We start from the raw sequence: 72,089 nt of genomic DNA, 5'->3' as shown, positions 1-72,089 counted from the left end.
TGAGGTAATTGTAAAGGAAGCTCATTAGCAGACCCTTTTTCACAAAATACATGCAAAAACTTTCATTTGAATACTCGAAAAAGAGGTAGTACTGTGATACTTAGTTTCATACACTGCTCTTTCAGGGATGTCCCTGTGAGAATTCTTTTGTCTGAATTTTTCTAATCAGTACGGAAATATAGTCTACTATGTCCCATCTTAAAAATGAAAGAAATATCCTTGCTTCACTGTATGTCCCTCCGCAGCTAATACTTGACTTTTCTACTGTAGTTACCTGCAAAGATCCTTGGTCTCATGCTCTATTTTATGCTTCCTATCCCTTTGACTTATTGGATTTCCATTATTATGATTTGGTTGTTAATGTTGAACCTTGCATTTCTGAGTTCAATATTCACTTCTATTTTTAGCATCATAAATATGTAAATGAATCAATCAATACATTTCTTAAGCCAGCAAACAGCCACAGCAAACTCTCAGCTCTAGATTGGGCTGGACTGGCCCTCAGGTGACTCAGGTAAATGCTCTTGACTTTCATTCTCTTGACCTTCTCCTGCAGTCCCTACTGGGCAGTAAAACTCATCTAGATGGGGTCTCTGGGAAGAAGGTCCCTACATGGAAATCAAAATACCTGTCTGGTTGGTAGATGATGGAGGATGAAGCTCTGTCCCCAGACAAGACAGCAGGAATAAGTCAGACTTCAGTGCCCCATCCAGACTTAGGACTGCACAAGAAACCACTAGGTCTTGTCCAGCCCGAGGTTGCCTGTGCTGCGGGACTGCAACAGAGGAGTATTTACAGCTGGTTCGGTCTGCTCATTAGCATCATTTCCCTCTTGTTCCACCTTCAGGCACATGATTTCCCTCCGGGACACTAGTTTGGACACAAAGGACATTTTTCCTGTTGAATTTCTTTTCTGAGAAGACTGGGTGATAAGCCAAGTGAAGTCAGTTTTTCTTACTCTTTTTCTATAACTTCTTCTGCTTTTCAGAGATCTAAACTCCCAGCCCCTTATCCCACTCCTGAGTGACCATTTTCTCCTGTTTAAGACTGAGGAATCAGTCTTGATTAGGTCCCTTGGGTCTTTCAAAGCATCGACTTACTTGTGGTGGAGACATAACCCCTAATATCTCTAGTATGTTACTTTTCCCTTTTCCAATGAAGACGAAAAGTTTGTTCCTTTAATATAAAACCCTGGACTCTACACTCCTTGGCTTCAAGACAGTTTTGCCAAAACAATTAGAAATTCCACACTTCCATCACAAGTTCAGGCTGTGACTTAAAATGTAATTATAAAATGTTTGTTAATTGTAAGAGATACATTTAGAACTCTTTCTGTACTATAATCTGAGTTTATCACCATATAGGAATTGCCTGAATTAATATTGATACAGGTCCATTCTGTGAGGCAACACTAGTGTGAACTCCATTCCCCATGGAGACATGGGGCTTGAAGAATTTAGTGAGCTTCTCAAAGTTATTGTTGCAGAAAGGGGTGGGTTCTGATTGCATTCTGTCAGGTTGCTCCCAGTTTTCAATCTCTGTGCCAGTGGTCCCAAGCAGAGGTGGTCCTTTCCCCCTGGGCACATCTGGCAATGTCCGAGAGACGCTGCTAAACACCTCCACTGAGCAGGAGAGCTCCCAACACAGATAGTGACCCTGCCTCAAAGGTCAGATTGAGAACATGAGAAAACATACTCTAGACCAGCATTTCTCCAACTTTAAACTGCACGTGAATCACCTAGGATTCTGGTTCAAATGGAGATTCTGCTTTAGCAGGTGCTGGTGGGCCCAGCAGTTCAGCGTTTCTAACAAGCTCCTGAGTGGTGTTGATGCTGCAGGTCATGGTCTGTGGACCACTCTGAGTAGCAAGCCTGTGGTCCTGTGATAGAGTAAGGGGCAGGTGGCTGTACGTCTTCCTCAGAAAAAAAGTCATGTTTGCATTAAATTTTGAATGACTAGTGTATCCAGTCATTCTCAGGGCTGTGATAAATTCTGTGTTTCTTATTAGAACCCTTGAGTGGTACCAAATAAAACACTTCTGGAAAAGTCTTTCGAGTAGGCAGAATAAGAGCCTCTTCATTATTACTATTTTTGCCTTTGACACTGTTTCTTTTTTAATTATTATTATGTTAAATTAGCCAACGTATAGAACATTATTAGTTTTTGATGTACTGTTCAGTGATTCATTAGTTGTGTATAACAACCAGTGCTAAGTCATCCACATTCTAGTACCCAGAAATTTTGAATATGTTATTTTTTTTTTTTAGGAAGAGGAAGGTTAAGGTAGCAAATGGAATAAGGGTGCTAAGCAGCTCACCTTAAACTAAGATTGGCCCATTTATGCAGCTGGAACTAATATAATCATCATAGTTCTCTGAATTTGGGAGAGGAAGGCAGAATAGTCAGATCAGAGAGAGATTGAAGATGCCATGTCACTGGTTTTGAAGATGGAGAGAGGGCAGTGAGCCAAAGAATGCTTGTTGTCACTAGAAACTGCAATAGGAAAGAAAAGATTCTCTCCTGGAGCATCTATAAGGAACCAGGCACTGCAGACATCTTGATTTTAGCCCACTGAGTCTTACTTCAGGCTTCTGACCTCGAAAACAGTAACAGCATAAATTTGTTTTTTGAAGCATCTAGTGTGGTAATTTGTTACAGCAGAGATAGGAATGAAATATAGACATTTATCCAAGAAAATTGTTTTGAAGCAAACAAATTTTGGTTTCTCAATTAATTCATTTCTCTACTCTTGGGTAAGGGTATTTTGTGTTGATAGCCGATCTTAACTGGAAGAAAAAATATAAAGTCTGTTTGGAGCTTCTGCTCCATTGCTTGAATGGAATGGACAAAGTGAATTCCCCATTGCTAAAATATAAATATCACTGACTGACTTTATTTATTTGTTTATTTATTAAAGATTAATTTATTATTTTGGAGAGAGAGAGAGAGAGAACGGGCCCATACATGAACAGATGCGGGGCAAAGAAAGAAGGAGTGAGAAGCCTTAAGCAGACTCCTCACTGAGCATGGAGCCTGACATGGTGCTTGAATCCATGCCCTGAGATCATGCTGGGAGCCAAAATCAAGAGTTGGACCCTTAAGTGACTGAGCCATCCAAGTGCCCCTTTTATTTATGTTTGCAGTAATCTTTATGCCCAATGTAGGGCTTCAACTCATGACCCTGAGATCAAGAGTAGCATGCTCCAGCTGCCTGGCTGGCTCTGTGGGTGGAGTGGGTGACTCTTGATCTCAGGATTGTAGGTTTGAGCCCCACATTGTTTAAGCGATTAGTTAAAAACAAAATCTGAGAAACAAACTTAGGGCTTCAGAGGGGAGGGGGGTGGGGGAATGGGATAGGCTGGTGATGGGTAGTAAGGAGGGCACGCATTGCATGGTGCACTGGGTGTTATATGCAACTAATGAATCATTGAACTTTACATCAGAAACCAGGGATGTACTGTATGGTGACTAACATAATATAATAAAAAAACATCAAAAAAATTTACTGATAACCAAAAAAAAAAAAAAACCCAAAAAACAAAACAAAACAAAACAAAAAAACAAAATCTTTAAAGAAAAAAAAAAAAAAGAGTTGCTGCTCTGCTGACTGAGCCAGTCAAGTGTCCTGTGACTTTAGATTTAAATATGTTTTTTTAAAAATATAAATTCTGGGGTGCCTGGGTGGCACAGCGGTTAAGCGTCTGCCTTTGGCTCAGGGCGTGATCCCGGCGTTATGGGATCGAGCCCCACATCAGGCTCCTCCGCTAGGAGCCTGCTTCTTCCTCTCCCACTCCCCCTGCTTGTGTTCCCTCTCTCGCTGGCTGTCTCTATCTCTGTCAAATAAATAAATAAAATATTTAATATATATATATATATAAAAATTATGACTGTGAGCCATTTGTGCATTGAGATTAAAGAAGGAATTCATTACTAAAATTAATGTTTGCCTATTCAAATTTTAGTATTTGTGTCTAAATATCTATATTCTTTTAATTTCATACCTTTTCAAAATTACTCTTTTGATTTCTATCCTCTTCAAATTTCTTTCAGATTTCCTTTCAACACAAAAGATGGGATTATTTAGTATGTGTTATACATACATGTGTAAGAGTGTATTTGTATGAAGTAATGTACAAATGCACAGATACATATATGTACATACACTTCAACCCATGAAAGACTTTTTGGACTCACCAAATATTTCCAAATGCTGTATTTATTCCTAACAACATCCACCTGAATTAGAGATAAGGAAACAGATTTTTCAGGTTTATTACATTTTTTACAATTATATAACAAAACTCTATTTTATTATTTTATTTCTTAACTTTTATTTTATTTTTTATTTTTTATTATGTTAGTGACCATACGGTACATCATTAGTTTTTCATGTAGTGTTCCCTGATTCACTGTTTGCATATAACACCCAGTGCTCCATGCAATATGTGCCCTCCTAATACCCATCACCGGGCTAGCCCATCCACCCACCCCATTCCCTCCAAAACCCTCAGTTTGTTTCCCAGAGTCCATAGTCTCTCATGGTTCATCTCCCCCTTTGTTTTCTCCCTCTTAATTTTCCCCTTCCTTTTCCTAATGTTCTCCCTGTTAGTCCTTATGTTCCACAAATAAGTAAAGCCATATGATAATTGTCTTTCTCTGCTTGACTTATTTCACTTAGCATAATCCCCTCCAGTTCCATCCATGTTGATGCAAATGTTGGGTAGTCATCCTTTCTGATGGCTGAGTAATATTTCATTGTGCATATGGACCACATCTTTATCCATTTGTCTGTTGAAGGGCATCTCGGCTCCTTCCATAGTTATTTGGCTATTGTGGACTATTGTGGACATTGCTGCTATGAACATTGGGTGTGTGCATGGCTCTTCTTTCACTACATCTGTATTTTGGGGGTAAATAGTGCAATTGTTGGGTCACAGGGTAGCTCTATTTTTAATGTCTTGAGGAACTGCCATACTGTTTTCCAGAGTGGCTGTACCAGCTTGCATTCCTACTAACAGTGTAAGAGGGTTCCTCTTTCTCCACTACCTCACCAACATTTGTTGTTTCCTGTCCTGTTAAATTTTGCCATTCTAATTGGTGTAAGGTGGTATCTCATTGTGGTTTGGATTTGTATTTCCCAGATGGCTAGTGATATTGAGCATTTTTTCAATTTACAATTTCAATGCCATCCCTATTAAAATACCATTGGCATTTTTCAAAGAGCTGGAAAAACAATCCTAAAATTTGTATGGAACCAGAAAAGACCCTGAATCACCAAGGCAATGTTGAAAAAGAAAAGCAAAGCTAGGGGCATCACAATGCCTGATTTCAAGCTATAGGACAAAGCTGTGATTATCAAGGCTACATGGTATTGGCACAAAAACTGATACATAGATTGATTGAACAGAATAGAGGGCCCAGAAATGCATCCTAAACTCTATGGTCAACTAATCTTTGATAAATCAGGAAAACATATCCAATGGACAAAAGACAGTCTCTTCAATAAGTGGTGCTGGGAAACTTGGACAGCTACATATAGAAGAATGAAATTGGACCATTCCCTTACACTATACACAAAGATACATTCAAAATGGATGAAATATCTCAATGTGAGACAGGAATCCATCAAAATCCTAGAGGATAATATAGGCAGTAACCTCTTGGATGTTGGCCACAGCATCTTCTTTAGGACACATATCTAAAGAAAAGGGAAAGAAAAGCAAAAATGAACTTTTGGGACTTCATCAAGATGAAAACTTCTTCACAGCAAAGGAAACAGTCAACAAAACCAAGGGGCAACCCATGGAATGGGAGAAGATATTTGCAAATGACACTGTAGATAAAGGGCTGATATCCAAGCTCTATAAAGAACTTCTCAAACTCAACACTCAAAAAACAAATAACCCAGTCAAAAAATGGGCAGAAGACATGAACAGACACTTCTCCAAAGAATATATGAATGAAAAGAAATCATTTTTAAGAATTCAAAGTGTTCTTGTAAAATATATGGAAGTTTCCAAATATTCCTGATGCAAGGTTAGGAAGAACTGTGGGGACATATAAAAATAAACCAAGGAAAAACTGTATGTACATCAGATAGAGCAGAAAGCTTTGTAAATGGAGTATTCTGAAATTGTATAGAGAAGTTGGATTTTAAAAAAATGAAATTTCTGGAAATTTATAGGAGCTAATTCTATTTCACAATGATCAAAAATGATGACTTTGAGCCCTACAATCAAGGCACTTCTTCACCACCAGGACAATTGCCCTTCTATTTATTATTATTTTTTATTATGTTAAGTTAGCCAGCATACAGACATCATCAGTTCTTGAAGTAGTGTTCAAAGATTCATTAGTTGCCTATAACACCCAGTGCTCATCACAACACGTACCCTCCTTAATACCCATCACCTGGCTATAGTTGCCCTCCTGAAGAATCTTATCAGAGCCTCCTTTATGTCTTTGTTCCTCAGGCTGTAGATGAAGGGGTTCAGCATGGGCGTGACCACCGTGTACATTACTGAGGCTACTGTTCTTCCATGGGAGCTCTGGGTAACAGCAGAGCTAAGGTACACTCCCAGGACCGTACAATAAAATAAGGAAACAACTGAGAGGTGAGATGCACAGGTGGAAAATGCTTTATACTTGCCCTGAGCTGATGAGATTCTATATATGGAGGAAATAATCTTAGAATATGAATAAAGGATCCCAGAGAGGGGACCACAAGCCAGGACCACAACTGAAACATACATCACTGTGTCATTAAGAAAGTTATCAGAACAGGCAAGTTGGATCATCTGATGGATTTCACAGAAAAAGTGGGGGATTTCCACCTCTGAACAGAAGGAGAGCGTCAAAACCATTAAACTCTGTATTAAAGAATTCAGGGCACTCATGATCCAGGACAGCAGAGCCAGGAGTCCACAGAGCCAGGGGTTCATGATGACCGTGTAGTGGAGGGGGTGGCAGATGGCCACGAAGCGGTCATAGGCCATCACGGCCAGGAGAAAGTCTTCCCAGCCTGCAAAGAGTAGGGAAAAGCAGATCTGGCTAATACATCCTGTATAGGTTATAACTTTGCTGTGTGTCTGTATATTCACCAGCATCTTTGGGATGATGGTAGAGGTGACACAGATGTCTACAAAGGACAGGTTGGCCAGGAAGAAGTACATGGGGGTGTGGAGGTGGGAGTCAGAGCTGACGGCCAGGATGATGAGCAGGTTTCCAAACACAGTGATCACATACATGGAGAGGAAAAGCCCGAATAGGAGGTGCTGCAGTTCTGGTTTGTTTGATAATCCCAGAAGAAGAAATCCTGAAATGTGGGTATCATTGCCTGGTCCCATGTGGTGGTTTGATGACTAGAAATTAGGAAAAAAAGTGATTAATTTTAATACAAATGAACATTAGTAACATGGTAGAAATGCTATAACTTCAATGACATGTGGGAATAAAAGCAGGCATAAAATAAAGTGGATAGGGTGTTATCTTTACTGGGAGTTCAGGAACATGTAAAACAACATGACACTTGACAAGAAACCTTAGGGAAATCTGCATGGGAGATAGAATTAACTAGGGATGTGTGTGCCCTGTAAGAGAAAGGGCCAGTGCAATGTCCCTGAGGAAGTCACCTGTTTTGATCCCTGGAGGGATATCCAGGACTCAAAATGGAGCCAGTGTAGTCAGGAGAGGAGCAAGAGGGAGAGTGATGAGAGGTGGTGTCAGGGAAGGTTGAGGAATGAGGTGACCTCCTTGCTACAGATGAGACTTGAAGACACAGGAGTTCTTCATTCACATGGTGTTCCTGGCACTTCATTAATTTGTTTCCAAGAAATCCTGTCAACAAAAATGGATCCATTCCTTATTTCCAGGTGTTGGTTAACATCCTGGAGTCTGCATTTTAAGGGTCCCATTTTGGCACACTATGGAGTCCTGGGACCATGTGACTACTAGGCTCTTCTCACCTCCATCTACACTATTTAGGAAAGAAATGTACTAGTTAAGCTCCCAACATCAAATTATCATTACTCTAGTGAATATAGAAAAGTCCCCAAATTCCAGGTGGTAAGACACCCATGAACATGTAACTTGGTGCTCTATTTTAATATGACCATTTTGTTCTGTATTTTGAGAAGTATAAAAAATTCAAAGTAAGAGAAAAAGAAGAAGGGAGAGAAGGGTCTAATAAGCCCAGGTGGTTCATGAGAGATCATGTTGATGAGAAAGCTTCCCTGGTTCTGGTTGCATTCCAACCCTAGGTGTATCCCCTTGATGCCCAGAATAACTAACAAAGCAGCAAAAACCCACTTGTCCGAAAGAGACAAGAGTGATATATTTATGGTGTCAAGACATCTCAATGTATGAACACCCACTAGAAATATGAGCGAAAGGAAAAATTCCATAATTGACAAAAGGAAATATATAATCTACAAAAATAGTGGTGATATATCAAGAAGAAATGATAAAACACTTTCCTAAATGATATTAAATGCAAAATTTTGGAATCAGTGTAGGAGTTTTGAATCTTGTTATCTACCACACAGTAGCTGTTTGAATTTGGGAGACAATAAATCCATCCTAAAATGGTAATATTCTCACTGGAAGAATGGGGAAAAGTGGTATCCCTTCTCCTAAGGTGGTCGACAGATTTAGTTCTTACATGTAAGATGCTGAGCATAGTTCCTTCCTGTTACTATTTGAATTGTTATTCTCTTTGTTCAGTGCTGTTTCTATGTGTGTGTGTGTGTGTGTGTGTGTGTGTATACATGAGGATTTGTGTGTTTCCATGTGCACACATGCTTGATCTTAATGTAAAAGGCATGATTACTATGCACAGTAAACAAAAAAAAATTGGAATCCACAGCAGTAAAGGAAAAAAAAATGGTTTTAATAGAAGGTCAGTGGCTTCTAATGTGGGAAAGACAGTATGAAGAGTCCACCAGAATCAGGTTGCAGAGGGAAAAGGCAGTGAGTCAGGTGCTGATGTTTCATCAGACTCCAAGGAGCCCATGCTGACCTCTCTGCAGGCCTCATCATGAGGGCCACCTCACACCCCTGATCTAAGTGTCATTCTTGTCCCTATGCCCTGTTTATTTGACCACACTTGTTTTTATGTGTCCTGAGAATGGGTGAGGCTGGCTCTTCTCTGACTTTTCTTGGTGGCATTTATTCCTTTTGTTATCTTGGGCTTTTGAGTTTGATCTTTGTTTGACACAAAATCCAATGGGTACATGCATGTCCTGGTTCTCTGTTCCTTGTCTGCCATGCAGAAACCTTCCCAGACCATACCCTGCAATATCTGGCATGTTCCGTGACAATCTACTCACTTTCTGTTTATGATTTATCCTTGAAGACCCAATGTCAAATAAGCACTTAGCTCCCTGTTCTCCATTCTAATATATGATCCAAAGGAGCAGGGCCTCACCTGGTTTGTTCATGTCTTTTGTTGACAAACGTTGCATTTGTATAGAAACAAGTTTTAAGAAAATGAGAATTTATTAAATAAAAAGAATGGTAGGGAAAATAAAATCATGTTAAAGATGGTGGACTCAAATAACTGTTTTCAACAAAACTGAACAATATTCTAACAATAACATCTTACAGAAATGATATTACTCAGCCATCAGAAAGAACGATTACCCAACATTTGCAGCAACATGGATGGGACTGGAGATTATGCTAAGTAAATAAGGCAAGCAGAGAAAGACAGTTATCGTATGGTTTCACTCATTTATGGAACATAAGAAGTAGGAAGATCGGTAGGAGAAGGAAGGGAAGAATGAAGGGGGGGTGAACAGAAGGGGGAATGAACCATGAGAGACTATGGACTCTGGGAAACAAGCTGAGGGCTTCAGAGGGGAAGGGGTGGGGGATTGGGATACGCCAGTGATGGGCATTAAGGAGGGCATGTATTGCATGGAGCACTGGGTGTTATATGCAAATAATGAATCATCGAACTTTACATTAAAAACTAAGGATGTACTGTATGGTGACTAACGTAACATAATAAAAAATTATTATAAAAAAAAACAATACCAACCTTCACATCAATTTCAGTCGGTATTTCAGGATGAAATGGTTAAAAGCTTGGAAATAAATAATAGGAAGATATTCTTTATAATACATAGTACAAGAAACAGTAGCTAAAGTTATAATTTTATTGTATGTAAACTAAATGGACTGAATCATGCTTATGAAAAAGATGCAGGGGATCTTTAGTTGAATACAAAAGAGCATGTTTCACATAAGGACAGCATGTGATTGTTATTTTAAAACACCAATCTAACTCCAGAGTATAAAATGGTAGAAATAAGGACAGTTAGATGTGCAATAAGATGAGAATATGTGTAAAAAGCAATTCTTACTAGTAAAGATGAAGAAGAATTTCAGTGTTTTTTAAAGCAATGAGGGGGACACAATGTGACCAACTGACAGACTTGATCACACAAAATATGTAGGCTCTCATTCCATCCCATAAATACATCTCTACAGAATACAAGGATTAAGTGGCAAACAGCAACTTGGTGAAAAAATTGTCATTCTTTTCTTGAAAGGATGGGATTCAAACACAATAAAAACACACAGATCCCAGTACATGAAAGCAATGTACTTGCAAAAACAATTTGCCTATCTGAAGTAAATGGCTAACAAAGTCAAAAATATATTGAGCCTCCTTGGTAATAAAATAGTTGCAAAGTGATGCTCCTTGGCATATCCCTTCTTGCATATTAGGTACATTTTTTTTTCTCAGTGAATAGCAGTGGGAGAGATAAGACTGTGAAATGCATGCCTTAAAAACTGCCATTACTAGGTAGCATTTACTTCCATAGGTCTGGATCCTTCTAATAAATACAGAACAAGCTAAATGCATCCCACCTGAAAATTTTTTTAAAAATGCTGTCCCTCCACTGCTCACACATCCAAGCCTAATATTTTGTTTTCCTACTCCCCTTGGCTGCAAAACTCATTGAACATGTTTTAATTTCACTGGAACCACTTTATGCCCCTCATTCCTTCCTCTGTCTCATCCAACTGGACTTTTATTCAGACCATGTATCATTAGCAATGATCCCTGTATGGTGAGTCCAACCAACACTTATTTTTAAATATATTAAGTAAATTATTTTTAAACTTAATAATCAACCTAGCAAATAAACATGTAATCTCTTGGCTCTGGGATAAGCTGGTTGGGCTCTCAGGTGACCTCGGGTAAATGTTCTCAGGTTCCATTCTCTCTGACCCTTTTCTGAAATACCTGCTGAGCTCTGAGACTCACCTGGTTGGGGGTCTATAAGATGAAAGTCTCTGCGTGGAGGTCCCAGTTCATCCCTGGGTGGTTGATACTGAAAACTGAAACTCTGTTCCCAGACATTACAGGAGGAAAGAGTGAAGCATGAGTCCCCCAGCCAGACTTAGGAGCTCAAAAGCAACAACCATATTCTTTCCTGCACAAGGATGCACCATGGCCAGGGACTGAAGCAGAGGAGATATTTATAGCTCCCTGTGTCTGCTCATTAGGCACTGTTTCCATTGTTACTCCAACTTTTGAACAGATTATTTCCCCCTGGGTCTCTGGTCTGGACAGAAACAAAGGTTTTTCCTGCCAATTCTCTGTTCCCAGGAGACCAGATTAGAAGTCAGGTGTATCCAGTTATTATTACTTCTTCTCCATGATCTTGCCTGCCTTCCAGAGTTTTAACCTCCATGCATTATATCCAAAATTTGAGTTAATGTTTTCTCCAAATCTAAGACTGAGGAACCTGCTTAACCAGGTCTCATGGGTAGAGATCTCCTCATATCTCTAGGAAATTGCTATTCCCCTCTTCGACAAGAGAGGGAGTACCTTAATTAGCTATAAACATGTGGGTACTCTGCCCTTGTTTGCCTGATGGTTTTGACTAATCAATTGCTGATTCATGGTAATAACACAAATTCAGAGCTTCCATTTAGTGCTCCGTTTTCAAACGTTTGTTAATTATGAGATAGTTAGATCTTTTAATGTACCATACCCTGAAATGAGAATCCTAGGTGGGTTGTTTGATTTCATTTTTGCAAGAGTCCATGCTGTAAGGTCTTATAATGAACCTTAATCTACATTTGTAAAAGCGGAGCTCAGAATTGTGAAATTAGCTATCCAGAGTTATGAGCTGAGGGAGGGATGAGTTTTGACTGGAACTCCACCAAGATACTTCCAGTTTGCATGCCCTAGATCAATTGTTCTCAAGCAGGGGATTTTTGCCTCCAGACAACACTTGACAATTATGGAGAAATCTTGGGTTGTCATAACTATGGATGTCTACTGGCACCTAGTGGGTTGAGGCCACGGTTGATGCCCCACATCCTACAATGCACAGTATGGCCCCCAATACAAGGAATTATCTAGCACAGATGTCAACAGTGGAGAGGTTAAGAAACTCTTTTCTAGACAAGAACTTCTCCAACATTAACATGTGTTTGAATCACTTGAGGATCCTGTTCAAATTCCGAACAAAGTTTGTGGATGAGGTTCAGAAGTCCTGTAATTGTAACTGCTTCCCAGTTGATACTGATGCCATCAGTCCTGGTCTGTGGACCACTCTTTGAGTATTAAGACCATGTTTCAGTGTTTGATTCAGGGATAATTGATTTTAGACCTCCTCTACCCAGAATCCTCATGCTCACCTCAGGTCTGACCTTAGGTGGTCACATGATGGACTCAGTAGTTGAACTTGTGCATGCCTCTTGAGTATTTTCCCCATTAGCTGTGCTGTCTCTGGTTGAGATGATGCCAGATGGAAGAGATGCATAGGGCAGGATGCATGGGGGAGATGCATGGGGAAAGGGTGTGGGGCTTCCATGCCTTCTCCAGATACACCACTCTATCAGTCTCCATGTGTCCACCAACCTGAAAGCTCTCTGAACCATCCTTTTGGGTTTCATGGAAACTTCATGATATAGACATGATTAAATCATTGGCCATTGGTGATTAGACTGCATTTCCAGCCTCTCACACATCCTAGGAGGTCAGGGGGTGGGAACTAAAATTCTGAATCTGTAATTACATGGTTGGTCCTCCTGGCAAGCAGCTTTTCTCCATAGGTACTTTTCCAAAGTCACCTCGTTAACCTAGAAAAGGCATCTTTATGGCTCTCGTCACTTAGGAAATTTGAAGTTTTAGAAACTCTGTGCCAGAAATGGGGATGAAGACCAAATGTGTGCATGTGTGTGTGTGTGTGTGTGTGTGTGTGTGTATTTAATTTATTATGATACGTTAGTGACCATACAGTACATCATTTGTTTTTGTTGTAGTGTTCCATGATTCATTGTTTGTGTATAACACCCAGTGCGCCATGCAATATGTGCCCTCCTTAATACCCGTCACTGGGCCAGGCCATCCCCCCACTCCCCTCCCCTCTAAAACCCTAGTTTGTTTCCTGGAGTCCATAGTCTCTCGTGGTTAATTTCCCCCTCTGTTTACCCCCCCTTCATTTTTCCCTTCCTTCTCCTACCGATCTCCCTGCTATTCCTTATGTTCCACAAATGAGTGAAACCATATGATAATTGTCTTTCTCAGCTTGACTTATTCACTTAGCATAATGTCCTCCAGTCCCATCCATGTTGATGCAAATGTTGGGTAATCATTCTTTCTGATGGTGGTGTTATATTCCATATTATGTATCAACCACATCTTCTTTATCCATTCATCTGTTGATGGGAATCTCAGCTCCTTCCACAGTTTAGCTATTGTGGACAATGCTGCTATGAACATTGGGATGTCTATGGTCCTTCTCTTCACTACATCTCTATCTTTGGGGTAAATACCCAGTAGTCCAATTGCTGGGTCATAGGAGAGCTCCACTTTTAACATCTTGAGGAACTTCCATACTGTTTTCCAGTGGCTGTACCAGCTTGCATTCTCACCAACAGTGTCAGATGGTTCCCCTTTCTCCACATCCTCTCCAACATTAGTTTCCTGCATGTCAATTTTTGCCATTCTAACTGGTGTAAGGTGGTATCTCATTGTGGTTTTGATTTGAATTTCCCTGATGACTAGCGATCTTGAACATTTTTTCATGTGTCTGTTTGCCATTTGTGTGTCTTCTTTGGACAAGTGTCTGTTCATGTCTTCTGCCCATTTTTGACTTGATTATTTGTTTTTTGGTGTTGAGTTTGAGAAATTTTTTTATAGATCTTGGATACTAGCCCTTTATCTGTAGTGTCATTTGCAAATATCTTCTCCCATTCTGTGGGTTGCTTCTTTGTTTTGTTGACTGTTTCCTTTGCTGTGCAGAAGCTTTTTATCTTGATGAAGTCCCAAAGGTTCATTTTTGCTTTTCTTTCCCCTGCTTTCAGAGACGTGCCATGAAAGAAGTTGCTGTGGGTAATGTCAAAGAGGTTACTGTCTATGTTCTCTAGGATTTTGATGGATTCCTGTCTCACATCTGAGGTCTTTCATCCATTTTGGGTTTCTCTTTAAACCAAAGACTATAATAAGAGATGTAGTGGGACACTATATTGTTCATAAAGGGTCTATACAATAAGAAGATCTAACATTTGTAAATATCCATGCTTCCAACATCAGAGCAGCCAATTATATAAACCAATGAATAACCAAAATAAAGAAACACATTGACAGTAATACATTAATAGTAGGAGACCTCAACTGACAGCAATGGACAAATCATCCAAGCAGAAGATCAAGAAAGAAACAAGAGCTTTGAGTTACACATTGGACCAGATGGATTTTGTAGATATATACAGATCATTCCACCCTAAAACAACAGAATACTCATTCTTCTTGAGTGCACATGGAACTTTCTCCAGAATAGACCATATGCTGGGTCACAAATCAGTCTCAACTGATACCAAAAGATTGAGATTATTCCCTGCATGTTATCAGACCACAATGCTTTGGAACTCAAACTCAGTCACAGGAAAAAATTGGAAGGAACTCAAACACTTGGAAGTTAAAGAGCATCCTGATAAAGAATGAATGGGTCAACAAGGAAATTAAAGAAGAACTTAAATAATTCATGGAAACTAATGAGAATGCAAACACATCAGTCCAAAACCTATGGGATATGGCAAAGGCAGCCCTAAGAAGGAAATACATAGCTATCCAAGCCTCTCACTAAAAAATTAGAAAAATCCCAAATGCACAAGCTAACCATACCCCTAAAGGAGCTGGAGAAGGAACAGCAAATAAAACCTAAACCAAGCAGGAGAAGAGAAATAATAAAGATTAGAGCAGAGATCAAGGAAATAGAAACCAGAAAAAGAGTAGAGCAGATCAACGAAACTAGAAGCTGGTTCTTTGAAAGAATTAATAAGATTGATAAACCACTGGCCAGACTTATACAAAAGAAAAAAAAAACGACCCAAATTAATAAAATTATACATAAAAGGGGAGAGATCATGACTAACACCAAGGAAATAGAAACAAGTATTAGAAATTTTTATCAGCATCTATATGCCAAAAAAATCAAGCAACCTGGAAGAAGTGGATGCCTTCCTGGAAACCTATAAACTACCAAGACTAAAACAGGAAGAAATTGATTATTTAAACAGACTGATGAATTATGAAGAGATTGAAGCAGTCATCAAAAACCTCCCCCAAAAACAAGAGTCCAGGGCCTGACGGATTCCCCCGGGAATTCTACCAAACATTCAAAGAAGAAATAATACCTATTATCCTGAAGCTGTTTCAAAAAATAGAAACTCATTCTATGAGGCCAGTATTACCTTGATCCCCAAACCAGGCAAAGACCCCATCAAAAAGGAGAATTACAGACCGATATCCCTGATGAATATGGACACCGACATTCTCAACAAAATCCTAGCTAATAGAATCCAACAGTACATTAAAAGGATTATCCATCAAGACCAAGTGTTATTCAACCCGGGGATGCAATGTGGTTCAACATGCACAAATCGATTAGTGTGATATATCACATTAATAAGAGAACAGACAAGAACCACATGATCCTCTCAATTGATGCAGAAAAGGCATTTGACAAAATACAGCATCCTTTCCTGATTAAAACCCTTCAGAGTGTAGGGATAGAGGGTACATTCCTCAATCTCATAAAAACCATCTATGAAAAGCCTACAGCAAATACCATTCTCAATGGGGAAAAGCTGAGAGCCTTTCCCTTAAGATCAGGAACACGACAAGGATGCCCATTCTCACCATTATTGTTCAACATAGTACTAGAAGTCCTAGCAACAGCAATCAGACAACAAAAAAGAATAAAAGGTATTCAAATCGGCAAAGAAGAAGTCAAATGTCTCTCTTCGCAGATGACATGATACTCTATATGGAAAACCCAAAAGACTCCACCCCCAAACTATTAGAAGTTATAGAGAAATTCAGTAATGTGGCGGGATACAAAATCAATGCTCAGAAATCAGTTGCATTTCTATACACGAACAATGAGACTGAAGAAAGAGAAATTAGGGAATCATTTCCTTTTACAATACCATCAAAAACCACAAGATATCTTGGAATAAACCTAACCAGAGAGGTAAAGGATCTATACTCTAGAAACTACAGATCACTTATGAAAGAAATTGAAGAAGACATACAAAGATGGAAAAACATTCCATGCTCATGGATTGGAAGAATAAACGTAGTTAAAATGTCTATGCTACCCAGAGAAATCTACACTTTCAATGAAATCCTGATCAAAATACCAATGCCATGTTTCAAAGTGCTGGAATAAACAGCCTAAAATTTGTGTGGAACCAGAAAAGACCCCGAATCACCAAGGAAATGTTGAAAAAGAAAAACAAACCTGGGGGCATCACGTTGCCTGATTTCAAGCTATATTACAAAGCTGTGATCAACAAGACAGGATAGTGCTGGTGCAAAAACAGACACATAGACCAGTGGAACAGAATAGAGACTCCAGAAATGGACCCTCGACTCTGTGGTCAACTAATCTTGCACGCTGGTACAGCCACTTTGAAAAATAGTATGGAGTTTCCTCATGATGTTAAAAATAGAGCTCCCATATGACCCAACAATAGCACTAGTAGGTATTTACCCCAAAGATATAGATGTAGTGAAAAGAAGGGGCAACTGCACCCCAATGTTCATAGCAGCAATGTATACAATAGCTAAACAGTGGAAGGAGCTGAGTTGCCCTTCAACAGATGAATGGATAAAGAAGATGTGGTGCATATATACAATGGAATATTACTCAGCCATCAGAAAAGATGAATACCCACCATTTGCCTCGACATGGATAGACTGGAGGAGATCATGCTATCTGAAATAGCTCAAGCAGAGAATGACAATTATCTTAAAGTTTCACTCATATGTGGAACACAAGGAATAGCATGGAAGACCATAGAGGAAAGGAGGGAAAACTGAAGGGGGGAAATTAGAGAAAGAGAGAGAGAGAGAGAGAGAGAGAGAGAGAGAGAGAGAGAGAAACCATGAGAGACTAGGGACTGTGGGAAACAAACTGAGGCTTTCAGAGGGGAGGGGGTTCTGAGGATGGGAGAGCAAGGCGATGGGTATTAGGAGGGCTTATGTTGTGATGAGCACTAGGTGTTATATGCAACTAATGAATCATTGAACACTACATCAGAAACTAATGATGTACTATATGGTGCCTAACTGAACATAATGAAAAAAAAAGACTAGGAGAAAACTCAAAATTGGGATAATATGCAAGGAGGTTAGAGTTCTGGAAGGCGTGCAAGATCATGAGAAGAAGTAAGGAAAACTGGATTCACCTGACTTCTAATCTGGCCACTTGGTAACAGAATTAGCAGGAAAGAATTTCCTTTCTGTTCAGGCCAGTGGCCCATGGGGAAATTATATGCTCAGAAGTGGGAGTACGATGGAATCATTGCCTAATGAGCAGACACAGGGAGCTGTAAATATCTCGTCTGCTGCAGTCCCTGGCCATGGTCCACACTTGTGCAGGGACAAAACATGATTGCTACTTTGGGGTTCTTAAGTCGAGCTGGGGGATCCATGCTTCATTCCTTCCTGCTGTCCTGTCTGTTAACAAAGCTTTGGTCTCTCTGATCAAGCATCCAGGGATGAATTGGGACCTCCACATGCAGACTTTCATCTTATAGACCCCATCCAGGTGAGTCTCAGAGCCAGCAGGTATTTCAGGAAAGGGTCAGAGAGAATGGAACCTGGGAACCTTTACCTGAGGTCACCTGAGAGCCTAACCAGCCTATCCCAGAGCCAAGCGATTGCATGTTTGTTTGCTGGGTTGACTACAAAGTTTAAAAATATTTATTTAATATATTTTTAAAAGATGTGTTCATGGTGGGAAGTCCAGTTGGACGAGACAGAGAAAGGAATGGGTAGTGTAAAGTGCTTCCAGTGAAATTAGAACATATTCAAAGAGTTTTGCAGCTAAGGTGAGTAGGAAAACAGAGTTTTAGGCTTGGAGATATGAGCAGTAGATGGAGAGTATTTTCTAAAATTTTTCAGATGGGGTGCATTTAGCTTGTTCTGTATTTATTAGAAGGATCCAGGTCCGTGGAGGTAAATACTATCTTGTGACAGCTGTTTTTGAGACATACATTTCACAGTATCATCTCTTCCATTGGTATTCACTGGGGGAAAAATGTACTTAATATGCATGAAGGGATATACCAAGGGGCATTACTCTGCAAGTATTTTATTACCAAGGAGGCTGAATATATTTTTGTTTTGTTTGCCATTTACTTCCTACATGCAAATTGTTTTTGCAAGTACATTGCTTTCATATACTGGGATCTGTGTGTTTTTATTGTGTTTTGATTACATTCTTTCTTTTTCTTTTAATTATGTTCTGTTAGTTACCATTTGGTACATCATTAGTTTTTTATGTAGTGTTCAATGGTTCATTAGTTGTGTGTAACACCCAGTGTTCATCTCAACATGTGCGCTCCTTAATACCCATCACCCCAGTACCACATCCCCCAGTACCACCCCTCCCTCTGGAACCCTCAGTTTGTTTCCTGGAGTCCATAGTCTTTCACGGTTTGACTCGCTCTGATTCCACCCCTCCAGTTTTCCCTCCCTTCCCCTAAGAATGGTAATGTTTTCACCAAGTTTGCTGTTTTCCACTTAATCCTTGTATTGTGTTTAGATGTATTTATGGGATCGAGTGAGAGCCTACATACTTTGTGAGGTCCAATCTAACAGTTGGTCACATCGTGTTCCCCTCATTGCTTTTAAACATTGAAATTCTTCTGCATCCTTAGTAGTAAGAACTGTTTTTTATACATATTGTCACCTTATTGCACATCCCATTGTTGTTATTTCTACCATTTTGCATTTTGGAATTAGATCTGTTTTTGTTAAAATAGCAATCACCTCCTGTCATTATGTGAAACAGGCTCTTTTGTATTCAACTAACGATCCCTCCATCTTTTTCATAAGCATGATTGAGTCCATTTTTGGTTACATACAGTCAAATTATAACTTGAGCTACTGCTTCCTGGACTGTGTGTTTAAAAAGAATGTTTTCCCTTTCTTTTACTTCCAAGCCTTTAGCCATTTCAGCCTAAATTAAAGACCCATATTGATGTGACTGTTGCTGCTTTATATCTTTTCTGTAAGATGTTAGTATTAGATATTATTCAGTTTTGTTGAAGAGTTATTTGAATCCACCATATTTAACATGATTTTATTTTCCCTAACATTCTTTCTATCTAATAAATTCACATTTTCTTAAAACTTGTTTCTTTTTTAAATAATTTTTATTTTGTTATATTAGTCACCATACAGTACATCCCCAGTTTTTGATGCAATGTTCCATGATTCATTATTTGCATATAACACACAGTGCACCATGCAATATGTGCCCTCCTTAATACCCATCACGGGCCTATCCCAACCCCCCATCCCCCTCCCCTCTGAAGCCCTCAGTTTGTTTCCCAGAGTCCACAGTCTCTCATGGTTCATTCCCTCTTCTGTAAAACTTGTTTCTATACAAATGCACACCTTTGTGAACGCAAAGGCGTGAACAAAGCAGGTGAGGCCCCTGCTCCTTTGCAACATAGATTATAATGGAGAGCAGGGAACTAAGTGTTCATATGATACAGGGTCTTCAAAGATAAATCATATACAGAGAGGGGATGGATTGTCACAGAACATGCCAGATTTCGCGGAGTATGGTCTGGGAAGGTTTCTGCATGTCAGACAAGGAACAGAGAATCAGGACAGTGCATACTCATTGGATTTTGTATCCAACAAGGACCAAACCCCAAAGTCCAAGATAACAAGGAAATGAATGACAGCAAGGAAAGTAAAAGAAGAGCCAGTCTTATCCATTCTTGGGCCACATAAAAAGAAGTGTGGTCAAATAAACAGGGCATGGGAACAGGAATGACAATTAGATAGGGGCCTGAGGTGGACCCCATGATGAAGCCCGTGGGTCAGTCAGCACAGGCTCCCTAGTCTCTGGTGTAACATCAGCACCCATCCTGACTGCCTTTTCCCTCTGCAATCCGGTCTTCAAAGGGACTCTTCTCTCATACTGTTTCTCCCACATTAGCAGGCACAAGCCCTCTATTAAACAATTTTCACCCTTCACTGCAGTAGATTCCAACTTTTTTTAACTGTCCACAGTAAACGTGCCTTTTACATTATGATCAAGCATGTGTGCACATGCGAACACACAAATCTACATGTATGTACACACACACACATAAAACACAACTGAACAAAGAGAATAACCATTCATATACTAACAGGAAGGAACTATGCTCAACTTTTTACATATATGGACTCAATAGGTCAACCACCTTAGAAGGATGGATATGACTACCTGCACCATTCTGGTGAGAATATTAACATTTTAGAATGAATTGTTTGTCTTCCAAATTCAAACAGCCCACATGTGGTAGATCCAAGACTCAACACTCATTCACTGATTCCAAAATATTGCATTTAATGTGATATAGAAAAGTCTTTTTCCATTTCATCTTCATAAATAACCACTTTTTTTGTACATTGTGTATTTCTTTTTGTCAATTGTGGATTTGTTCATTTTACTCATATTTCTAGTGGAAGTTCATACATTGAGGGGTCTTGACATCATAAATATATCACTCTTTTCTCTTTTGGAAAAATTGGGGGGTTTGCTGCTTTATTAATTATTCTGGGCACCAAGGGGATATATTTAGGGTTGGAATGCTGCCAGACTCAGGGAAGTTTTCTCATCATCACGATCTCTCAGTGACCGCTTGGGCTTATTAGATCTTTCTCCCCCCTTCCTTTTCTCTGTCTCTTTTTAGATTTTTATATTTCTCTAAATACAGGACAAAATGGTCATTTAAAATGGAGCATCAAGTTACATGTTCATGGGAGTCTTACCACCTGGAATTTGGGTACTTTTCTATAATTTTTAGGGCAATGAGAATTTGATGTTGAGAGCTTAAAGAGTATGATTTCTTTCTTAAATATTGTAGCTGGGGGTGAGAAGAGCCTGGTAGTCTCATGGCTCCAGGAGTCTGTAGTGTGCCAAAATGGGATTCTTGAAATAGGGATACCAGAATGTTAACCAACACTTAGAAATAAGGAAAGGATCCTTTTAAAAAATTTTTTATTATGTTATGTTACTCACCGTAATACATCATTAGTTTTTGATGTAGTGTTCCATGATTCATTGTTTGCTCCATGCAGTACATGCCCTCCTCAATACCCATCACCAGGCTAGCCCTTCCTCCCATCCCCTCCCCTCTAAAACCCTCAGATTGTTTTCTGGAGTCCATACTCTCTCATGGTTCATCTCCCCCTCCGATTCCCCCTCCCTTCATTTTTCAGATCCATTTTTTAAAAGATTTTATTTATTATATATTTGAGAGAGAGAGAGATTGAAAGCATGAGTGGGGGGAGGGGTAGAGGAAGAGGGAGAAGCAGACTCCCCAATAGGCAGGGAGCCCTGCAGTGTGCTCCATTCCAGGACCTTGGGATCATGACCTGAGACAAAGGCAGCTGCTTCCCTGACTAAGCCACTCTGGCACCCGGTTAGGGATCCATTTTTATTGACAGAACTCCTTGTAAACAAAAAATGAAGTGTAAGGAACACCAAATGAAATGAGGACTTCCTGTGTCTTGAAGTCTCCACTACAGCGGGGAGGCCATCTTGTTCCTCAACCTTCCCTAACATAACCTCTCATCACTCTCCCTCTTGCTCTTCTCCTGACTACACTGGCTCCATTTTGAGTCCTGGATATCCATCTGAAACAAGTGGCTTCCTCAGGGCCTTTGCACTGGCTCTTTCTCCTGCAGGGCACACACATGCTCAGATAAACTCGTGTCTTTCGTGCAGACTTCCCTGAACTCTGCCTTCAAATGTCACCTTCTTTTAGGTCTTCCTGAACTCCCAAAAAAATAACACCTCATCTATTTTCATTTATGCCTGCTTTTTTTTTCTCCCACTGTCATTGTAATTGTAGCATTTCCACCATGTTACTAATCCCCATTTGTGTTATAATTAATCATTTTTGTGCTAATTTCTAGTCATCGCAACCACCACATGGGACAAGGCAATGATTCCCAAATTTCAGGATTTCTTCTTCTGGGATTATCAAATAATCCAGAACTGCAGCACCTCATATTTGGGCTTTTCCTGTCCATGTACCTGATCACTGTGTTTGGAAACATACTCATCATCCTGGCCGTCAGCTCTGACTCCCATCTCCACACCCCCATGTACTTCTTCCTGGCCAATCTGTCCTTTGTAGACATCTGTTTCACCTCCACCACCGTACCCAAGATGCTGTGGAACATCCAGACTCAGAGCAAAGTGATCACTTATGAAGGCTGCCTAAGCCAGATGTTTTTTTTTTTTTTTTTCACACTCTTTGCAGGATTAGATGTCTTTCTCCTGACTGTGATGGCCTATGACCGCTTTGTGGCCATCTGTCAACCCCTGCACTACATGATCACCATGAACCTCTGGCTCTGTGGATTATTGGTTCTGGTGTCCTGGATCATGAGCATCCTGAATTCCTTGTCAGAAAGCTTAATGGTGTCGTGGCTGTCCTTCTGTACAGAGGTGGAAATCCCCCACTTTTTCTGTGAACTCAGATGATCCAACTTGCCTGTTCCGATACATTTTTTAATAACATGGTGATATATTTTGCAGCTGTGCTCCTCAGTGGTGGTCCCCTAGCTGGGGTCCTTTACTCTTACTCTAAGATAGTTTCCTCTGTATGTGGGATCTCATCAGCTCAGGGCAAGTACAAAGCATTTTCCACCTGTGCATCTCACCTCTCCGTTGTCTCCTTATTTTATTGTACGAGCCTAGGAGTGTACTTTAGCTCTGCTGCTCCCCAGAGCTCCCACGCAAGTGCAGTGGCCTCGGTGATGTACACGGTGGTCACGCCCATGCTGAACCCCTTCATCTACAGCCTGAGGAACAGAGACATAAAGAGGGCTCTTATGAGATTCTCTAGGATGGCAGTTCTAAAAGGGACAATTGTGCTGAGGCTGAAGAAGTTGCCATGATTGCAGGGTCGAGGCCTTAGAATCAAAAGGTGTGTTTTTTTAATGCAGATTTTGGAAGTAGAACTTGCTTACTTGATTTATTTCCTGTAATTTCCATCTTGTTTATTTTGACCTCTTGTACAATGTATTTACTCACTTTATTAAGCTTACTGATATCTTTGATACCCAGGAGATTTTCCCTTTGTCATTTTCCTACTCTCTCAAAGTTATTTCTAACAGTGTATGTGATATATTTGGAAATTCTCACTTATTTGAAAGGACTACATGGATCTGCTAAGAACAATTTCTTCTCATATGAAATACATCATAATGAATATTTTTCTTTTGTTTTACTAAAAAAAAAAAACAGTCATGAGTCGTACTACTCCTATGGAAAATCTACTTTTGGCCACCATAGCTATTTATATAAATTTATAACAGAAAAATCTGAGACTGTGTTTCCCTTTGTAACATCATTCCTTTGTGCATCACTACCTTCACTGCTCTTCTGAGAATGCAGACTTTGGCGTACTATTTGTTATAGCTGATCATGGTGATCTTCCTACATATTAGGAGCCCTGTTGTATAACACGGCTTGTGTCCACCATGCCTCCCATAGTCACTCGCAATAGAAATGATAATAAAATACATGTCTCCAAATGGAATCTACACAGAAAGACAAATATGGAAAAAATAGATTGACATAACGTGACCTTAGAGTCAAACGTGACTTTAAGGATGATGAAGAGAATATTAACACATACATTTATTCCTATGCAAAATACTTCTTTCTCAGATGCTTCATCTACTCATTGAAATATGAATTATCAGGGTCCGTCTGTAAGGGATAGTTAGTAAGATGAAACACTGGTGATATGTTTGGATTTTATTAAATTATTTTCTGGTTTCTGGTTGAAAACTTCCAGTGCTGCATACGAATATGATTCCTTCCATTTCACTAAATGAAACATCTCCCACTATTCGAAACTTTGCCATAACCTCTAAATACACAGTGAATGAACGTCAGTATCATCTATTATATATGATCCTCATAACCACAGGAGGACTCACCAGCAAGCCTTGCCTCCTGTCCACGATGTGATCCATAGTCTCGAGTTCTGTGCAAACAGGCATGCCTTTCCGACCTTTCCATGTTATCACCAGGGGCCACAATGGAGTTTTATTTATTTATTTACTTACTTTTTATTTTTAAAGATTTTATTTATTTATGTGACAGGGACAGCCAGCAGAGAGGGAACACAAGCAGGGTGAGTGGGAGAGGAAGAAGCAGGCTCCTAGCAGAGGAGCCTGATGTGGGACTCAATCCTGGAACTCCAGGATCATGCCCTGAGCCGAAGGCAGATGCTCAATGACTGCACTACCCAGGTGCCCCATATTTTTAATATAGTTATATGAAATAAACTTCAAGAACAGAGTAATCATGGAGGCTAACTTCAAGTATCAGAACAAATGCCTAGAATAAAAAGATCATATTACTACAAACACCATCAGTTCTTCCTGACTTGATTATTCTATCAGTTAGCAATTGCTGCATACAAAGCGTCCTAAAATAACGTGGCTCGATATAATGTCTTTATTATTGCAGGGGATTGGAGGGTAGAGAGTTGTTCTGATCACCGCAGGGCTCCACATGAGTTTTTTTTTCAGGGGAAATCTCTGCATTGTGTTTCTAAGGCTCATCCATGACATGTGTGGCTGTAGTGCCCTTCTGTCCTGAAAAATCTATGCCATTTTACTCATTTTATATATGTAGGCTAATCTTCTACTTAGAAAAAAAATGTGTTTATCAAAAGTGAATTGTCTTAATTTACTTCAACTATTTTAATATCCACATGTGAACCTTTGTTTTTTCACAGTTAGAAGACAGTCTCCCACCACATTAGGTGTGACTCAGATACCTGCACTCCAGATCTGACTCTGAGTCATGCCCCACTAGAATTTTTAAATTCTAATTATTTTATTGGAACATTACTGCATGTGACAAACTGTACATATTTAAAGTGTACAATTTTAGGAATTGAAAGAGTCATTGAAAAATCATGGGTACATACTGCATGGTTCCATCTCCATAGAACTCAAGAAGGTGCAGAATAAATTCAAATTATTCGTTATGCAATTGTTAGGGTGTAATCCTTTCTTCCTACATTTTCTTCTGGAGGCAATGTGGAATCATAAACATAACTTCAAGCGATGTTGTAAGGCAAGATGCAATGTGTGGAAATACTTTCTTGGGTCCAAAGAGTGTTCAAGACTAAGGGTTGTGTGTATGTAAATGTATGTATAGTCATGTACATATTTATTTCAAAAAACACACTCGTGCATATATATGCATGCACAAAACTCACTGCACTCATTATAACCCATTATAACCTATCTAATGTGTTGAAAGAAAGCTTGAAAGAAACTTGGAGGGTAAAGAAATGAAAAGAGTGAACATTTGCATTCACATAAAATCCTAGGAATGTAGAAATTTAGACAAAACAATTTAGAGTAGGAGATTGGAGGCAAGATGGTGGACAAGAAGGGGACCTCATTTCCACTGGTACCTTGAATTTAGCTGGATATCTACCAAACCATTTTGCACACCCATAAAATCAGCCTGGGATGTAAGAATATATATCTGGAATTCTACAAGCAGAAAAGTGACTGCAAGGTAGGATGTGCAGAGTCGTGAATCTGCAGGGAGATATAAGAAGATAAACAGAAGGGGGGGGAACCTCCCTATGCTGGCTTCTGGGAAGTGGTAGAACACTGGAGCACAAAATTTGAACCCTCAGAATTCTGTTCTAGGGAGAGACATCCCTCTCTGAAAGGGGCTCTGTAAATGAAAAGGCAGAATTCTAGGTAGGGCACTGTGGTTTCAGGATACAAGGAGGTGCAGAGCAAAAGGAGGGGTCCCTGAACCAGTAGAGTACCCGAGCAGTGGAGCCAGGAAGCAGGTTATGGTCCAGTGAGCCCAGGAAGGGATTCTTAGCTCAGCTCTCCATAAACAATGAGTCAGTTTTTTTTTTCATTTAGTTAATTTAAATACGTATGAAGAATTTGAGTGTCCAATTCACACAAGAAACTGACAAGTGTGAGAGCTGAGAACCAAGACCCTTCCACTCCCGTAACAGCAGACTCCTCGGTATCAGGCAGAGTTGCCACCACCTCGCCAGCAGATAGATGAGGTTTATGTAAGAGAAGCCAACAGCTTCTTTGCTCACACTGGAAAGCCCGTAAGCTGCACTGAGCCCTACACAGTCACCTGTAGAAGATGACAGGAAGACTCTCAATGAGATGGCCTGAGGGCAGTTCACTCACAAAGTCACACTCTGGGTTTTATTTGTAGAAGTGGTCCTTACGACGTCAAACCAACCAAACTCTTCCCTAGCTCAGTGGCTCTTCCACTTCCAGAGGTGAAGAACGTGATCATAAAAGGAGCAGAGAGGGAACACAAGCAGGGGGGGCAATGTCCAAGTTCGCTGCTTCCAGAGAGAGGTCACAGTCAGAGACCGTGGTCCCTGCAGTGTGCTGCCGGCCGCCACTCCTCATCGTGGCCAGGCCACTCTTTTCTTTGGCATCCTGAAAAAAAATTGGAAACTGCATCCATATCCAGGCAAAAACTTCACAGGGTGGTAGCAGTCCAGAAAAGGTTTTAGTGCAGTGCTCAGATATGATCCAGGAGCTTCAGGTGCCCCCTTGAGCTAGCCGCCACTGGTAGTTTTAAAATCACAAAGCAGGGGGGGAGATGGAGGAGAAGTAGGGGACCTATTTCAAACGGGCCCCTGAATTGAGCTGGATATCTGCCAGACCACTCTGAACACCTATGAAATCAGACCGAAATGTAAGAAGTTACATCTGAATCTCTACGAACAAAACATCATTGGCAGTTGGTCTCGAGGTATGAAGTGGGGAGCCGAGAGTCTGGTAACAGATATCGGAAGATAAATGGAAAGGGGAGGGAGACTCCATGGTCTTGTGCTGGGAAGGCAGAAGCCTGTACTGGGAAGCAGGCTGGACTCACAAGCCAGTAGTGGTGGGGAAAGGTCTTTAGGGCAGCCCCCCAGACTGAAACCTGGAGCTCGGGGGCACGCATATGAATCAGGGGTGGCTGGCTGTTTTAAGCACAAAGGGCAGAGACATGCTGGCCCTGGGAGCGAGGACTGGGAGAGTGGCTGTGGGGTGCACAACCCGGCACGCTGCAGGGTTTTAGCAGCACTGGCAGAAATGGAGTCAGTGTTGCCTGGAGAGCTCAGTGAGGAGCAGACTGTGATCTCTCTGTTCTGAGACAGAGGTTTGGATATGGTGACTGCTGCTCTGACTCTCAGAAGAGACATGGATGTGGAAAGCACCAGGCAAGCTGCAAGAGAACAAAAGCCCCCAAAACCAGTTCTCACTGAGCTCATCCTTCCCATGCTGGGGGCAGGCAGGGTTGCCTGAGTATCAGCTCGGCAAGCCCCTCCCCCAGAAGGCAGCCTGGAAGAACAAGAAGCCCACATCCCTAAGATCCCTAGAAAACAGGTGCAACCTACTTGGGTCTTGGTCAATAATTTGGACTCTGTCCATTCCCTCAACCACACCTCATCAGAATGAAAAAGAGGAGGAACCCCCAACAAAGGAAAGAAACAGAGACTGTGGCCTCTGCCACAGAACTAATGGATATGGATATAACCAAGATGTCAGAAATGGATTTCAGAGTAACAATTATCAAGATGATATCTAGGATTGAGAAAAATATTAACAAAAATATAGAAGCACTAAGGGCAGAAATGAGATCTAATCAGGCCAAACTTAGAGATGCTATGAATGAAATGGAGTCTAAACTGGATGAACTAGGAAGATCGGTAGGGGAAGAAAGGGATAAAGAAAGGGGGGGGGTAAACAGAAGGGGGAATGAAGCATGAGAGACTATGGACTCTGAGAAACAAACTGAGGGCTTCAGAGGGGAGGGGGTGGGGGAATGGGATAGGCTGGTGCTGGGTAGTAAGGAGGGCACGTATTGCATGGTGCACTGGGTGTTATACGCAACTAATGAATCATGGAACTTTACATCAAAAACCAGAGATGTACTGTATGGTGACTAACATAATATAATAAAAAAAATAAATAAATGAATAAAAAAATAAACTGGATGCTTTGACTGCAGGGTAAATGAAGCAGAAGAACAAATTAGTGATTTCGAGGGTAAGATGATAGAAAAGAAGGAAAATGAGGTGGCGATGGAAAAACAAATCTAATTTCAAGAAATTAAGCTGAGAGAGATTACTGACTCAATGAAACTTTCCAATATCAGAATTATCAGGAGAAAGGGAGAGGTCTAGAAGATATATTGGAGCAAATCATAGCTGAGAACTTCCCTAATCTGGGGAAGAAAAGAAGCATTCATGTCCAAGAGGCAGAGAGGACCCCTCCCAAGATCAATGAGAACAGACTGACACCACGACATATAATAGTACAATTTGCAAATCTTAGTTCCAATGAAACAATCTTGAAGTGGTGAGGGAGGAAGAGATTTCTTACATACAGAGGGAGGAACATCAGAATAACATCAGACCTATCCACAGAGACCTGGCAAGCCAGAAAGGGCTGGCAAGACATATTCAGGGTACCAAATGAGAAGAACACATAGCCAAGGATACTGTATCCAGCAAGGCTGTCATTCAGCATGGATGGAGAGACAAGGAGCTTCCAAGACCGGCAGAAACTGAAAGAATATGTGACCACCAAGCCAGCCCTGCAAGAAATATTAAGGGGGGTTCTATAAAAGGAAAAGACCCCAAGAGTGATACAGAGCAAAAATTTACAAAGACAATCTATAGAAACAAGGACTTCACAGGCAACATGACAATATTAAAATCATACCACTCAATAATCACTTTCAATGTGAATGGCCTTAATGCTCCCATAGAATACCACAGGGTTGCAGATTGGTTAAAAAGACATGAGCCATTCATATGCTATCTACAAGAGACTCATTTTCAACCTAAAGATACATCCAGACTGAAAATGAAGGGATGTAGAACAATTTTTCATGCCAACGGACCTCAAAAGAAAGCTGGGGTAGCAATTCTCATATCAGACAGATTAGATTTTAAGCTGAAGACTGTAGTTAGAGATACAGAAGGACACTATATTATTCTTAAAGGGTGTATCCAACAAGTGGATATGACAATTATAAATATCTCTGCCCCCAACAGGGGAGTAGCCAACTACCTAAGCCAACACTTATTCAGAATAAAGAGACATATAGATAACAATACATTAATAGTAGGGGACCTCAACTCTCCACTCTCAGCAATAGACAGATGATCTAAGCAGAAAATCAACAAAGAAACAAGAGCTTCGAATGACACACTGAACCCGATGGATCTCATAGATATATACAGAACACTACACCCTAAAACAACAGAATACTCATTCTTTTTGAATGCACATGGACCTATCTCTAGAATAGACCATATACTGGGTCACAAAACAGGTCTCAACTGATACCAAAAGACTGAGATTATTCCCTGCATATTCTCTGACCGCAATGCTTTGAAACTGGAACTCAATCACAAGGAAAAATTTGGAAGAAACTCAAACACTTGGAAACTAAGAACTATCCTGCTCAAGAATGATTGGGTAGGGGCGCCTGGGTGGCACAGTCGTTAAGTGTCTGCCTTCGGCTCAGGGCGTGATCCCGGCGTTCTGGGATCGAGCCCCACATCAGGTTCCTCGGCTAGGAGCCTGCTTCTTCCTCTTCCACTCCCCCTGCTTGTGTTCCCTCTCTCGCTGGCTGTCTCTGTCAAATAAATAAATAAATAAAAAATCTTTAAAAAAAAAAAAAGAATGATTGGGTAAACCAGGACATTAAAGTGGAACTTAAGCAATTTATGGAAACCAATGAGAATGAAAACACATCGGTCCAAAAACTATGGGACACAGCAAAGGCGGTTGTAAGGGGGAAATACTAAGCCATTCAAGCCTCACTCAAAAGAATAGAAAAATCTAAAATGCAGTCCTTATGCTCAAACCTTAAGAAGCTGGAGATGGAACAGAAGAACAGGCCTAAGCTACACACGAAAAGACAATTGATTAAGATTAGAGCAGAGATCAATGAATTAGAAACCAGAAATACAGTAGAGCAGATCAACAAAACTAGAAGCTGGTTCTTTGAAAGAATTAATAAGATTGATAAGCCACTGGCAAGTCTTATTCAAAAGAATAGATAAGGACCCAAATTAATAAAATTTTGAATGAAAGGGGAGAGATCACGACTAACACCAAGGAAATAGAAACAATCATTAGAAACTATTATCAACAACTATATGCCAATAAATTAAGCAATGAAGAAGCAAGTGTGTGTGTGTGTGTGTGTGTGTGTGTGTATACATATATACATATATACATATATACATATATATTTACTATAAATCACAATATCTCATTTATAAATGTAGTATTGGAACAAGCCTTGATTGGAATTCTGTCAAAATGCTTCCCAGTCTCAACCAGACATGATTTGCCCCTGGCAATATTTGCCCATGTCTGAGGGATGCTGCTGAACATTTATAATCCTGAGACAGCACCCAACAGAAATATTTAACCAGCCCCAAATATCAACAGTGGGATGGTGAGAAATATGATTCTAGACCAGCATTTCTCTACCTTCATTGTGAATACAAATCACAAAAGTTTGTAGTTAAAATGCAAAGTCTGATTCATTAGGTCTCTTAGGGGCCCAGGGACTCTGCATTTCTAACAAGCTCCCAGGTGGTATTGATGTTGCAGGTCCTGGTCTAAGGGGCACAGTTTGAGAGCAAGACTGTGCTCCTGTGTTAGAGTCACATGTAAGTAGTTTTTGGTCGTCTCCACTAAGAATCTCCTGTGTTTGTAATTTTGGAAGAAAAAGTTTCCACATAACTCTATAGGTGTTGATAAATTCTCTGTTCAAGTCTTTTATATAAGGGCTCTTGAGTGACATCAGATAATTTATATTTGAAGAAGACTTTGTAGTAGGCAGAACAAGGGCTTCCAAAAGATGTCCACATCCTGATCCAAAGCAAGGAGAAATGCAGCTAGTAGATGGAATGAGGCTGCTAATCCCTGATCTTCATATAAAAAGGTTAGCCTGGATTATCTAGATGGGACTAGTGTAATCACAGTAGTACCCTAAATGTGAAAGAGGGAGGACAAAGAATTGGAATCTGAGAGACATTTTCAGATTCTCTGCTGTAGATCTGAAGATTGAAGGAGAGCCACGAGACAAGAAAGGTCGCCACTGAAAAGTGAAATAGGAAAGGGAGTGAATTCCCCTCTGGAGTGTCCAGAAGGATCACAGCTCTGTAGACCTTTTAATTTTAACACAGTGAGACCCATTTCATGCTTCTGACTTTCTAGAAACTTAGGATAAATCTTTGTTTTAAGCCACTCATGTGGTCATCTGTTACAGCAGGAATTGGATACAGACATTTGTCCAGAAAAAAATTGTTTGTAGGAATGGAGTTTGAGCCTTTCAACTCATTCAATGAACTTCCCTTAGGTTAAGGCATTTGGTATTGAAATCCCTCCTTAACTGAAAGGAGATAATTAGTTTTAGTTTGGTCATATTCTGCCCCGTTAGCTGGACAGTGATTTCCCGCTGCATAAATGTAAACGTGGTTTTGACTCTGAGACTCTCGAAGATTTGAGGTAAAATACAATTCTTTATTAAAATTAAGAAAATCTTTGTGTCAAAATTCTACATTCTTTCTCTTTTATGATGATTCAAATGTTTCTTCTTGTCATGTGTATCCCTTCCAATGTTCAGGTTTTCTTCCAACACAACAGATGGGATTTAAATATGTCTCTGTGTGTCTACATAAATGTGTGAATGTGTTTATTTGAGAGCAAGATGTATACAAATGTACACACACATAAACGTACTCACAGTCCTAATCTTGAACGTTTCCTTTGGACTCAACAATGTGCTTCTCCATGTTTATTTCTGATGACTGTAAGAAAGACAGACTTCATTAGAGTTCCTTCCAGGTAACTAAGAGAGGCCAGAAGGACATGCCTCTTTGCACAAAAGATGTGACCTGAAGTACATGACTGGACAGGAATTCAACCTCCTTAATGAGTCATCCTCTGATCTTGAGCATACATATAGATGATATACAATGAATGATATTGATCTTGTTCAATCATTGCCTATTTCGTGGCTATGACAAAATTTAGAAAAGGAGATATTTCATTTAGAGCAGAGGAAAGAGTCCTATTGTGTGTAGCAGAAAGATATAGATGATGAAATAAACACACCATAAACGTGCTCTCTAATTCTTCACTCCAATGGGGAAAACCCAACTCTTCTCCATGGATATCAAACTATATATTCAGTGAATAGATGGGCAGCATAAAGTGAAATATTTTGCTCAGTAATGCGAAGTATACTTTCAATTCTTTTTCATCATACTAAGATCTTTCCTGGCCCAAAGGCCATATGAAGCTAATCTCTTTATTCTTTGTTTTTGTTGTTGTTGTTGTTGTTATTTATTTATTTATTTATATTTAAGTTCAATTACCCAAGTTATAGTACATCATTAGGTTTTGATACGATGTTCAATGATTCACTAGTTGAGTATAATATATTTATTCTAATACATGTATCGGTGTATACTCCACTTGGAGACATGTACTTGGTAATCATATTGCCAATTAGTGTGGTGGACACAGCTGCATAGAGGGACATGATCATAAGAAGGAGAATGAAGCTCAGTGACTCCCTATAGGACAAACTATAAGTTAGTCTACATCATCAGGATGAGCAGTGAAGGCAGAGATCTACAAAGTAATCATGCACAAAAAAGTGAATAATTTGAGTCTTATACTTTCCTTTATTATAAAATTACATAAATGCCTTCACTTACCAAAAGTAGTTTTTCTATATGAATATTATGACTCATGACTATCCTTTCCGCAAAACAAGAGAAAAATTACTTGGAATGATATATGTTGTTTGAGTAGAAAGTAATCTTATGAAATCCATGGTGCCCCATGACATAAATGGGAATTTCCAAATATATTTGATCAGAGCTGGGAAAAACTTTGAAAAAGTAGCACATGGACAAAGGGGAGAACTGTCTGTACTTCAGGCAGAGCAGAAGCTCAATAAAGTGCGTTACTTAAATGTATAAAGAAGTTGAATTCAAACAAATGGAAATTCCAGGAAATAAATAGAAGGAGTAGATTCTATATCCATACTCTCATCAAAGAATAACAGTTCCTGGTTCTGAGGCTGTGAGCCCTGCAAACATGGGCAATTCTTTGGTCCTAGGATGATGGGCCCTTACATCACTGGAAGCCCAATGATTCCTTTCAGAGCCCTCTTTATGTCTCTGTTCCTCAGGCTGTAGATGAAGTGGTTGAGCGTGGGTGTGACTACCGTGCACATCACAAAGCCTTCTGCACTTGAATGGGAGCTCTGGGTAGCAGCAGAGTTAAGGTACACTCCTAGGATTGTACAATAAAATAAGGAGACAACAGAGAGGTGAGATGCACAGACGGAAAGTCCTTTATACTTGCCCCAAGCTCCGAAGATCTCACATGTGGAGGAAACTACCTTAGATTAAGAGTAGAGTATCCCAGCCAGGGGAGAACCACCCAGCAGCAAAGTTGCATGCCCAACTACCTGATTGAGATCGCAAAAAAAAAAATGAGGGATTTCCATCCCTATATAGAAGGACAGCAGCAACAGCATTAAGCTATGTAACAAGGAATTGGGAACACTTATGAACCAGGACACTAGAGCCAGCAGTCCACAAAGCTGGGGATTCATGCTAACTGTGTATTGCAAGGGGTGACAGATGGCCACGAAGTAGTCATAGCTCATTGATGACAGGATAATGTCATCCAACTCTGCACAGAGTAGGAAAAATACATCTGGATGAGGTAGTCTGCATAGTTAATGATCTTGCTTTGAGTCTGGAAGTTCCACAGCTTCCTCAGGACGGTGGTGGAGGTAAAAGAGATGTCTACAAAGGACAGGTTGGTGAGGAAGAAGTACATGGGGGTGTGGAGGTGGGAGTCAGAGCTGACAGCCAGGATGATGAGCAGATTCCCAAACACAGTGATCAGGTACATGGAGAGGAAAAGCCCAAATATGAGGGGCTGCAGTTCTGGGTCCTCTGAAAATCCCTGAAGAAGACACTCTGAAATTCATGTGTCATTTGGTAGTACCATGTGTTGGAGATGACCACTAGGAATGAGAGAAATAACATGATAAATTTTCAAGCAAATGCAGTGTTTATTTTTTTTATCATTTTTTTTATTTTACTCTTTCTTTTTTCATTTAAAATTTTTATTTAAAAACCAGTTAGTCAACCTACAGTGTAATATTAGTTTCTGGTGGAAAATAGAGTGATTCAACATTTCCATACAGCACCCAGTGCTCATCAGGACAAGTGCCCTCCTTTATCCCCACCACCTGTTTCCCCCATCCTCTCACCCTCCTTCCTTCTGGCAACCGTCACTTTGTTCTGTGTAATTAAGACTTGGTTTCTTGGTTTGTCTCTCTCTCTCTCTTTTTCCCTGAAAGCTTCCTTTGTTTGGTTTCTTAATTTACACATGTGAAATCATATGGTATTTGTCTTTCTCTGATCAAGTTATTTCACTTAGCACAATACTCTCTAGCTCCATACATGTCATTGTAAAGAACAAGATTTAATTCTTTTTGATGACTGAATAATATTCCGTTGTATATAAATACCAATTTCTTATCCATTCATCAGTGTATAGACACTTGGGTAGTTTTCACAGTTTGGGTATTGTAGATAATGCTGTTATAAACTTTGGAGTGCATGTTTCCCTCTGGATTGGTATTTTTGTATTCTCTGGGTAAATACATAGTAGTGTAATTGCTGGATTATAGGGTTATTCTATTTTTAACTGTTTGAGGAACCTCCATACTGGTTTCCAGAGCACCTGCACCAGTTTTCATTCCCACCAACAGGGCAAGAAGGTTCTTCTTTCTCCACATCCTCGCCATGCCTTGTTGATTTTAGCCATTCTGACAGGTGTGAGGTGGTATCTCATTGTAGTTTTGATTTGTATTTCCCTTGAGGATGAGTGATGTTGAGCTTCTTTTCATGCATCTGTTGGCCAACTGTATGTCTTCTTTGGAAAGGTGTCTTTTCATGTCTTCTGTTCATTTCTTAACTGGATTATTTGTTTTTTGGATGTTGAGTTTGATACGTTCTTTATAGATTTTGGATACTAACCATTTATCAGATATGTCATTTGCGAATATCTTTTCCCATTCCATAGGTTGCAGCATTACGTATTTACCCAAAGGATACAAAAATACTAATTCAAAGGAATACATGTACCCCAAGCATTATAGCAGCAATGTCTATAACAGAAAAAGTATGGAGAGAGCCCAAATGTCCATCAAAGGATGAATGGATAAAGGAGTTTGGTATATATACATACACACACTGGAATAATCCTCAGCCATCAAAAGGAATGATTCTTGCCATTTGCAATGATGTGGATGGTGCTAGAGTGTATTATGCTAAGTGAAATAAGTCAGAGAAAGATGAATACCATATGATTTCACTCATGTGTGGAGTTTAAGAAAGAAAACAAAGAACACAGTGGGAGAAAAATAAGAGAGGCAAACCAGGAAACAGACTCTTATCAATGGAGAACAAACTGAGGGTTGCTGGAGGGAGCTGGGTGGGGGGATGGGTAAAAAAATATGATGGAAATGAAGGAGGGCACTTGTGGTGATGAGCACCAGGTATTTTATGGAAGTGTTGAACCACTAAATTCTACTCTGAAGCTAATATTACTCTGTATGTTAACGAACTGGAATTTAATTAAAAACTTGGAGAAAAAAAAGAAAAGTCTATAGGGTCCAATGATGGAGAAAGAAGATATATATATATGTATATATATATATATATATATATATATATATATATATATATGTATGTATATATATGTGTGTATATATATATATACATATATATACATACATATATATATATATATATATACATACATACATACACACACACACACACACACATATAAAATCATGCTCATGTCAGCTAGTGACACATGCCATGAAGGAAAAGAAAAAAAAGTGGGTATAAAATGGAGTAGGGGGGTGCAAAGTAGTTCAGGAAAACCTGCAAAGAAGGGGACATTTTAACAGAAGCTTCAGGAAAAGACAAAGCATGAGACAGAAGGATATCCATATTCCCTTGCATGGAAAGCAGAGCAAAGGCCCTGCAGAAGGCACTTACTGCAGATCTGCAGATCTCAACATGCAGTCAGTGTGGTGAGGGAATGAGCAAGAGGTAGAGAGAGGAGAAGTGGTGGCAGAGAATGTTGAGGACCAAGGTGGCTTTCCTGCCACTGATGGGACTTCAAGACATAGGGAGTCCTTCCTTCACATGGTGTTCTTTGCATCTTATTAATTCTGTTCCAAGGTGTTCTGTGAGTATAGATCCCTTCCTTATTTCCATTTATTGGTGAACATTCTGGTATTTAAAGGTCACATATTGGAGTATATGAACTCGGGTACCATTGCCCTGAGGACTGCTCATGCCCCACAACACACACACACACACACATAGTGCACTCTGACCTCCTGGCACTGTGTTACTATCATGCTTTTCTGTCTCTCAGCCACAGTAATGCTGAAAGAAATGGTACAAGGCAAGCTGTCAACATCAGATTACCTTTACCTAGAAAAATGTGTAAATAGTACTTAAATTCTAGTGAGTAAGACTTCTAAGGACATGGAATCACGGGGCTCCATTTTAATATGATCATCTTGTGTCCTATATTTAAAGAAACATAAAAAAAACACCATTCCAAAAACACAGAGTGGAAGGAAATGGACACAAGGGACAAAGGAGATCTAATAAGCTCAGGCAGTCCCTGAGAGATTGATGAGAAGAAAGCTTCTCTGGTTCTGGCAACATTCCAGCCCCAGTTCACCTCCCTTGATGCCCAGAATAAATAACAAGGCAGAAAAAAACACAATTCATCCAAAGAAGAAAGGAGTGGTATTTTTAAGGCGTCAGGACATTTTACTGATTGAATATCCCTCTAGAAAAATGTGCAAAGGGAATAAACCTGCAATTCACAACAGAAAATATACAGTGTATGACAACATCAGGGGATTTCTTTAAAAAGATTATTTATTTATTTATTTGAGAGAGAGAGACAAAGATAACAACAGAGAGCATGAGGGGGATGAGCAACAGGTGTGGGGAGGAGAGGAAGAGGCAGGCTTGATCCCAGCACTCTGGGATCATGACCTGAGCTGAAGGCAAACACTTAACCAACTGAGACACGCAGGTGTCCCCGTAAGGGGACTTTTAAAAATGAAATAATAAAAGACTTTTACAAATTATTTTATTTTATTTTAATTAATTAATTAATTCTATTTTTATTTATTTATTTATATTTTATAAAGATTTTATTTATTTATTTGACAGAGAGAGAGAGAGACAGCCAGCGAGAGAGGGAACACAAGCAGGGGGAGTGGGAGAGGAAGAAGCAGGTTCCCAGCAGAGCCGGGAGCCTGATGTGGGGCTCGATCTCAGGACCCTGGGATCACACCCTGGGCCAAAGGCAGATTCCCAACAACTGAACCACCCAGGTGCCCCTATTTTTTGTTTTTTAAAGATTTTATTTATTTATTTGATAGGAAGAGAGAGAGTACAAGCAAGGGGAGCAGCAGGGAGGAAGAAGCAAGCTCCTGCTGAGCAGAGAGCCCGATGTGGGGCTTGATCCCAGGACCCTGGGATCATGACCTGAGCCAAGGGCAGACACTTAACTGACAAAGCCACCCAGGTGCCCCTGTATGACTCCTTTAATAGAGCAATCTGTATACTATATTTAAAAAAGTATTTTTATTGAAGTGTAGTTGACACACAATGTTGCATTAACTTCATGTGTACAACATTGTGATTCAACCCTCAACTCTTTATGTTATGCTTTGCTCACCACAAAAGTCAAACTATATACTAGATGCAGTTTATTATGTGTAATCATACTTCAACAATAGAGTTGAAAGGAAAACGTCTAGCGGAACATGGGTTAGGGTAGGATCTAGAGCACTGACATAGCTGATTCACATTGGGCAGGGATGGAAGCTATCTCTTCTAACCAGAAACAAAGCAGGGTGTCTATATGGATATGGAACAATGAAATTAAATTAAGACAATTCATATTTGATATGCCTGTTCTAATTCACTACCAGGTATTGATTTTATATTCAAAGCACTCTTTCCCATAGAACAAACAAAACACAACATGAGTAAAAGAAAGGAAATAACAGATCAGAGCAGAAATAAATGATACAGAGACAAAAAAAACAAAGGAAAATTTCAATGAAATAAGGAGCTGGTTCCTTGAAAATATAAACAAAACTGACAAAGCTTTAGCTGCACTCATAGAGAACAAAAAGAGAAAGGACACAAATACATAAATCAGAATTTCAATAAACCTGCAAAAAGCAAACAAGAATAAGTAACATTTTTTCAATAGCAATACTATAATAAAACTTTTCATTAGTAGTAAAATACTAAAAAAATTCCAAAAAAAAGAAATAAGAAAGGAGAAATAACAACTGATGCCACAGAAACACAAAGAATTATAAGAGAATATTATGAAAAATTATATACCAACAAATGGACAACCTAGAAGAAATGGATAAAGTCCTAGAAACATACAATCTTTCAAAACAGAACCAGGAAGAAATAGAAAATCTGAACAGACCAATTATAAATAACAACATTGAATTGGTAATCAAAAAAAACACCCGAAAGTACAAGTTCTGCACCAGATGGATTCACAAGTGGTCTACCAGACATTGAAAGAAAAACAAAAAAAAGAACCTCAAAATATTCCAAAAGACAGATAAGGAAGGAAAGCTTCCAAATACATTGTAAGGTCAGCCTTACCTTGATACCAGAACCAGACAAAGGCATCACAAAGAGAAGCACAGACCAATATCTCTGATGAAGATAGATATGTACATCCTCCACAAAATACTAGCAAACCACATACAACCATATAGTGACAAAATCATTCACCACAATCAGATGGGATTTATTTCAGGGATGCAACGATGTTTCAATATTTGCAAAGCAATCAATGTCATACATCACATCCACAAAATGAAGGTTAAAACTCATGATTCTGTCAACAGATACAGCAAAAGCATTTGACAAGAATCAACATTGATTCATGACAAATTCTCTCAACAAAGTTGAGATAGATAGGACAGACCTCAACATAATAAAGGTCATATGTGAAAAACCCACAGCTAACATCATATTCAATGGTGTAAAACTGAGAGCCTTTCCTCTCTTGTCAGGACCAAGACAAAGATGCTCACTCTCACCACTCTCATTCAACATAGTACTCGAAGTCCTACCCACAGCAATCAGACAAGAAAAGGGAATATGGGACATCCATATTGGGAAAAAATAAGTTAAATTGTCACTATTTGCAAATGACATTATTTTATTTATTTATTTATTTATTTATTTATTTATTTATTTATTTATTTTTAATGGTTTTTATTATATTATGTTAATCACCATACAGTACATCCCTGGTTTCTGATGTAAAGTTCGATGATTCATTAGTTGCGTATAACACCCAGTGCAACGTGCTATATGTGCCCTCCTTACTACCCATCACCAGTCTACCCCATTCCCCCTTCCCCCTCCCCTCTGAAGCCCTCAGTTTGTCTCTGAGTCCATAGTCTCTCATGCTTCATTCCCCCTTCTGATTACCTCCCCCTTTCTTTATCCCTTTCTTCCCCTACCGATCTTCCTAGTTCTTATGCTCCATAGATGAGAGAAACATATGATAATTGTCTTTCTCTGCTTGACTTATTTCACTTAGCATTATCTCGTCCAGTGCTGTCCATGTTGCAGCAAATGTTGAGAACTCGTTCTTTCTGATAGCTGAGTAATATTCCATTGTATATATGGACCACAACTTCTTAATCCAGCAGATGACATGATTTTATACATAGAAAATCCTAAAGACTCCACCAAAATCTACTAGAAGTCATAAACAAATTCAGTAAAGTGCAAGATACAAAATCAATACCCAGTCATCAGTAACATTTTTATGCACTAAAAATGAAGTAGAAGAAAAACATGTTTTGAGTAAAAATTAAAAAAAAAACATTTACAATTACAGCAAAAAGAGTAAAGTATTTAGGAATAAATTTAACCAAAGAGGTAAAAAAGACCTGTACTCCAAAACTATAAAACACCAATGAAAGGAATTGATGATGACACAAATTAATGGAAAGAAAAAACATATTCATGGATTGGAAGAATTAATATTGTGAAAATGTCCATATTACCCAAAGCAATCTATAGATTTAATGTACTCTCTATCAAAATACCATGAGTGGTTTTTGCAAAACAAGAGCAAATAATACTAAGACTTGTATGAAACTACAGAAGATCCTGAATAGCCAAGCACTCCTGAGAAAGAAAAACAGAGCTGGAGTTATCACAATACCAGTTTTCAAGATATAGTACAAAGCTCTAATAATCAAAACAGTATGGTACTGGCACAAAAATAGACATGTACATCAATGGAGTAGCCTAGAGACCCCAGAAATAAATCCATGATTATATGGTCAGTTAATCTATGAAAAAAGAGGCAAGAATATGGGGGAAAAGAGAATCTTTTCAATAAATGGTGCTGGTAAAACTGGATAGCTACATGTAAAAGGTTGAAACTGGAACTTTCTCTAATTACATACACAAAAATAAACTCAAGATGGATTAAAGACCTAAATGTGAGACCTGAAACCATAAAAATCCTAGAGAGAACATAGGCAGCAATTTCTCTGACCTCAGCTGTAGCAACATTTTTCTAGATAAGTCTCCTAAGGTTAGGGAAACAAAAGCAGAAACAAACTATTGTGACAACATCAAAATTAAAAGATTTTACACAGTAAAGGAAACAATCAATAACACAAAAAGAAAAGCCTACTGAATGGGAGAAGACATTTGATCAGATATAATATATCTGATAAGGGGTTAATATCTAGTATACATAAAGAACTCCTACAACTCAACAACAACAACAAAAAACAAGTAATCTAATTAAAAATGAGCAGAGAATCTGAGTAGACATTTCTTTAAAGAAGACATAGAGATAGCCAGCAGACACATGAAAAGGTGCTCAACATCATCAGGGAAATGCGAATGGAAACCGCAATTAGATACCACCTCACACCTGTCAGAAAGGCTAAAATCAAAAACAGAAGAATCAACAATTATTGGTGAGGATGTGGAGGAAAAAGAGCCCTTACACTCTGTTGGAAGGAATGCAAACTGGTAGAGCCACTGTGTAAAACAGTATGAAGGTTCCTCAAAAACTTAAAAATAGAAACTACCATAAGATCCAATAATTCCACTACTATTATCAAAGAAAACAAAACACGAATTTGACAAAAAACATGCACCCCTATGTTTACTGCTGCATTGTTTACAATAGCTAAGATACGGAAGCAACCTAAGTATCTATCATAACAAATGGATAAGGAAAATGTGGTACACACACACACACACACACACACACACACACACACACACGAATATTTCTCAGCCATAAAAAAGATGAGATCCTGCCATCTGAGACAAAATTTATGGACCTAGAAGATATTATGGTAAGTGACTTACATCGGACTGAGAAATACAATTACCTATGATTGCACTCATAAGTAGAATCTAAGAAATGAGTGAGCAAAAAGCAGAATCAGACCTATAAATGGGTATTAAGGAGGGCACGTGTTGCATGGTGCCCTGGGTGTTATACGCAAGTAATGAATCATGGAAGTTTACATCAAAAACTAGGGATGTACAAACAATTGTTGGAGAGGATGTGGAGAAAGGGGATCCCTCCTACATTGTTGGTGGGAATGCAAGTTGGTACAGCCACTCTGGAAAACAGTGTGGAGGTCCCTTCAAAAGTTAAAAATTGAGCTACCCTATGATCCAGCCATTGCACTACTGGGTATTTACCCCAAAGATACAGACGTAGTGAAGAGAAGGGCCATATGCACCCCAATGTTCATAGCAGCAATGTCCACAATAGCTAAATTGTGGAAGGAGCCGAGATGCCCTTCAACAGATGACTGGATTAAGAAGTTGTGGTCCATATATACAATGGAATATTACTCAGCTATCAGAAAGAACGAGTTCTCAACATTTGCTACAACATGGACAGCACTGGAGGAGATAATGCTAAGTGAAATAAGTCAAGCAGAGAAAGACAACTATCATATGAATTCTCTCATCTATGGAACATAAGAACTAGGATGATCGGTAGGGGAAGAAAGGGATAAAGAAAGGGGGGGTAATCAGAAGGGGGAATGAAACATGAGAGACTATGGACTATGAGAAACAAACTGAGGACTTCAGAGGGGAGGGGGGTGGGGGAATGGGATAGGCTGGTGATGGGTAGTAAGGAGGGCACGTATTGCATGGTGCACTGGGTGTTATACACAACTAATGAATCATTGAGCCTTACATCGGAAACCGGGGATGTACTGTATGGTGACTAACATAATATAATAAAAAATCATTTAAAAAAAAAAACTAGGGATGTACTATACAGTGACTAACATAATATAATAAAAAATTATAAAAATACAGAGAAGAAACAAATGATTTTTAGACAGGAGGAGTGTGGGGGATGGGCAGAGTGGGTGAAGGGGAGAGGGAAGTACAAAGTTCCAGTTATGGAATGAATAAGTCACGAGGATAAAAGGCACAGTGTAAGGAATACAGGCAACGATATTGTAATAGCGATGTATTGGGACTGATGGTAGCTGCACTTGGGGTGAACATAGCATAGTGAATAAACTTGTCAAGTCACTATGCCGTACACCTGAAATTGATGTAACATTGTGTGTCAACTATGCTCAAATAAACAAACAAACAAACAAAAAACCCACAAAAACCCCACAAAGTACTCTTTCCCGTTGGAAATGAATGCTCTGAGTAGCCTAGCTGGGTATATAGCAAGAAAAATGTACCTATCTGTGTTTAAAGATGTGAATGCCTTTACTCCAGATGAAAAACCTGAATAACCAGATTTGGGGAACATGTATAAAGAAAACTCTAGCTCTGTATCCAAAAAATTTACCATCCACCAAATGCAATGATACATGCATTTTTTTTTTTTTTCAGAATCTGCCTGAAGTTTTCAAAATAGAAGTCAGGATGAAGTTCCAGGGAGGATCCTAGTTGGGATCGATGCGGTCAGTTGACATAGCTATATCTCTGAGTCCGACACTGGAGACTGTCACTTGCTGCAGCTCAGCGGCCCACAGGGTGGTCTTTCTGATGTGCCTGCATGAGTGGTTATATACATTGGAGATATGTCCATTAGCAGGGGAGACAGAGTCATTGGTAGAAAGGGTGGACACACGGGGACTGATGTGGCAGAAAATTTTCCTTTATTTATGGTCCCTTGGCTTCAGGAGAGCTGAATTGCTTAGAGAATTGAGCAACATGAAGGGAATTTATTTAATAAGAGGCTCCGAGCATTTAGCCTCTGAAACCCCTGGCAGGGCTCACCTTCTTCTCATCAGCCACAGGCTAAAGGCATCATCTCCATGCTTCTCTGAGATGTCCAATTATTCCAAAGAACAATTGCCAGTCCCCCATTTCCTGTCCTTTCTGCATCAATTGTCCTTGGAAGGAAGGACCTGTAGAGCCATTGAGTGAGGCATCAGGGAAAGCTAGAACAGTCCAGTAAGTACTCTGGGAAAATGGTGTGGAGGGAAGGAAAGCTTTAATTAACCATGTGTTCTGGGTAAACAGGTTGATGAGACAGTGCAATAGGATTGATTTCAAGTCCTGCACATTTCATGACAATTGAGGATTCTTGCTCCTCACTCCTTCTCAGCTTTTCTTTTTTCTCTTCTCAGAGCATCATCGCAGGGACTCTTGCCTCTGCAGCAGGAACCAACAACCCTCCCCTATGTCTGCTCACCTCTTGGGTTGTGCTTTATTCCAACATTAGCTTTTCCTCTTATTTGTTAAGCACTGGCTGGGGCAGCCCTGCAGAGTGAGAAGAGCCTTGACTTGGAGTCATGAAATAGGCAGCATTTGGAATCCTGCTCTTAAAAACAAAACATGCCCAAGTATACCATCAACATATTATGTGGTGCTTTTTTACTTCTAGAAGTGATATTTAAAGAAATTCTACTCAAAGATGAAAGAAAGAAGGCACAGTGGCTGGCAGATCTTCCAATGACAAAGAACAGAGTATCAGAAAAGGAACATGCAAAATAATGTAATCTGGTCATGTAAACAATGCAAAGAATGTAAAAGTTATCGGTATTTGCATTGAAAAAGTAAATACAGGATTCATACACAGTGTTTAGAATAATTAATACCAATGTATGAAAATTGTAAACTCCACATACATGGCATAAAAATGCCCTAATTATCAAGCGCCTAATTTTTACATACATATGAAGTAAGGTTTGAGGGAAGGCATAGAGGAAAATAAATGTTAGAAGATAAAAGGTGAAGGACTGGAAGCCACAGATGATGTAGACCAGCACAACTCAGTCATGAATGAGCAGCGGAATCCCCTGTGATCTTGTCACCATGTGGATTGTGATTCAGCAAGTCTGAATGTGGCCTGGGATTCTGCATTCAAAAAAGCTCTGAGCAGTGCTGCTCCTGCTGGTCCATGGACCGCACTCTGAGTAGCCGGGTATAAAGGGCATGACTGCTTTGGAACTAGGACTACATTTCCAGATGGTAGTGGCAGCAGAGGGAAGGAATGAAGCATCTCAAATTCCCCAACTGAGGCAATTGTAATCGGGAAGTACTTTGTTAATCCATTCGCTGGAAATTAAAGGCAATCACATTTCTGTGCTGTCACTGTGATGGTCATTGAATGCTGTTTTTTTCCCCTTTTTTTCTAGCTATTTTACCCACATGGAATCAGGAAATCAAACACATGCTGAAGAATTTCTCCTTCTGGGATTTTCAGCAAAGTCGGAGACTCAGTTCATGCTCTTCGGGCTGTTCCTGTGCGTATACTTGGTCATGTTCACTGGGAATGTGCTCATCATCCTGGCCATCTGCTGAGACTCCCGCCTCCACACCCCCATGTACTTCTTCCTGGCCAACCTGTCCTCTGCTGACATCTGTTTCACCTCCACCACTGTCCCCAAGATGCTGCTGAACATCCAGACTCAGAGTAAAGTTATCACATATGCAGGATGCCTCAGCCAGACATTTTTTTTCTTTGTGTTTGGATGCCTGGACAATTTACTCCTGACCGTGATGGCCTATGACCGCTTTGTGGCCATCTGTCACCCCCTGCACTACTCAGTCATCATGAACCCCAGCTCTGTGGGCTGCTGGCCTTGGGGTCCTGGTGCATCAGTGTCATGGGCTCCCTGCTTGAGACCTTGACCCTTTTGAGGCTGTCCTTCTGCACAAACATGGAAATCCCACACTTTTTTTGCAATCTTCCTCAAGTCCTGAAGCTCGCCTGTTCTGACACCTTCATCAATAACGTCGTGGTGTATTTTGTGACTATTGTCCTTGGTGTTCTTCCTCTCTCTGGGATCCTCTTTTCTTATTCTCAGATTTTCTCCTCCATCCTGAGAATTTCATCAGCCAGGGGCAAGTACAAAGCCTTTTCCACGTGTGGGTCTCACCTCTCGGTGGTCTCCTTGTTCTATGGCACAGGCCTCGGGGAATACCTCAGTTCTATAGCAACTTCATCCTCCAGGACGAGTCTGGTGGCCTCGGTGATGTACACCATTGTCACCCCCATGCTGAACCCCTTCATCTACAGCTTGAGGAACAGGGACATGAAGAGGGCCCTGAGCAGGCTCCTCGGCAGGGTGGTGCCTCTCAGCGTCAGGACCATCACCGGACTCTCCTGAGTAGCTGGGCACACAATATGGAGGCCCAGAGATCCTGGCTTCCTTCATCCACTATTTTAATTTTTTTCCCCAGGTGTACACATTTTAAGTCAGGTCTATTCTTGGGTCTTCCGTGTCTTCTCTATTTTCCTTCAGGGTATATCTTGGGTTACCTTTTTCACTTTATAACCAGTTGCTTTCACTTGGTATGTATACAAGCTGGTATTTCTCAGTAATCTTTGGTAATGGTTTGGATTTCTTAAAAAAATAAGTCAAATCTCATGTATTTAATATCTATCCTCAGAATGATGGATGTGTACCTAGCTTGGAAATGTCCCCAAAACTCATTTACAGAGATGTTTTCTCAAGTCACCTGGATAAAACCAACTCAAAGATTTGATTCCCCTCCCATTTTATCCTTATCTGATTCACTTTCCTTCCAGTGAAGTTGACTTTACTAAATTTCTCTGATCACCCACAATATAGACTCCTTGAACTTCAGAACTGTCTTTTCCCTGTCTTTGAGACTGCAGTGCCTAGTACAGTTCTCAGGATGGAGTTTATGCTCAGTGAATATTTGTTGAGTGAAAAACCTATGGGTGGGTGGTTAAATACATCAGGACCAGAAAATAAAAGTGTATTGATTTAATGAAAGCTTTTGAGTTAGAAAAGAAATTTGGCAAGTTTTTTTCTTTGTTAGTTTTTAGTAGCCTTCATGCCCAGTGTGGATCCTAAGGCAGGGATTGAACTCACAACCCTGAGATTAAGACCTGAGCTGAGATCAAGAGTTGGTTGCTTAAAGTTGGTACAGCCACTCTGGAAAACAGTGTGGAGGTCCCTTAAAAAGTTAAAAGTTGAGCTACCCTATGACCCAGCCATTGCACTACTGGGTGTTTACCCCAAAGATACAGATGTAGTGAAGAGAAGGGCCATATGCACCCCAATGTTCATAGCAGCATTGTCCACAATAGCTAAATCGTGGAAGGAACCGAGATGCCCTTCAACAGATGACTGGATTAAGAAGCTGTGGTCCATATATACAAGGGACTATTACTCAGCTATCAGAAAGAATGAGTTCTCAACATTTGCTGCAACATGGATGGCACTGGAGGAGATAATGCTAAGTGAAATAAGTCAAGCAGAGAAAGACAACTATCATATGATTCCTCTCATCTATGGAACATAAGAATTAGGATGATTGGTAGGGGAAGAAAGGGATAAAGAAAGGGGGGGTAATCAGAAGGAGGAATGAAGTATGAGAGACTATGGACTCTGAGAAACAAACTGAGGGCTTCAGAGGGGAGGGGGGTGGGGGAATAGGATAGGCTGGTGCTGGGTAGTAAGGAGGGCACGTATTGCATGGTGCACTGGGTGTTATACGCAACTAATGAATCATCGAACTTTACATAAAAAACCAGGATGTACTGTATGGTGACTAACATAATATAATAAAAAAAACACTAAAAAGAAAGAATTGGTTGCTTAGCTCACTGAGTCCCACAGGCACCCCTTTCTATTGGTTTTGTTTCCTCTTTTATAATATAACAGATTTTTATTTTATAGGATTTGTGTTTTACCATTCTTCTGTCTTGATGCCAGTTTAAGCTTAAGCCAATTACACAATTTTATAAAATTAGTTTCAGATGTAGAATGTAGTGACTCATCAGTTGCATATAACACCCACTGCTCATTGTATCAAGTGCCCTCCTTAATGCCCAACACCCAATTATCCCTTCCCCCTGCCTACCTCCCCTCCAGCAACCCTCAGTTTGTTTCTTAGAGTTCAGCACCTCTTATGTTTTGCCTTTCTGTCAATTCTGATTTATTTATTTATTTATTTATTTATTTGACACACACACACACACAGAGAACATAAGTAGGCAGAGAGGCAGGCAGAGGGAGAAGGAAGAGCAGGTTCCCCACTGAGCAGAAAGAATTTTCATCTTGTTTTATTTTTTCTTCCCTTCCCCATGTTCATCTGTTTTGTTTCTTTAATTCCACCTCTGAGTGAAATCATAAGGTATTTTTCTCAGTTGGAGTGAGTTAATTTGTTTAAATATATGACTCAATGTACTTATTCATAGTATTCCCAATGAAACTGTGTCTGCGGGTAAAGGGCAGCCACATGCACTCACAGTATAGCAAGGAAACATACCTAGAATGAAGAAAAGTTACACAGTGGTAACCCCTACATCTATCTTGTTGCAAGAGAAAGTGTCCTTTTTCTGCCGGAATGTTAAAAAAACAAACAAAGAAAACCAAAGATTGGTGAAGTCAATCACTCCTTGCAGTCTGAAAGATGCGATGGGATTTTGAAGATAGACAGGTGAATAATCCCAACTAGACCAGTGATGACTCCAAGCAGAAGGCAGCAGGTGTATGGAGGTTCTGAGCCTGGAGCCTTCCTATTCAGGTGAAGCTACAACTCGAGTTCAGTGTTTGTGACATCGATGTGGGCAAGGTGGCATGAGTGGGAACCTGGTGGGTGGTCCGGGGGGGCAAGCCAAGTGTTGGAAGCTGTGGAATTTGGGTTTCAGTCTCCAGCAGGGAGCCACTGGGAAGGGTTTATGATAGGGAATTGGACTTAACTGCAAAGTAGAAAGATCTCTCTGAGTAAATGTGAATATTGGCTAGGGGGCGCCAGTCTTTGGTAGGTGGAGAGCCAAGAAGGAACAGAAATAAGGCTGTGGGCTTGGGGACCCAAAGGTGGGGAAGCGATGGGGACATTGGGGAGAAGAAAACACTCAGCCAAATCTCATCACCAGTAATAACCACTCATTATCAAGGGGAGGAAACTCTGCTAAGATCTTTCCATCTATTCACTAAATCTGTCAACCACCTGAGGAGGATGGACAGCTTGAGCCCTATGATTTGGGAGAATATTTTAACATTTAGAAAATTTGGTTGGTGCTCCAAGTACAAATAAAAAACATGCTTAGGTCCAAAATGTGAAACATGACTTTCTTATTATAAAAGTTTTGCATTTTATATCATTTACAAAAGTAGCTTATTAGATCTTTCTCCCCACGTTTTCCTTCAAAGGTTTGGAACTGATTTTTGTTTCTTTACAAACTGTACACAAAATGATCCTGTTAAAATGGAGACCCATCATTACATGCTCATAGGAGACTTAACTTCCGGAACTTGCATGCAGTTTTACATTTTTAGGGGAAAGACAATCTGATCTCAACAGCTTGCCTTGTATCACGGTCTGTGTAATTAGTTTGGTTGGAAGTAAGACCATCTTGGTGGTGATTTTTAAAACAATAAATGAACAAATGAAAAGCAGGATGGTGAAGGGCAGCGGGGGATACAGGCTTCCATTTAAGGAATGAATGAGTCACAGGAATAAAAGGCACAGCGTGGGGAGTATAGTCAGTGATATTGTCACAGCATTGTGTGGTGGTAACAGATGGCAGCTCCGCAGGTTGTGAGTATGATGTAACGTTTAAACTTGTTGAATCACTGTGTTGTACACCCAAAAGTAATGTCACATTGTGTGTTAGCCACACTCAAACTGTAAAAGTTATTAAAAAAAAAAAAACCCATCTTTTTTCAGTCTTTTAATTTACTTATTTATTCGGAACACTACATCAAAAACTAATGATGTACTGTATGGTGACATAGCATAATAATAAAAAATATAAATTCTTTTGTTTTTAAAGATTTTATTTATTTATTCGACAGAGAGAGACAGCCAGGGAGAGAGGGAACACAAGCAGGGGGAGTGGGAGAGGAAGAAGCAGGCTTCCAGCAGAGGATCCTGATGTGGGGCTCGATTCCAGAAGGCCGGGATCACGCCCTGAGCCGAAGGCAGGTGCTTAACGACTGAGCCACCCAGGTGCCCCCCAAATATGTAAATTCAATTAATTAACTTATATTATTGGTTTCAGAGGTAGAGGTCAGTGATTCATCAGTCTTATGTAATACCCAGTGCTCATTACAACACATACCCTCCCCAATGTCCATCACCTAGTTACCCCCTTCCCCCACCTCCCTCCCCTCCAAGAACCCTCAGTTTGTTTCCTATGATTAAGACTCTCTTATGGTTTGTCTCCCTCTCTGGTTTCGTCTTGTTTTATTTTTTCCTTTCTTCTCCTATGATCCTCTGTTTTGTTTCTTAAATTCCACATATCAGTGAGATCCTATGATAATTGCCTTTCTCTGATTGACTTATTTCACTTAGCGTAATACCATCTAGTTCCATCCATGTTGTTGCAAATGGCAAGATTTCCTCTTTTGATGGCTGAGTAGTATTTCATTGTGTGTATATATATATGTCACATCTTCTTTATCCATTTAACTGTCAATGGACACCTGGGCTCTCCCCATAGTTTGGCTGTTGTGGACAATGCTGCTGTTAACATTGTGATGCATGTAACCCTTCAGATCACTACATTTGTATCTTTGGGGTATATACCCAGTAGTGCAATTGCTGGGTTGTGGGGTAGCCCTATTTTCAATTGTTCAAGGAACCCCGTGTTGTTTTCCCGAGTGGCTGCACCAGCTTGCATTCTCACTAACAGTGTAACAGGGTTCCCTGTTCTCCACATCCTTGCAAACATCTGCTGTTTCCTGACTTGTTAAGTTTAGCCATTGTGACCCATGTGGGGTGGTATTTCATTGTGGTTTTGATTTGTATTTCCCTGATACCAAGTGATGCAGAGCATTTTTTCATGTGTCTGTTGGCCATTTGTATGTCTTCTTTGGAGAAATGTCTGTCCTTGTCTCCTGCCCATTTCTTGACTGGATTATTCATTCTTTGGGTGTTGAGTTTGATCTGCTCTTTATAGATAGACTTTGGATACTAGGCCTTTATCTGATATGTCATTTGCAAATATCTTCTCCCATTCTGTCGGTTTTCTTTTGGTTTTGTTGACTGTTTCCTTTGCTGTCCAAAAGCTTTTTATCTTGGGGCACCTGGGTGGCTCAGGTGTTAGGCGTCTGCCTTCGGCTCAGGGCATGATCCCAGTGTTCTGGGATTGAGCCCCACGTCAGGCTCCTCTGCTGAGAGCCTGCTTCTTCCTCTCCCACTCCCCCTGCTTGTGTTCCCTCTCTCTCTAGTTATCTCTCTCTCTGTCAAATAAAAATATAAAATCTTTTTTTTTAAAAAAAGGTTTTTATCTTGATGAAGTTCCAATAATTCATTTTTTTTACTTTGTTTCCCTTGCCTCCAGCTACAAGTCTAATAAGACATTCCACAGCTGAGGTCTAAGAGGTTGTTGCCTGTGTTCTCCTCTAGGATTCTCATGGATTCCTATAATCACATTTAGGTCTGTCATCCGTTTTGAGTTTATCTTTGTGTATGGTGTAAGAGGATGGTTTAGTTTCATTCTTCTGCATGTGGCTGTCCAATTCTCCCAGCACCATTTGTTGAAAAGACTCTTTTTTCTCTTGGATAGTCTTTTCTGCTTTGTCAAAGATTAGTTGACCATGGTGTTGAGGGTCCATATCTGGGTTCTGTATTCTGTTCCATCGACCTATGTGTCTGTTTTTGTGCCAGTACCATACTCTCCTGATGATTACAGCTTTGTAATATAGCTTAAAGTCAGGCATTGTGATGCCACTAGTTTTGGTTTTCTTTTTCAACATTCCTTTGGCTCTTAAGGGTCTTTTCTGGTTCCATATAAATTTTAGGATTATTTGTTCCAGTTCTGTGGAAAAATTAATGGTATTCTTCATAAGGAAGAAACTACACTTGGCCACTAAGCCCTTATATAACTTTATTGTAGATGAAAATACAAAATCACAGTTTTCACCTCGAGTCTGTCAATCTCTTTACATCACTACCTTCATTCCTCTTTCTGGTAATGTGGACTCTAAGGCTGTTCTGTCTATGTCTCAGGCTACCGACAAGGATGCTCAGGCTAGGAAATCCTGGGCACCCCCTGCACCCCTGTGTTTGTGGGCATTCTCAAAGATGCTTCCCTGGCCAGAGCCTCTGTAGTGGCTGCACCAGCCCTTGGGTTCTTATTGTGATGGCAAGACAGGCCTCAGCAACACCCATCAGAACTGCTGTAGCTAGGACCCACAGTATTACGTTGAATAAGAGTGATGAGAGTGGACACCCTTGTCTTGCTCCTGTCCTCAGAGAAAAATTTTTCGAACTGTTCACCCCTGAGAATGATGTTATTGTAGGTTTATCCTATATGGTCTTCTTTTACGATGAGGTATGTTCTTCCTATAACTATCTTTTTGAAGGTTTTTTTTTTTTAATCATGAAAATATGTTGCATTTTGTCAACAGCTTTTTCTGCATATATTGGGAGGATCATATGATTGTTATATTTCATTCTTTTAATGTGATGTATCACTTTTATTGATTTGCTTGTGCTAAACCATCCTTGTATCCCAGGGATAAATGCCACTTGATCACGGCATATAATCCCCTTAATGTGCTCTTTAATTTAGTTTGCTAATATTATTTGAAAAATTTTGTGTCTTTGTTCATCAGGAATATTGGTCTATGATTTTCTTTCTTTCTTCTTTCTTTCTTTCTTTCTTTCTTTCTTTCTTTCTTTCTTGTATTATTATTATTATTTATTTATTTTTTGTACTGAATTTTTCTGTCTTTGGTATCAGGGTGATGCTGGCCTTGTAAAAAGGTTGAGAATGTGCCCTCCTCTTTAAGTTTCTGGAAGGGTTTGAGAAGGATTGTCGTTCATTCTTCTTTAAATGATTAATTGAATTCACCTGTGGAGCTTTCACGTCCTGGGCTTTCCTTTACTGGGAGATTTTTGATTATTGATATAACAGGCTTATTCATTATTGGTTTGTTCATATTTCCTGTTTCTTCCTGATATAGTCATGGTAGGTTGTATGTTTCTAGGGATTTATCCATTTTTTCTAGGTTGTCCATTTTTTTCGAGAGAAATTGTCCATAGTGGTCTCCTATGATTCTTTGTATTTCTATGTTATTGTTTGCCAGGTATCATCTTTTTCTGCTGATTTTATTTATTTGTGTCTTCTCCCCAATCCTGTTCTTTGCTCTAACTAAAGTTTTTCCAATTTTGTTTAGCTTTTCAAAAAAATTGGCTCCTAGCTTTGTTAATCTTTTCTATTATTTTCTGGTCTATATATCATTTATGTTTGCTCTAATATTTGTTATTTCTTTTTCCTCTGCTGCTTGGGACTTATTTTGTTCTTTTTCTAGGTCTTGTACCATAAAGTGAGGAACTAATGAATCATTAAACACTACATCAAAAACTTATGATGTACTATATGCTGGCTGATTGAATATAATAAAAAATGGCAAGGAAAAGGTGAGGATATTTAGTTAAGGTCTTTTATTTTTCTCAATGTAGGTATTCTTTGCTATAAATCCCCTCTAGAGCTGGTTTTGTAACATCTCATAAGTTTTGATAGATTATGTTTCCATTTTCATTTGGTTCAAGATTTTTAAGTTGATTTCTTCCTTCATCATTGGCTGTTTATGGATGCCATGGCTTAATTCCCACATCATTGAGGATATCTCAGATATCTGTGCCCACATGTTCAGTGCAGCATTATTCACAATAGTCAAGACATGGAAACAGCCTAGTATCCATTGACAGATGATTTTTAGATGGTATATCTATACAATGGGGTTCACCAGTAAAAAAGGAAGACATCCTGTCTTTTGCTAAAACATGGATGGACCCTGAGGACATTATGCTAAGTGAAATACAAAGAGAAAGACAAATACTGTATGATCTCACTTATATGTGAAATACAAAAATATGAACTCATAGAAACAGAGAGTAGGTTGATTTTTGCCTGTGGCTGGGGTTTGGGGAAATGAGAAGATGCTTGTGAAAGCTTACAAACCTTCAGTTGTGAGATGAATAAATTCTGGAAACTTAATGTACAATATGGTCATTATGGTTAACTGTATTGTGTTGTATACTTGAATTTTGTTAACAGAGTACATCACAAATGTTCTCAAAGCAAAAAAAAAAAAGACAACTTTGTGAAGTGATGGATGTATTCAATAACCTATCGTGGTGATCATTTCCCAACATGTATGTATATGAAATCACCAGGTTGAATGCTTAAACTTTCACAATTTTATATGTCAATTATGTGTAAAACTAGAAAAATGAAGGAAAACTATTCCTATGTCTCTGTCTTCTATTTGCATTTCAAATGTCACCTCTGCCCAGCAGAACCCTCCCCATAAAAAATATACCAGGATGAAAACCATTACGAATATATCAATGGGAAGGTTAGTCAATAGGAAAACAGTATCTACATAAGGATGCCATGGATATATCATCAGTGATACAACAGTCCTTAGCTCTATCAATCAGTGAGTTAGATAGGAGATCCTGGTCTCTCTGAGACATCTGGAAAGAAAAACTTTTATTTCTTTGCTCTTTTCTTACTAGGAATGGTGATCTACAGGCAAGGGGTGGGAGGAAATATTTACCATTGGAGGAAAGCCTGACCCTCTGGAGTCAAATTTCCATAACTGCCCAGTGGACACATAATTTAGTCTCATTGTCTTCTCTGAGATCATTCCACTGCTGAAGGTGAAAGTGGAAATGAAAACTTTCAAATTGAAATTTACACCAGTGGTAAACTGTTTGCAGAGATGGTCCCACATTCCCATCTTCCTCTGTAGCCGTGTCTTTGACAGTGTGTGCAGCACCTTCCATCAGGTGGGGGACACTCTTCCTCCACAATTGATCTGGGCTGGATTAGGGTATTTTATGTGCTGTGGCCAGCAGGATATGCTGGGAGTGACAGTTGACCTTAGAGCCTTGGTGCATTTCTGCTGCTTTGTCTTGGATCTCTGCCTCCAAAAAGTGAATTAAGCCAGGTGGTCTGCCAGAGGAAGTGAGGACATGTGGAGCAGAGCCCAGCTGTCCAAGCCAAGGCCACTCTGGATCAGCCACAGGTAGCTAGCCAAACCACAATTATATTAGAATGCCCTGGCGAGATCAGCATCACACCCCCAGCTGACACACAGGTGACTCAAGACTTTTGAGACATCAACAGAGATTAGAACCACTCATTACCATACAATTCCATTTGATGCTAAAGACATTACAAGCCATTTGCCTTCAGGGTGGTTTGCTTGCAGCAACATTCATGATCATTCTGATATTTAAGTTTATTTTGGAGAACTGCTAAAAGGTGATGCATTCATGATTATTGTGTTCTTCAAGTTTATTTCATGTAACTGTATTAAAAATGAGTCCACTGAGGCCCTTTCAAAGTAACATGGAAAGGTAGGAAGGACATGCATAAAACTTGTGACTCTGAATCACATATTGGACAGGAATCCAAGCTTGCTAGTGAGTCATTCTGTTATTATGAGGATGATATATAATGGATGATAATGATATTGTTCATTTGCTGCACCTTTAGAGATTAGGGCAAAATTTCAAATAGTGGGGGATATTTTGTTTAGAGAAATGGAAGGAATCATATTTGTATGTAGCACTGGAAATGTTCAACCAGAAACCAGAACGTAATTTAATAAGACCCTAAACATGCCACCCATCTTTCATGTTAATAAATACACCTTACAGATGGACCCTGATATTCCATAATTCAATAGGTAGGTAAAGTTCTTAAGAAAGAAATATTTTGCATCCAATAAGTGTATGATTTAATATTTTGCTTCATCATCCTTAAAGCAAGTTTGACTCTAAGGCCATATTATGTCAATCTATTTTTTCCCACATTTGTCTCTCTGTGTAGATTACACATGGAGACACATATTTTATTATCATTTTTTTTTTTGCCAGTGACTGATAAGCATGGTGGACACAAGCTGTGTAACGACAGGATCCTAATGTGTAGAAAAATCCCCATGAGCAGCTAGAACCACCAGTACGTCAGAGTCTGCATTCTCTGGCACAGCAGTGAACGTAGTGATACACAAAGAAATGATATTCACAAAAGTGAAGCACATGGTCTCAGATTTTTCTCTGTTATAAACATATAAATAACTGTGGTTGCCAAGAGTAGATTTTCCATAGAAGCAGTATTCATCAAACAAAAGAAAAATACTCACCAAGATATATTTCATTTGAGAAGAAATTATTCTTAGCAGATCTATGTAGTCCTTTGAAATAGGTGAGAATTTCCAAATATTTTACATCCAAAGTTAGGAATAACATTGAGACAGTACAGAAATGACAAAGGGAAAATCTCTTGGGTATCAGAGATATCACAAACCTTAATAAAGTTGAGTTACATACATTGTAACAGAGAGGTCAAAACCAAAAAGACAGAATTATAGGAAATAAATTAGCAAAGCAAGTTCTACTTCCACAATCTCACAACTTTTGTCTAAGGCCTCAGGCCCTGCCAATATGGGTACTTCTTCAGTCCAGTACTATTGACCCTTTTAGAGCTGCCATCCCAGGGAATCTCATCAGAGCCCTCTTTATGTCTTTGTTTCTCAGGCTGTAGATGAAGGGGTTCAACATGGGTGTGACCACTGTGTACATCACAGAGGCTACAGCACTTGCGTGGGAGCTCTGGGTAGCAGCAGAGCTAAGGTACACTCCTAGGCTCATACAGGAAAATAAGGAGACAACTGACAAGTGTGATGTGCAGGTGGAAAATGCTTTATACTTGCCCTGAGCTGATGAGATCCCAAGTATGGAGGAAACTATCTTAGAATAAGAAAAAAAGATCCCAGCCAGTGGAGCACCCCCCAGCAGCATAGCTGAAAAATACATCACCATGTTACTAAGAAAAGTGTCAGAGCAGGCAAGTTGGATCATCTGATTGAGTTCACAGAAGAAGTGGGGAATTTCCACCTTTCTACAGAAGGACAGTTGCAAGACCATTAAGCTTTCTAACAAGGAATGCAAGAAACTCAGGATCCAGGACAGCAGAACCAACAGTCCACAGAGCCAGGGCTTCATGATGACCGTGTAGTGCAGGGGGTGACAGATGGCCACAAAGCGGTCATAAGCCATCACAGTCAGGAGAAGGACATCTAATCCTGTAAACAGTACGAAAAAATACATCTGGGTGATGCAGCCTGAATAGGTTATGACTTTGCTCTGAACCTGGATGTTCCACAGCATCTTGGGGACGGTGGTGGAGATGAAACAGATGTCTACAAAGGACAGGTTGGCCAGGAAGAAGTACATGGGGGTGTGGAGGTGGGAGTCTGAGCTGACGGCCAGGATGATGAGCAGGTTTCCAAACACAGTGATCAGGTGCATGGAGAGGAAAAGCCCAAATAGGAGGGGCTGAAGTTCTGGTTCCTCTGAAAATCCTAGAAGAAGAAATTCTGAAATTCCTGTATCATTTCCTGGTTCCATGTGGTGGAGGTGACTAGCAGTAAAGGGGATACTAACATGACTAATTTTACCACAAATGGACATTTCTCATAATGAAGAAATGATAAAATTTATATTGTCCAGTCAAGGTATGTAATATCAATATTTTGTGGTTGGATCTGGGCCCCTTGATGGGATCTCTATTTCCTCTCTTATTAGGAATTTCCAGCACCACATCAGATGTTCCCCAAAAGGTCAGTTTTTGTACAATTTGAATAAGAAATTATTTAATGTACTTTAGGAATGTATAGAGTGTCAACCATATTTCAGAAATATCTAGTCATAAAGTAGAGGGTGCTGAAAAGCAATAATCCCTACAATTCAATGATGGTGATAGGATAGAAGCATATATAAAGATTAAATAATCATGAGATGGGGGCAGAAGTTATGAAAAAACAGAAGCTATTTAAGGGAGAGAGTGGATGGGGAGTTACATTGTGAATCGAGGTTCAGCTAAGAAGTTGACATTTGAACAGAGACCTCATGGAAGAGGTCTGTATTCAACAGTATTGAAGGGAGTTTTGAGAACTAACTGAGGTAGGATCTATAGGAGCAATAATCCCATCAAATCAACATGGATGAATACTAAAATTCTTCCAAACCTTGAAATAGAAGGGTATTACACATAAAGTTCTTAGAAATTTTAGGCACATAACAGGTGCTCTTTTAGTATATGTTGAATGAATCAGGAATTAGGTCTCATTATATATGGCCATTTAATATATGACATAGCTGCATTTGGATTTAGTTGGCAAAGATTGGATTGATGAATGGAAGTTGGCACAAAGAGCTTTCCACGGAAAGGAAGTGCAGTGGTTCCTTATCTCACACATCTCACAAAAACCAGAAGGAGTAAACCTTAGTTTAGGAGTAACCATTTCATTTTAGATATGCATCTAGAAATTACATATAAAAATCACAGGAGGGAAACCATTATAATTAAGGCAAGAAACTCAGAATTAGAAGGTAGATATATTTTTAAAACATTTAAAACTATACTATGGCCAAATATATCTATCTAAAAGTCAATAGAAAAACTATGATTTACAACAATTATTTGAAATGCTGAAAATATAGACAATTAGGCATATAATATGTGGACGCATAGTAATAATAGATAAATTAACATGGTAATCAAATATAAGAATCATTGCTCAAGCTCACTAATAGCTTAAAAAATCCACAGAAATGTCTTTCATACCCATTCCCCTGAGAAAACACTCAGGGTTGTCACATTGATTGGGATTGGAACGTTTGAACAATTAACAAAGGGGTACATTCTACATTTGCTGTCAGAATTGTGAGGTGTCACAGCATCTTGGGGAGGCTCTGAAGACAGTTAAAAATGTTAAAAATACAGATGTTCTTTGGGGTACCTGTCTGGCTCAGTCTGTATTACATAGGACTCTTGAGCTTGGGGTGTAGGTTCAAGCCCCATGGTGGGTGTAGAGATTACTTTTTAAATATTTTTTAAAGTACAGATTTTTTTACCCCACGGTTTCTCAATATCTGCACTATGGGCATTTGGAGGCAGAGCCTTCTCTGTGATGGCATGTGTCCTGTGCATTTTAGGATGTTTAGAGCATCCCTGGCCTCCAGCACCCCTCCCCAGTGTGACAGCCCAAAATGTCTTCAAACATTACTCAATGTCTGCTGGGGGACAAATCACTTTTGTTTGAGAAACATAGTTTTACGTGTTTAAAAATATTTAGTAGCATTGATATAGTAGTAATTTAATGAGAAACAAATATGAAAGACCACAAAGAGTGTAAATGGCACAGCCACACCACGAAATATCATGTGAGTGTTGAAATAATGAATCAGCATTACACTTGTTGACCAGAAGGACATGTAGAAGGTACTCCTGAGTCAGAAGGACTGCGGAGAGAAGCTCGAAAGAAAGGCTGTCCCGGAACATAAAGAATACTTATGACACACAAAGGTGTCTTTTTATACATTCTAATTGAAAGGGTGTGAATGTGTAAGTGTGCATAACATAGAATAGTTTTAAAAGAAATGAATTCTTTTGAAAGAAAGGAGAGCAGTGAAACAGCACTTAGGTGAAGCACAGTGGCTCAAAACGAAGTCTGAAATGAAACTGAAGGAAGGTCCAAAACCAACTGTTGAACAAAGACATTTAAAAGAGTAATAATTAAATGAACTCTACATGAGTCCAAATCTACATTAGATTGCCAAAGACTTGGGAATAAAAGAGTATGAAAAAGTCTTTTAATGTGGAGAGAAAGTGGTATTTAAAGTTTTATTTCATGTCACAATAAGAGATATGGGACAAGCATGTCTATGGAAGGTAACGTTTTTTCTAGGTCAAACATAAAATAGAATCCCTTTCAAGTGATGGCATTTCTATTTTGAAAGAGATCCAATAATGAAAAGACAAAAGGAACAATTAGGAATACAAAGATGTGAACACTAGTTGGAATATATCTATAAAGGGTGATTTGTGAGTAATAAGTATGCAGAAGGACATGCACTTTCAGAGTTTGGGAAACAAGTATGAACATGAAGAATACTAAGGTGACAGGTCAATTCTTCTTGGAAAACAAACAAACAAACAGACAAACAAAAAAGTAAAAAATCAGTGTATGGAACATACTATGACTAAATTATGGACTTTAAAACCCAAAATATATACACTCAGACATTCTGCACAAATACATCTACACATATATAAAAAAGCAAAATGGAAAGTAGCTAAATTGGTGAAATAACCAGTAAATCTTTGCTTGAAAGAACACAATAAAAAACAGGAATAAAACCCCTCCGACCCCACTATGCAAACACCAAGACTCCCACAGACAATTTTCAACAGAGAAGGTGGGTGGCGAGCTAAGCCAGACTGTGTTCAGGCTCACAGGTAATGAGGTCATTGTAAAGGAAGCTCATTAGCATAGTCTTTTCCACATAATCTATATAAAAAATTTCATTTGAATACTGAAGAAAGAGGAGGTACTGTGATATGTATGTTTCATGGACTGCTCTTGCATAGATGTACCTGCCAGAATTCTTTCATCTGGATTTTTCTCCTTAGTACAGAAATGTAGTCCAATATGTCCCATCTTAGACAAGAAAAGACATGTCCTCATTTCACTTTCACTGTATATCCCGCCACAGCTAATACTTGACTTCTCTACTCTGGTTAACTGCAAAGATCCTTGGACTTATGTTCTAATTACATGTTTCCCATCCCTCTAATGACTGGGTTCCGATTAAAATGATTTAATGGTTAACACTGAACCTTGCATTTCTGAGTTCAGTATTCACTTCCATTTTTAACATTATAAATACATAAATGAATCAATCAATAAATCTCTTAATCAAGTCAGCAAACAGCCACAGCAAACTCTCAGCTCTGGGCTAGGCTGTATTGGCCCTCAGGTGACTCAGGTAAATGCTCTGAACTTTCATTCTCTTGACCTTCTCCTGCAGTCCCTACTGGGTGGTAAAACTCATCATGATGGGGTCTCTGCAAGGAAGGTCTCTATATGGACATCCAAATACCTGTGTGGTTGGTAGATGATGGAGGATGAAGTTCTGTCCCCAGACAAGAGAGCAGGAATGGGTCAAACCCATCCACACTTAGGACTGCACAAGAAACGACTGGGTCTTGTCCAGTCTGAGGTTGCCTGTGCTGTGGGACTGCAACAGAGGAGTATTTACAGCTGGTTCGGTCTGCTCATTAGGCACATTTCCCTCTTGTTTCTCCCATCTTTAAGCACATGATTTCCCTGTGGGACACTAGTGTGGACAGAAAGGAAACTTTTCCTGTTGAATTTCTGTTCCTAGGAGGCTGGGTGACAAGGCAGGTGAAGTCATTTTTTTTTTAAAGATTTTATTTATTTATTTGACAGAGAGAGACAGCCAGCGAGAGAGGGAACACAGCAGGGGGAGTGGGAGAGGAAGAAGCAGGCTCACAGCAGAGGAGCCCGATGTGGGACTCGATCCCGGTACACCAGGATCACGCCCTGAGCCGAAGGCAGACGCTTTAACGACTGCGCTACCCAGGCTCCCCTGAAGTCATTTTTTTTTACCCTTTTTATATGACTTCTTCTGCCTTTCAGAGATCTAAACTCCCAGCACCTTATCTCACTCCTGAGTGAACATTTTCTCCTGTTTAAGACTGAGGAATTGGTCCTGACTTGGTCCCTTGGTCCTTCAAAGCACTGAATTGTAGTAGTAACACAACCCCTGATATCTCTAGAATGTTTCTTTTCTTTCAACAAAGATGCTAAGTTTGTTCCTTTAATATAAAACCCTGGACTCTTCACTCCTTGGCTTTGTGACAGTTTTGCCAAAACAATTAAGAATTTCACACTTCTATTGCAAGTTCAGGATATGACTTAAATATCCTTATAAAATGATTGTTAATTGTAACAGATATATTTAGATATTTTCTGCACTATAATGCGAGTTTAGCACCATATAGGTGTTGGCTGATTTCATTTTTGTAGAAGTCCATTCTATGAGGAAGTAGTAGAATGAACTCCATTCCCCATGGAGACATGGGGCTTGAAGAATTTAATGATCTCCTCAAAGTTTTCATTGGAAAAAGGATGGGCTTTGCTTGCATTCTGTCAGGTTGTTCCCAGGTTTCAATCTCTGTGCCAGTGGTCCCAACCAGAGGTGGTCTTTTTCCCCTGGGCACATCTGGCAATGTCTGAGGGATGCTGCTGAACCCCTCCACTGAGCAGGAGAGCTCCCAACACAGATAATGACCCTTCCTCAAAGATAGATTGAGAATGTATGAAAACAGTCTAGACCGGCACTTCTCCAACTTCAAAGTGCCTGCAAATTACCTAGGATTCTAGATTAAATGCAGATTCTGCTTTAGCAGGTGCTGGTGGGCCCAGGAGTTCAACGATTCTAACAAGTGCCTGAGTAATGTTGATGCTGCAGGTCGTGGTCACTGGACCACTCTTTGAATATCAAGGCTGTGGACCTGTGTAGAGTAAGGTGCAGGTGGTTGTAGGTTTTTGCAAGACAAAAAAAAATTGTGTTTGCATAAAATTTTGACTGACTAGTGTATGCAGTCATTCCAGGGGCTGTGATAAATTCTGTGTTTGTTTCTTTTATATAAGGACCCTTGAGTGGCACCAAGTAAAATACTTTTGGAAAAGTCTTTCTAGTAGGCAGAACAAGAGCCTCTTCAACTCATCCACATTCTAGTACCTAAAAGCTTTGATTATGTTAAGTTTTCATAGGAAGAGGGAGATTAAGGTAGCAAATGGAATAAGGCTGCTAAGCAGCTGATCTTAATCTAAGGTTGGCCAGGATTATGCAGGTGGAACTAGGGTAATCTCTATGGTCCTCTGAATGTGGGAGAGGAAAGCAGGATACTTGGATCAGAGAGAGATGGGAAGATGCCATGTCTCTGGCTTTGAAGATGGAGAAAGAGCAATGAGCCAAAGAACACTTGTTTTCACTAGAAATGTTAATAGGAAAGAAAAGAGACTCTCCTGGAGCATCCGGCAGGAACCAGGCACTGCAGACATCTTGATTTTAGCCCACAGAGTCTTATTTCAGGCTTCTGACCCTCAAAACAGTAACAGCATAAATTTGTTTCTTTGATGCCTCTTGTGTGGTAATTTGTTAAAGCAGAAATAGGTGTGTAATATAGACATTTATTGTTTTGGAGGAAAGCAAATTTTGGTTTCTGAATTAATTCATTTCTCTCCTCCTGAGTAAGGGCATTTTGTGTTAAAATCTAACCTTAACTGGAAGAAAAAAGGAATAAAGTCAATTTGGAGCTTCTGCTCCATTGCTGAAATGGAATGGAAAAGTTGACTTTGCCATTGCTAAAATATAAATGTGACTTACTTACTTTATTTATTTTTTGTTAAAGATTGATTTATTGATTGGAAGAGACAGAGAGAGTGCACTCATGGGTGAGCCAGGAGAAGGGCAGAGGGAGAGGGAGAGAGAATCCTTAAGCAGACTCCCCACTGAGCATGGAGCTGACATGGTGCTTGAATCCATGCCCTGAGATCATGTCATGAGCCAAAAACAAGTGTCTGACCCTTAACTGACTGAGCCACCCATATGCCCCTTTTATTTATTTTTATAGTAGTCTCTATTCCCAATATAGGGCTTGAACTCAAAATGGATAAAAGACCTGAATGTAAGACCCAGAGCCATAAAACTCCTACAAGAAAACATGATGGTCTTGGCAATGATTTTTAGGATTTGACACCAAAAGCAAGGGAACAAAAGCAAAGAAAAAACAGAGTCTACTTCAAACTAAAAACTTCTGCATGGTAAAGGAATCCATCAATGAAATAAGAAAGCAACCTCCTGAATGGCAAAGAATATTTGATAGTTATATATCTGATAAGTGGTAAATATCCCAAATATATGAAGGACTCATACAATTTAATATCAACAAACAAATAAACAATGACTAAACAATGGACAGAGGGTCTGAATAGACATTTTTCCAATGAAGGCACACAGATGGCCAACAGGTTCACGAAAAGATGCTCAACATCGCTACTCACCAGGGAAATGCAAATCAGAACCACAGTGAGATATCACCTCATGCCTCTTGGAGTGGTCAGTATCCAAAAGACAAGAAACAACAAGTGTTGGTGGGATGTGGAGAAAAGGGAACCTTGTGCACTCTTTGTGGGGATGTAAATTGGGGCAGCCACTGCGGCAAACAGTATGGAGTTTCCTTGAAAAATTAAAATTAGAAATACTAATCCAGCAATTCCACTTCTGAGCATTTATCTGAAGAAAACAAAAACTGAAATTCAAAAACACATGTACACTTCCATTTCATGGCAACATAATTCCAATAGCCAAGACGTGGAAACCACCTAGATGTTCATCAGTGGATGAAAGGATAAAGTAAGTGTGCTGCACTGGGTGATGTATGGAAGGTTGAATCACTATATTGTATGCCTGAAACTAATGTGACACTGTATGTTAACTATACTGGAATTAAAATAAAATAATTGTGCCACATCTATTAAATTATAGGTATATTATATACATAAAATATTTATATAAAATATTTATATATTTTATAAATAATATATTATACAATATTTATATAAGTATATAAATTTATGTAAAATTATATATATGTGTATATATATATATATATATATATATATATATATACACACACACACACACACACACACAATTTAGCCATAAAAATGAATGAAATATTGGCATTTGTGACAACATGGATAGACCCTGAGGGCACTGTGCTCAAGGAAATAAATCAGGCAGAGGGACAAATACCGTATGATCCCAGTTATAGGTGGAATCTTAAAAACGAGACAAAACCAAACCAAACTTGTGGGTAAACAGAACAGATTAGTAGGAGCCCGAGCTAGGGCATGAGGAGTGGGTGAAATGGGCAAAAGTGTGAAAAGGTACAAATTTCCAGTTATAAAATGAGGAAGTCATGGGGATGTCATGCCCAGCATGGTGACTCTAACTAAGAAACTGTGTCGTAGGTTTGAAAGTAGCTAGCAGAGGGGATCTTGACAATTGTCATCCTGAAGGAAATTTTGTAACTGTGTATGGAACTTATTCTGCTCACTTTGCAATATATACAGATATTGAATCATTCCATTCTACACCTGAAACTAATGCAAGATGACGTTAATTATATTTTTACAACATCATCAACAACAACAATAATAATGAAAAGAAACATTTCATCCATAACATTGGCTCAGGTCTGAGTCACAAGTATTTTGGGTCCAGGTGAGTGTCGCAGGCATTCTTAGCCTATACCATCACTATCCATAGGCTTAGGCTTAAAGGAAACGATGATAAAGTCTATGTCATTGGGAAGAGCAATTAAGGAGTGAAAAGGAATGACAACAGATTCAAAGTGAAAACTGTGATTTCATGTTTTCCTCTATGATGAAATTATATAAAAGGTGTTAGGTGCCAAGTGAGGTTTTATCCATATGAGTAATACAACTCATGGTTATTCCTTCAGGAAGTCTAGGGAAATTTTACTTAGCATGATATGTGTCATTTGAAAAGAAGTCATTTTTAAGAAATCAAGGTGTTCTATTAAAAGATACGGAAGTTTTCAAATATTTCTGTTACAAGGTTGGTAGAAATTGTGGGAACACATGAAAATGGACCAAGGGGAAAACTGTATGTACATCAGATAGAGCAGAAAACTTAGTAAATGGAGTATTCTGAAATTGCACAAAGAAGGTGGATTCTAAGAAATGGATATTTCAGGAAATACATAGGAGCAAATTCTATTTCACAATGATCAAAAATCATGGCTTTGAGCCCTACAACCAAGGCACTTCTTCACCACCAGGACAATTGTCCCTTTAATAGTTGCCCTCCTGAAGAATCTTATCAGAGCCTCCTTTATGTCTTTGTTCCTGAGGCTGTAGATGAAGGGGTTCAGCATGGGTGTGACCACCGTGTACATCACTGAGGCCACTGCACTTGCGTGGGAGCTCTGGGTAACAGCAGAGCTCAGGTATACTCCCAGGACTGTACAATAAAATAAGGAGACAACCAAGAGGTGAGACGCACAGGTGGAAAATGCTTTATACTTGCCCTCAGCTGATGAGATTCTAATTATGGAGGAAATAATCTTAGAGTATGAATAAAGGATCCCAGCAAGGGGACCTCCAGCCAGGACCATAACTGAAATGTATATCACTGTGTTATTAAGAAAGGTATCAGAGCAGGCAAGTTGGATCATCTGATGGAGTTCACAGAAAAAGTGGGGGATTTCCACCTCTGAACAGAAGGAAAGCTGCAACAACATTAAGCTCTGTAATGAGGAATTCAGGACACTCATGATCCAGGACAGCAGAGCCAGGAGTCCACAGAGCCGGGGGTTCATGATGACCGTGTAGTGCAGGGGGTGACAGATGGCCATGAAGCGATCATAGGCCATCACAGCCAGGAGAAAATCGTCCCAGCCCGCAAAGAGTAAGGAAAAGCAGATCTGGCCGATGCATCCTGTATATGTTATAACTTTGCTCTGTGTCTGTATATTCACCAGCATCTTTGGGATGATGGTAGAGGTGACACAGATGTCTACAAAGGACAGGTTGGTGAGGAAGAAGTACATGAAGGTGTGGAGGTGGGAGTCAGAGCTGATGGCCAGGATGATGAGCAGGTTTCCAAACACAGTGATTAGATACATGGAGAGGAAAAGCCCAAATATGGGGAGCTGCACTTCTGGGTCCTCTGATAATCCCAGAAGAAGGAATCCTGAAATGTGGGTATCATTGCCTGGTCCCATGTGGTGGTTTGATGACTAAAATTAGAAAAACATGGTTAATTTTAATACAAGTGGGCATTAGTAACATGGTAGAAGTGTTATAATTACAATGAGATGAGAATAAGCAGGCATAAAAGAAAGTGGATAGGGTGTTATCTTTACTGGGAGTTCAGGAAGACCTAAAACAGGGTGACATTTGAGGAGAGACCTTAGGGAAATCTGTACAGGTAACACTGTGGACATGTGTGCCCTGTAGGAGAAAGAGCCAGGGCAAAGTCCTTGAGGAAGGCACCTGTTTAGAATGGATACCCAGGACTCAAAATGGAGCCAGTGTGGTCAGGAGAAGAGCAAGAGGGAGAGTGATGAGTGGTGGTGTCAGGCGATGTTGAGGAATGAGGTGGCCTCCCCACTGCAGGTGAGACTTCAAGACACACAGAATCTTTCACTCACATGGTGTTCCTTGCACTTCGTTAATTTGTTTCCATGGAATCCTGTCTATAACAATGGATCCATTCCTTATTCCCAGGTGTTGGTTAACATCCTGGAGTCTGTATTTTAAGGTTCCCGTACTGGCACAGTACAGAGTCCTGGGACCATGTGACTACCAGTCTCCTCTCACCTCCAGCTACAATATTTAGGAAAGAAATGTACTAGTTAAGCTCCCAACATCAAATTATCATTACCCTAATGAATATAGAAAAGTCCCCAAATTCCAGGTGGTAATATTTCCATGAACATGTAATTTGGTGCTCTATTTTAATATGACCATTTTGTTCTGTATTTTGAGAGATGTAACAAACTAAAAGGAGACAGAGAAAAGGAAGAAGGGGGAGAAAGGTCTAATAAGCCCAGGTGGTCCCTGAGAGATCTTGATGATGAGAATGTTTCCCTGGTTCTGGCTGCATTCCAACCCTAGGGGTATCCCCTTGATGCCCAGAATAATAGAGCTGCGAAATCCAATTTCTCCAAAAGAGAAAAGAATAATATATTTATGCTGCCAAAACACCATAATGTATGAACATCTGCTAGAAATATGAGTAAAAAAGTAACCTGCAATTGACCAAAGGAAATCCACAATATACGAAAATAGTGGTGATTTATCAAGAAGAAATGATGAAACACTTTCTAAATGATATTAAATGCAAAATTTTGGAATCAGTGTATGAGTTTCATCTTGGATCTACCACACAGTAGCTGTTTGAAATTGGGAAGACAAACAATTCTTTCTAAAATGATAATATTCTTACCAGAATAGGGGGGATAGTGGTATCCATCTTCCTAATGTGGTCCATGGATTTATTTCATATATGTAAAAAATTGATCATAGTTACTATTGGAATTGTTATTCTCTTTGTTCAGTCCTGCTTGTGTGTGTGTGTGTACATACAAGTGCGTTTGTGTGTTTGCAAATACACACGTTTGATCATCATTTAAAAGCCATGCTTGCTGGGACAGTAAAAAAAAAAAAAAGGAATCTGCTGCAGAAAAGGAAAAAAATGATTTTAATAGAAGGCTAGTGGCTGCTAATATGGGAAAAACAGTATGAATGAAGAGTCCATCAGAACCAGGTTGCAGAGGGAAAAGGCAGTGAGTGGGTGCTGATGTTACATCAGACTCCAGGGAGCCCATGCTGATGTCTCCACTGGCCTCATCATGGGGTCCACCTCAGGCCCCTGATCTAAGAGTCATTCCTGTCCCTATGCCCTGTTTATTTGACCACACTTGTTTTTATGTGACCCAAGAGAGGATGAGGTTGGCTCTTCTCTTACTTTCGTTGGTGGCATTCATTCCTTTGTTATCTTGGGCTTTTGGGTTTGATCTTTGTTTGGCACAAAATCCAATGGATATACACCAGTCCTGCTTCCCTGTTCCTTGTATACAATGCAAAAAGCTTTCCAGACCATACTCTGCAAAATTTGGCATGTTCCATGACAATCTACTCACTTTGTGTATGTGATTTATCCTTGAAGACCCAATGTTCTCCATTAAAACCTATGATCCAAAGGAGCAGGGCCTCACCTGGTTTGTTCACATCTATTTGTCCACAAAGGTGTGCGTTTGTATAGAAACAAGTTTTAAGAAAATGAGAATTCGTTAAATAGAAAGAATGGTAGGGAAAATAAAATCATGTTATATATGGTAGATTCCAATTACTGTCTCCAACAAAAGTAAACAATAATTGTATACTAACATCGTACAGAAAAGATACACAATACCAACCTTCACATCAACATGGGTCGCTAATTCAGGATGAAATGCTTAAAGCTTGGAAATAGAGGCACTTGTGTGGTTCAGTCGGTTAAGCATCTGTGATGTTATGGCTCAGGTTATGATCTCAGGGTCCTGGGATGGAGCCCTGCTTCTGGCTCCCTGTTCAGCAGGGAGTCTGCTTTTCCCTCTCCCTCTACCACTCCCCCTGCTTGTGCTCTCTCTCTGTGTCAAATAAATAAATAAAATATTTTTTTAAAAATTAAAGCTTGGAAATAAAAGAATCGGAAAACATTCTATTAAAACATAGTACAGGCACCAGTAGCTAAAATTATAATTATGTTGTGTGTAACCTAAACGGACTCAATCATGCTTATGAGAAGGATGCAGGGGATACTTAGTGGAATACGAAAGAACACGTTTCACATAAAGACAGGAGGCGATAGTTATTTTAAAAAACAGATCTAATTCCATAATATAAAATAGTAGAAATAAAGACAATTAGATGTGCAATGAGATGACAATATGTGTAAAAAGCAATTCTTACTACTAAGGATGCAGAAGAGTTTCAGTGTTTTAAACCAATGAGGGGAACACGATGTGACCAACTGACAGACTTGACCACACAAAATATGTAGGCTCTCACTTGATCCCATAAATATATCTCTACACAATACAGCATTAAGTGCCAAAGAGAAAGCTTGGTGAAGAAATTATCATTCTTTTCTTGAAAGAATGGGATCCAAACACAATAAAACCACACAGATCCCAGTACATAAAAGGAATGAACCATGAGAGACTATGGACTCTGGGAAACAAACTGAGGGCTTCAGGGGGAGTGGGGAATGGGATAGGCTGGTGCTGGGTAGTAAGGAGGGCACGTATTGCATGGTGCACTGGGTGTTATACGCAAGTAATGAATCATGGAACTTTACATCAAAAACCAGGGATGTACTGTATGGTGACTAACATGATATAATAAAAAATATTATTATAAAAAAAAGCAATGTCCTTGCAAATACAATTTGCATATTGAAGACAATGGCTAACAAAGTAAACATATATTCAGCCTCCTTGGTAATAAAATAGTTGTAAAATGATACTCCTTGGCATATCCCTTCATGCATATTAGGTAATTTTTTTTTCCAGTGAATATCAATGGGAATGACGATACTGTGAAATGCATGACTTAAAAACCGCCATCACAAGGTAGTATTTACCTCCATGGGTCTGGATCCTACTAAGAAATACAGAACAAGCTAAATATACACCATGTGAAAAATTTTTAAATAATGCTTTCCCTCCACTGCTCACACCTCCAAGCCTAATACTCTGTTTTCCTACTCCCCTTAGCTGCTAACTCCTTGAATATGCTTCAGTTTCACTGGAACCACTTTATGCCCCTCATTCCTTCCTCTGTCTCATCCAGCTGGACTTCCATTCAGATCACGTATCATCAGCAATGGTCCCTGTATTGCCGTGTCCAACAAACACTTGTTTTTATTTTTTTTTTATAATGATTTTTTATTGTATCATGTTAGTCACCATACAGTACATCCCCGGTTTCCGATGTAAGGCTCGATGATTCATTACAAACACTTGTTTTTACAATATTTTAAGTAAATTATTTTTAAACTTAGTAGCCAACCCAGTCAACAAATATGTAATCTCTTGGCTCTAGGATAGGCTGTTTGGGCTCTGAGGTTCCACTTTCTCTGATCCTTTCCTGAAATACCTGCTGATTTCTGAAACTCTCCTGGGTGGGGTCTATAAGATGAAAGTCTCTGTATGGAGGTCCGAATTCCTCTCAGAACAGTTGATGATGAAGACCGAGAGCTCTGTTCCCAGGCAGGACAGGAGGAAAGAGTGAAGCATGAGCCCCCAGCCAGACTTGGGAGCTCAAAAGGAACAACTGTGCCCTTTCCTGCACAAGGATACACCATGATAAGGGATTGCGGTGGAGGAGATATTTACAGCTCCCTGTGTCTGCTCATTAGGCACTGTTTCTATTGTTATTCCCACCTATGAGCAGATTACTTTGCCCATGGGTCTGGACAGGAAGGAAGTTCTTTCCTGCCAATTCTCTGTTCCCAGGAGACCAGATTACAAGTCAGGTGAATCCAGTTATTATTACTTCTTCTCCATGATCTTGCCTGCCTTCCATAGCTCTAACCTCCATGCATTATATCCCAATTTTGAGTTAACGTTTTCTCCAAATCTAAGACTGAGGAACTTGCTTAACCAGATCTCATGGACCTCCAAAGTACTATCTTATGGTAGAGAAGATCTCCTGGTCCCTCTAGGAAATTGCTAGTCCCCTCTTCAACATGAGAGACAGGTAGGTTACTTTCGCATAAACATGTTGGTACTGTGCCTTGGGTTTGTGATACTTTTGACTAATCAATCAGGTGATTCATGCTGATAATACAAATTCAGAGCTGCCATTTAGTGCTCCATTTTCAAACATTTGTTGATTATAAGATCCTATATGGACTGTTTTATTTCATTTTTGCAAGAGTCCACTCTGTAAGGTCTGTGCTATAATGAACCTTAATCTACACTTATAAAAGTGGGGCTCAGAAGTTTGGAGTGAGCTATCCCGAGTTATGAGCTGAGGGAGGGATGAATTTGACTGGCATTCCACCAAGATATTTCCAGTTTTCATGCTCTAGGTCTCCACCAGGGACAATTTTGCCTCCAGATGACACTTGAAATTATGGAGAAATCACTAGCTGTCATAACTAGGGACGATTTTGCCTCCAGACAACACTTGACAATTACAGAGAAATCTCTAGCTGTCATAAGTAGGGATGTGCTACTGGTACCTAGTGGGTTGAGGCCAGGGATGCTGCCCTATATCCTAGAATGCACAGGATGATCCCCAACACAAAGAAGTATCTAGCACAAAATCGAAGGTGGAGAGTTTGAAAAACACTATTCTAGGCCAGAACGTCTCCAACATTAACATGTGTTTGAATCGTTGGGGATCCTGTTCGAA

At 39.6% G+C, this 72,089-nt stretch overlaps 3 protein-coding genes and 2 pseudogenes across 3 annotated transcripts; 2 read left to right on the top strand and 3 right to left on the bottom strand.

Annotated features, from left to right (window-relative positions):
- Positions 1-6,407: 6,407 nt before the first annotated feature.
- Positions 6,408-7,346, bottom strand: LOC148108968 (olfactory receptor 7A10-like). Its single transcript, XM_087867726.1, has one exon. It carries the CDS (start codon positions 7,344-7,346, stop codon positions 6,408-6,410), a length of 939 nt encoding a protein of 312 aa, XP_087723852.1.
- A 15,132-nt stretch (positions 7,347-22,478) lies between these two features.
- On the top strand, positions 22,479-23,452 carry LOC148108967 (olfactory receptor-like protein OLF4; annotated as a pseudogene).
- Positions 23,453-45,414: 21,962 nt separating this feature from the next.
- On the top strand, positions 45,415-53,534 carry LOC123796699 (olfactory receptor 7C1-like; annotated as a pseudogene).
- Positions 53,535-56,670: 3,136 nt separating this feature from the next.
- On the bottom strand, positions 56,671-57,687 carry LOC123796700 (olfactory receptor 7A17-like). Its single transcript, XM_087867725.1, has one exon. The coding sequence runs from the start codon at positions 57,685-57,687 to the stop codon at positions 56,671-56,673; it is 1,017 nt and encodes a 338-aa protein (XP_087723851.1).
- An 8,221-nt stretch (positions 57,688-65,908) lies between these two features.
- LOC123796701 (olfactory receptor 7A10-like) lies at positions 65,909-66,904 on the bottom strand. Its single transcript, XM_045804211.2, has one exon. It carries the CDS (start codon positions 66,902-66,904, stop codon positions 65,909-65,911), a length of 996 nt encoding a protein of 331 aa, XP_045660167.2.
- Positions 66,905-72,089: the final 5,185 nt, after the last annotated feature.

This window comes from Ursus americanus, chromosome 14 (assembly GCF_024610735.1).
Source record: "Ursus americanus isolate L20-20 chromosome 14, mUrsAme1.1.p, whole genome shotgun sequence".
Lineage (NCBI taxonomy): Eukaryota > Metazoa > Chordata > Mammalia > Carnivora > Ursidae > Ursus > Ursus americanus.
This window is presented reverse-complemented; position numbering and strand designations above follow the sequence as displayed.

Bases quoted from the DNA above. Each gene is read 5' to 3' on its own strand.
- LOC148108968 (XM_087867726.1), bottom strand. From the start codon at position 7,346: ATGGGACCAGGCAATGATACCCACATTTCAGGATTTCTTCTTCTGGGA.
- LOC123796700 (XM_087867725.1), bottom strand. From the start codon at position 57,687: ATGTCCATTTGTGGTAAAATTAGTCATGTTAGTATCCCCTTTACTGCT.
- LOC123796701 (XM_045804211.2), bottom strand. From the start codon at position 66,904: ATGGGACCAGGCAATGATACCCACATTTCAGGATTCCTTCTTCTGGGA.